This window comes from Brassica napus, chromosome A10, assembly GCF_020379485.1.
Source record: "Brassica napus cultivar Da-Ae chromosome A10, Da-Ae, whole genome shotgun sequence".
Classification (NCBI taxonomy): Eukaryota; Viridiplantae; Streptophyta; class Magnoliopsida; order Brassicales; family Brassicaceae; genus Brassica; species Brassica napus.
In genome coordinates, this window is record NC_063443.1 from 4,985,638 (window position 1) to 5,057,726 (window position 72,089).

The 72,089-nt window shown below is 35.5% G+C and overlaps 4 protein-coding genes, 2 long non-coding RNA genes and 1 other non-coding gene across 8 annotated transcripts in view; 5 read left to right on the top strand and 2 right to left on the bottom strand.

Annotated features, from left to right (window-relative positions):
* Positions 1-10,124: 10,124 nt before the first annotated feature.
* BNAA10G08730D lies at positions 10,125-11,868 on the top strand. Its single transcript, XM_013871315.3, has 2 exons — positions 10,125-11,041; positions 11,408-11,868. Exons 1-2 carry the CDS (start codon positions 10,753-10,755, stop codon positions 11,710-11,712), a joined length of 594 nt encoding a protein of 197 aa, XP_013726769.1. The 5' UTR covers positions 10,125-10,752; the 3' UTR covers positions 11,713-11,868.
* A 10,657-nt stretch (positions 11,869-22,525) lies between these two features.
* On the top strand, positions 22,526-23,173 carry LOC106412875. The gene has a single exon (XM_013853753.1). It carries the CDS (start codon positions 22,526-22,528, stop codon positions 23,171-23,173), a length of 648 nt encoding a protein of 215 aa, XP_013709207.1.
* Positions 23,174-26,604: 3,431 nt separating this feature from the next.
* LOC106414509 lies at positions 26,605-29,117 on the bottom strand. Its single transcript, XR_001282894.3, has 3 exons — positions 27,400-29,117; positions 27,074-27,307; positions 26,605-26,873 (listed from the first exon to the last, which is right to left on the bottom strand). It is a non-coding gene; the product is annotated as an uncharacterized LOC106414509 (long non-coding RNA).
* Positions 29,118-30,675: 1,558 nt separating this feature from the next.
* On the top strand, positions 30,676-32,286 carry LOC106415325 (photosystem II 22 kDa protein, chloroplastic-like). The gene is made up of 4 exons (XM_013855991.2): positions 30,676-31,056; positions 31,148-31,261; positions 31,343-31,586; positions 31,916-32,286. The coding sequence occupies exons 1-4, from the start codon at positions 30,865-30,867 to the stop codon at positions 32,161-32,163; spliced, it is 798 nt and encodes a 265-aa protein (XP_013711445.2). The 5' UTR covers positions 30,676-30,864; the 3' UTR covers positions 32,164-32,286.
* Positions 32,287-40,231: 7,945 nt separating this feature from the next.
* LOC111201538 lies at positions 40,232-47,635 on the bottom strand. Of its 2 annotated transcripts, none has more exons than XR_007317062.1 (2): positions 47,123-47,635; positions 40,232-40,677 (listed from the first exon to the last, which is right to left on the bottom strand). It is a non-coding gene; the product is annotated as an uncharacterized LOC111201538 (long non-coding RNA). The 2 variants fall into 2 exon arrangements; XR_007317063.1 differs by having other exon boundaries at positions 46,015-47,635.
* Positions 47,636-63,631: 15,996 nt separating this feature from the next.
* On the top strand, positions 63,632-63,737 carry LOC125579644. The gene has a single exon (XR_007317704.1). It is a non-coding gene; the product is annotated as a small nucleolar RNA R71 (small nucleolar RNA).
* Positions 63,738-71,355: 7,618 nt separating this feature from the next.
* The window catches only part of LOC106415183 (chlorophyllide a oxygenase, chloroplastic), a 2,708-nt gene continuing 1,974 nt past the window's right edge, over positions 71,356-72,089 (top strand). Inside the window, exons 1-3 of the mRNA XM_013855820.3 lie at positions 71,356-71,597; positions 71,691-71,927; positions 71,999-72,089. The exon at positions 71,999-72,089 is cut by the window's right edge and continues 14 nt beyond it. Coding sequence (XP_013711274.2) covers positions 71,511-71,597; positions 71,691-71,927; positions 71,999-72,089 — 415 coding nt within the window. The 5' untranslated portion in view covers positions 71,356-71,510. The remainder of the gene's footprint in view (positions 71,598-71,690; positions 71,928-71,998) is intronic.

Genomic DNA, 72,089 nt, shown 5'->3' on the forward strand with positions numbered 1-72,089 from the left:
TTCTTTTAAAATTTCAGCATAATAATAAGGGCTTTTTGCAAAATTGACCTAGAACTCAAAGTCAAACACAAAACTAACCTCCTTTTTTTTAGAAATTTGTTTTGCCATATTCATCCCACAAGTTCATATAGTTCTCGAAAATGGCATCAATTTTTTTTTTCGAAAATGATATCTTTACTCTTTTACCCTCATCATCTTCAAGTAATTACAAGATTACCATTGTCATCAATACCCCAACCACCATCAACAACCATTTTTGAAGCTCTTAATGCTCCCAAAATCGATTTACCCTTCTTCTTTCTCCATTCTTATGAACTAAACACAACATCTCTCTCACTTTCTCTCCACATTCAGCTAAAAAAACCAAGATTTTGATTCTACATTTTTTATGGTTCACAGAGTCATAGAAGCTAGCAATTCTGGGTGGGTCATTTTCGTTTGAGATTCTGTGTGCTTGGAGAAGCCTTATGTGTGCTAAGGAAGTTATCTCACCAATTTAAGGTACGCAATCGAGTTTTTTTCAGATCTGGTAAGTCGTCTGGCTGTAGACGACTTACCTGGAATTCGTCTGGTCAATGCAGAGGTTATTTTTGCAATTGACTTTGAAATATGCTTTCTGAGACGACGGAAATATAAGTCGTCTACTTTTGTTTGGTTACAAAAAAATCTCCAAAGAACCTAGACGACTTACATTCCAGTCGTCATAGGTTAATTTTGCAGTTGACTGTATTATTTCAGAAGTTTGACTTTCCTCGACGACTTACATTTCAGTCGTCTGGTGAAAAATTGAAATATCAATATTTTATTTAAACTCGATGACTTACAATTAAGTCGTCATAGGTTAGTTTTACAATTGAAAAATAAATATTTAGTATTTAATATAGACGACTTACAATTCAGTCGTCCAGTATTATATTCTGAGATTCTGGTAATACCTCGTAAATCCTTGACGACTTACATGTAAGTCGTCGGACGGACGACTGGATTGTAAGTCGTCTATATATAATTAAATATTGAAGTTTTATTTTTGAATTGCAAAACTAACCTATGACGACTTAATTGTAAGTCGTCGAGTTTTAATAAATTATTGATATTTCAATTTTTCACCAGACGACTGAAATGTAAGTCGTCCAGGAAAGTCAAACTTCTAAAATAATCCAGTCAAATGCAAAACTAAACTATGACGACTAAAATGTAAGTCGTCTAGCTTTTTGGAGTTTTTTTTAACCAAACAAAAGTAGACGACTTATTTTTCAGTCGTCTTTTCAAAGTCAATTGTAAAAATAACCTCTGCGTTGACCAGACGACTTATATTTTAGTCGTCTTGAAGACTTTGATTGAAGTCGTCCGCGTCGATCTTTAATAAACTTTTGTTTCCTTTGTTCTATGTTTGCTAATGTGTTTTATTTTGACTTTTTCAGATGATATGTCAGTTACATGCAGTGTATGGAGAATGGTTGTTGAAAGATGGATGTTGGAATTTTGTGGTTGATCATTTCAAAGGAGCGAGAATGTTATTTTTGAGTGAAGTTCGACAGATGATGATCTTGTTGCAATGGCTCAAGAAGATTATAACCTGAACATGGACACATAGTCTGTAGAGTTAACTTACTCATTACAACAGAGTCTTTGTAAAATTTTAATTGCAAAAATAACCTAAATGGATGACTTCTCTGGAAGTCTACTAGACGCGACCTCCGTGGATGTCGTATGCGTCAATGTTTAATAAACTTGCATTTTCTCTAAAACTATAAAGATTTTTTAACATTTTCTTGTTAATTCATGTTTATTAATGAATATTTGGGCTACTGAATGAAATTTCTAACTTAATTGGTGATATTTATGAGGTTACCAACATTCACGTTAATTAAAGTTTCTAACTAATCCGACGGAAGTCTTCTACGCTAGTTTTTAAGTATTTTACGCTAGTTTTTAAGTCTTCTACGCCAGTTTTTGAATAACTTGTATTTTTAGGAGTGATAAGTAACTTCAAGATATGTAAAACTCATATTTTCAAAATATGTTTTCTCCCTTAGTTTTATTAAATTTGACAAAGTTTTTCAACACAAACTTATAAAAAATATGATATGCTTTGACTAGTTACTATTGTTTGTTTCTATCTCTTAAGTATTATTGTTATAGACACTAATGGTGATCATTGTTATGAGTTGGAAGAAGGGTTAAAATACTTCTTAAAATGTTGTATCAATATGAAGCTACCAACATTCTTGTTTATTAAGATGAGAAAAAAGTCATTGGAGTTTATTATTGGTGAGAGATCCAAAGATAAGAAAAAGGCTATTGAAGTCTACTATTTCATTGATTTGTAAATGTGTAAACACATTGTTAGCACATGTATTACATTTTGAGAAATATTATTACTGATTTTACAAAAAATTCACAATTAAAAGAGTACACATGCAAATCACAAAACAGACCACAAACAAAACTATTATAGATCATTCTTCTACAAAGACAAGCTTGGACTCCACTTGATATGGAAGAGGACTTTGTCAGAAGACTTCCAGGAAGTTCAGACAACTTCCAGGAAGTGCAGACGACTTCCAGGAAGTCCAGACGACTGAAATGGAGGTCGTCTGGAAGACTTCCTGGAAGTCGTCTAGTGCATTATATTTTAGACGACTAACAGGTAAGTTATCCCAGAAATCTTCCAGATCTAAAAAACCTGCATATCCAAAAACGTTCAAATGACTTAAAAACAGAAAAAGTGAGTGGAAGATTAGATAAATCTACCTTTATAGAACACACAAAAATACATATCTAAAATTAATAGATCTACTTTCAAATGAGTAGAAGATGAGTACCATCTGATTAAAAACCTGCAAAAAGATAGATTAGAAAGAAAGACATGAGACAAAACTGAAAAATTCATATAAAGTTTGATGTTTTCAAGTCAAAGAGATTAGAATGGGTTTATAGAGTTTTAGTTTGGGAAAAAATAAGAACTTTATACAACAATAAGTTACCAAATGAAGAAAAATCAGATATGAAAACTTACCAAAACACTCAAATCTATTATGAAAAGGAGACTTTGGAGACTTCGTCAGAAGACTTCCAGGAAGTCCAGACGACTTCCAAGAAGTCCAGACGACTGGAATGGAAGTCGTCTGGAAGACTTCCTGGAAGTCGTCTAGTGCATTATATTTTAGACGACTAATAGGTAAGTTGTCCCAGAAGTCTTCCAGATCTGAAAAACCTGCATATCAAATCCAGATCTGAAAAACCTGCATATCCAAAAACGTTCAAATGGCTTAAAAACAGAGAAAATGAGTGAAAGATTATATAATCTACCTTTATAGAACACACAAAAATACATATCTAAAATTAATAGATCTACCTTTAAATGAGTGGAAGATAAGTACCATCTGATTAAAAACCTGTAGAAAAAGATAGATTAGTAAGAAAGACATGAGACAAAACTGAAAAATTCATATAAAGTTTAGTGTTTTCAAGTCAAAGAGATTAGAAAGAGGTTGAAGAGTTATAGAATGATGAACATTATATTTTTGTTGCAGCTATTTAAGAGGATGAGAGAGAATGTGTAAATTTTTCTATATATAGGGAGACAAAAAATCCAGTTAGGTTAAATCCAAGTAACTCGTCCAGAAGACTTTAATATTTTTAGCGGAGAATTAAAATATTTTTAGCGGGAAACTAAAATAGAAGACTTCCCAGACGACTTACATGTAAGTCGTCTGGTTTAAATTATTTATGCGGGAAAATATTTTTTTTTAATTTTAAGCCGGAATATTTGGACGACTTACATGTAAGTCGTCTGTTTTAATTTCTTCAACAGACGACTTCCATGGAAGTCGTCTAGACCCTAAACATAACCCTTAAACTTAATTAATTAACTAAACACTTCATAAAATCAAATTAAACTTCAAAAGTGTTTACTATACACAAAAAAAACACGTATAAGTAATAAATTAATTTTTCAAAAAAACATTCAAGGTTTTCAAAATCTAACCCTAAGAATACATACAATATTACAACATATGTTGCCAAACTCTAGTCCAAAGAATACCATGATTCACTATCTACACTCATCTATGTTGAAAATAATTCAATTTTGTTATATTTTAATTTATATCACTTAAAATTGCTTATAATTACATGATTTTAATTTTTCGCTTATCAAAATATTTTTTAAAAATTTTAAAAATTATTTTTAAGATCAGCTACACCAAAAGACTTACTTTGAAGTCGTCCAGACGACTTCCAACATTTCAGACGACTCAGACGACTTACTGAGGCTATATTCATAAAAATGGTTTCGATTTTTTGTTTGGTCACAAGGGGCTGTGCTGTAATTTCACAAAGCTTTTAGGTTAGTTTTGCATTTGATTCAAGTTTGGGTATAGGTCTGGGGTTAAAATCAAGTTGTGGGTTAGTTTTGGCAAATTCCCCTAATAATAAACATATATATTTAAATTAAATTTACGTCATATATTTATGAGATTTTTGCCAAAACTAACCCACAACTTGATTTTAACCCCAAACCTATACCCAAACTTGAATCAAATGCAAAACTAACCTAAAAGCCTAGTGAAATTATAGCTCAGCCCCTTGTGAACAAACAAAAAAACCGAAGCCATTTTTACGAATATAGCCCCAGTAAATCGTCTGAGTCGTATGAGATGTTGGAAGTCGTCTGGACGACTGAAGTGTAAGTCGTCTGGTACCAGTTTATTTTAAAAATAATTTATAAATCTTGTAAAAAAATATTTTGATGCGTAAAAAATAAAAATCAAGTAATTATAAACAGTTTTAAGTGATATAAATTAAGATATGATAAAATTGATTTGTTTTGAAGATAGATGAGTGGAAGTAGTGAATCATGAAATACTTTGGTTTAGGAGTTTGGCAAACATATGTTGTAGTATTGTATGTATTGTTAGGGTTAGATTTTGGAAAACTAAAATGTTTTTTTCAAAAATTAGTTTTCACCTATATGTGTTTATTTCTGTGTATAGTAAACACTTTTCAAGTTTGATTTGATTTTATGAAGTGTTTAATTAGATAATTAAGTTTAGGGGTTATGTTTAGGGTGTGGACGACTTATATTTCAGTCGTCTGTTGAATAATTTACTCGGACGACGTATATTTCAGTCGTCCACATCGTATCGAACCTTTAATTTTACCAATGTACGTTTTAACCTAACCGGATCATTTACCGGACATATAAAAGCTAGTTTAAGGGTTATGTTTAGAGTCTAGACGACTTACATTTCAGCCGTCTGGTGAAGAAATTAAAACAGACGACTTACATGTAAGTCGTCCAAATATTCCCGCCTAAATTTTTAAAAAAAAATTATTTTCCCGCTAAAAATATTTAATTTCCCGCTAAAAATATTAAACTCTTCTGGACGACTTACATGTAAGTCGTCTGTTTTAATTTCTTCACCAGACGACTGAAATGTAAGTCGTCCAAGAAGTCGTTTGAGTCAAAAATATTTAATCTAATTGGATTTTTTGTCTCCCTATATAAAGAAAAATTTACACATTCTCTCTCCTCCTCTCAAATGGCTGCAACAAAAATGTAATGTTCATCATTCTAAAACTCTCCAACCTCTCTCTAATCTCTTTGACTTGAAAACACCAAACTTTATATGAATTTTTCAGTTTTGTCTCATGTATTTCTTACTAATCTATCTCTTTGCAGGTTTTTAATCAAATGGTACTCATCTTCCACTAATTTAAAGGTAGATCTATTAATTTTAGATATGTATTTTTGTGTGTTCTATAAATGTAGATTTATCTAATATTCCACTCATTTTCTCTATTTTTAAGTCATTTGAACGTTTTTCGATATGCAGGTTTTTCAGATCTGGAAGACTTCTGGGACGACTTACCTGTTAGTCGTCTGGAAGTCGTCTGGACTTCTTGGAAGTCTTCTGACAAAGTCGTCTGGACTTCCAGGAAGTCGTCTGGACTTCCTGGAAGTCATCTGGACTTCATGAAAGTCTTCTGACGAAGTCTCCCTTTCATAATAGATCTGAGCGTTTTGGTAAGTTCTTATGTCTGATTTTTCTTCATTTGGTAACTTCTTGTTGTATAAAGTTCTTACTTTTTTCCTAAACTAAAACTCTCCAAACCCACTCTTATCTCTTTGACTTGAAAACACCAAACTTTATATGAATTTTTCAATTTTGTCTCATGTCTTTCTTACTAATCTATTTTTTTCAGGTTTTTAATTAGATGGTACTCATCTTCCACTAATTTAAAGGTAGATCTATTATTTTTAGATATGTATTTTTGTGTGTTCTGTAAAGGTAGATTTATCTAATCTTCCACTAATTTTTTTTGTTTTTAAGCCATTTGAACGTTTTTGGATATGCAGGTTTTTCAGATCTGGATTTAATATGCAGGTTTTTTCAGATCTGGAAGACTTCTGGGACGACTTACCTGTTAGTCGTCTGGAAGTCGTCTGGACTTCTTGGAAGTCTTCTGACAAAGTCGTCTGGACTTCGTGGAAGTCGTCTGAACTTCCTAAAAGTCGTCTGGACTTCCTGTAAAGTCGTCTGGAAGTCGTCTGAACTTCCTAAAAGTCTTCTGACAAAGTCGTCTGAACTTCCTGGAAGTCGTCTGGACTTCTTAAAAGTCGTCTGGACTTCCTGGAAGTCTTCTAACAAAGTTTTCTTCCATATCAAGTGGAGTCCAAGCTTGTCTTTGTAGAGGAATGATCTATAATAGTTTTGTTTGTGGTCTATTTTGTGAATTGCATGTCTACTCTTTTAGTTGTGAATTTTTTTTGTAAAATCAGTAATAATGTTTTCCAAGATGTATTAAATGTGCTAACAATGTGTTTACACATTTACAAATCAATGAAATAATAGACTTCAGTAGTCTTTTTCTTTTCTTTGGATCTCTCATATGCAATAATAAACTCCAATGGCATTTTTCTCATCTTAATAAACAAGAATGTTGGTAGCTTCATATTGATACAACATTTTAAGAAGCATTTTAACCCTTCTTCCAACTCATAACAATAATCATCATTATTGTCTATAAAAATAATACTTAAGATATGGAAACAAACAATAGTAACTAGTCAAAGAATATCATATTTTTTATAAGTTTGCGTTGAAAAACTTAGTCAAATTTAGTAAAACTAAGGGAGAGAACATATTTTGTAAATATGAGTTTTACATATCTTGAAGTTACTTATCATTCTTAAAAATACAAGTTATTCAAAAACTAACGTAAAAGACTTAAAAAATAGCAGAGAAGACGCGGACGACTTCAATCTAAGTTGTCCAGATGACTAAACTATACGTCGTCTGGTCAACGCAGAGGTTATTTTTGCAATTGACTTTGAAATCTGTTATTTCTGACGACTGAAAAATAAGTCGTCTACTATTGTTTGGTTAAAAAAAAACTCCAAAAAAGCTAGACGACTTACATTTCAGTCGTCATAGGTTAGTTTTGCATTTGACTGGATTATTTCAGAAGTTTGACTTTTCTGGACGACTTACATTTCAGTCGTCTAGTGAAAATTAATATAATAATATTTTTTAAAAGTAGACGACTTACAGTTAAGTCGTCATAGGTTAGTTTTGCAATTGAAAAAAAAAACTTCAAGATTTAATTATATACAAACGACTTATAATTCAGTCGTCCACGAGACGACTGAAATGTAAGTCGTCCAGGATTTACGAGGTTTGACCAGAATCTCGGAAAAAAATCCTGGACGACTTACTTACAAGTAAGTCGTCTCGTGGACGACTGAATTATAAGTCGTCTGTGTATAATTAAATCTTGCAGTTTTTTTTTTTCAATTGCAAAACTAACCTATGACTACTTAATTGTAAGTCGTTTACTTTTAAAAAAATATTATTATTTTAATTTTCGCCAGACGACTGAAATGTAAGTCGTCTGGGGAAGTCAAACTTCTGAAATTATCCAGTCAAATGCAAAACTAACCTATGACGACTGAAATGTAAGTCGTCTAGGTTCTTTGGAAATTTTTTTGAAACCAAACAAAAACAGACGACTTAACTTTCTGTCGTCTCAGGTTATAGATTTCAAAGTCAATTGCAAAAATAACCTCTGCGTTGACCAGACGACTTCCAGGTAAGTCGTCTACAGCCAGACGACTTCCCAAGTAAGTCGTCTGACGAACATATCTGAAAAAAAAACTCGATGTCATACCTTAAATTGGTGAGATAAGTTCCTTAGCATACATAAGGCTTCTCCAAGCACACAGAATCACAAACGAAAGTAACCCACCCAGAATCGTTAGCTTCTATGAATCTATGAACCATAAAAATTTTAGAATCAAAATCTTGGGTTTTTTTAGCTCATTGTGGAGAGAAAGTGAGAGATATGTTGTGTTTAGTTCACAAGAATGGAAAAAGAAGAAGGGTAAATCGATTTTGGGAGCATTAAGAGCTTCAAATTGGTTGTTCATGGTGGTTGTGGTATTGATGACAATGGCAGTCTTGTAATTACTTGAAGATGATGAGGGTGAGGGAGTAAAAATGTCATTTTCGAAAGAAAAAAAAATTGATGGCATTTTCGTAAATTATATGAACTTGTGGGGTGAATAGGGCAAAACCAATTTTAAAAAAAAAAGAGGTTAGTTTTGTGTTTGACTTTAAGTTGTAGGTCAATTCTGCAAAAAGTCCTATATTTATATATATATATATATATATAATTTAATGTTTGATTTAATTTTTTTGACAATATAAATCATAAGTTATCTTGCTGATTTTTAAATTAATAAATTAAAAACTAATATATATTTGTAAAATGGTTAAGCCCGTATGTGCGGACAAAGATCTAGTTTTAAAATAAATTAACAAAGAACAACAGGTTAATATTTAAAAATTACAATTACATCAAACTTCATCAAATTATAATTTTTAAATATAATATTATGTATAAATAAAAAAATTATTATCCAACATCTATATTATAAAATAATATATTTACTTTGCATGTAAATTACAAAACATAAAAAAAAATATAAATTTATTTTATAAATCTAGTATTTTATGAGTTTACGTTGAACAAAAATTAAATCAAATATCCGTGCGGATGTGCGGATCAAATTCTAGTATAGTTTATTAGTCCAATTTGAAGAAAGACATATGCTGAGTTAATAATATTAAAATATGTGTGAATTTTTAAAATGACTATATTGATTAGTTGTGTATCTATACTATTATTTGCGAAGTAAATTTTCTTAATCGAGCTCTCACGTTAAAAGTTAAAGTGGTCAAAGTCGATGATACCCTTAATGAATTTTATTATATAATTAAAAAGGAATTTTTATTAATGATATATTTTTAAATAAGATAATTCTTATATATTGTGTTGTTATCTTAAAACATATTTTCAATTATAAAACTTAAAAATAAGATATAAAAAATTTTATAATAAGTGGTTAAAGTCAACATTACCCTTAATAAATTTTATTTATAATTAAAAACGAATTTTTATTAATAATATTAAAAAATTAAAATTAAATAATTCTTCTATATTGTGTTGTTATCTTAAAATTTATTTGTTCAATTGTAAAAGTTAGGAAATAACATATAAACAATATATAATTATTAAATATTAATCATCTAAAAACATTTTTTATGAAGATATTTTCTAAAATGTTTCTAATATATTAATGTTTTTTTTAAATTTCAACACAATAATAAACATATATATTTTAATGAATTTTATTTATAATTAAAAACAAATTTATTTTAATAATATTAAAAAATTTCTAAATAAGATAATTCTTATATATTGTGTTGTTATCATAATTTTTTCAGTTATAAAAGTTTGAAAATAACATATAAAAAATTTATAATTAAGATTAATCATCTAAAAACATTTTGTATAAATATATTTTCGAAAATATTTCTAATATGTGAATGTTTTCTTTTAAAGTTTCAACACAATAATAAACATATATATTTTAATGAATTTTTAGTCATATATATATATATATATAATTTCATGTTTGATTTTTTTTTCTAAAAACATAAATAATAAGTTATCATGTTGATTTTAATTAACAAAATATAAGCTAATAATATTTTTAAACGATTAAGCCCGCAAGTGCGGGCAAAACACCTAGTATATAACTATTTTCAAATACCAAATGTTAGTTTATTATTTAAATAAAAAATATCATGAATCAAACCCAGACCCGAATAAAACAATCAAATTAATAGATATCGATCACATGTATTTATTATGTACACTACCGATATATTATACCATTTACTATTTCTGTTATTTTTTATAAAATATATTTTCAATGATTTTATCAATTTTCAGATTTTAAATCAACCAAAAATATATCTAATTATTCATCAAAATCTGCCAAAATCCGCCGTTAGCATCTACACTTTTAGTTCGCACTTTTTCAATTATTTAAAGCTAAATTCATACGGGTTTGTCATACATGGAAGTCCAGATATACTTGAAGAATATTTAACGACACATACAGGTTTTTCTTTATTACTTTCCTAATAAGTAATAACTATAGTAATGATTACCAATCATGTCAATATTTCGAATCAATCAATTTAAATACCAGATTATTATCTAATATTTCTAAATCGTTCCACTGATATACAGTGACAGCTCATTAAACTATATATCCAGACACCACACACACATTGTGCTTCTCAACATCTTAAGTAGATGCAGGTCCAAGTTTCTAAACAAACACACTCATCGAATGCTCTCTCCCTCCCTCTTTCCATCTCGCGTTGCTAAGTCATGAAAGGACAGAACCAAAGCTCAACATCTTCTTGTAACATCCATCCAATAGATTTTGTTGAAGGTGTGTGTCCTATCTGTCTCAACGAGAGGCTGCTAGTCTTGGCTTATTTACAGAGAAGACACGCTCCATCTCCTTCTCCTTCCTACCATACCATCCAAGAACCGAAAATCTATTCCCAAAAATCTTCCAAGAAGAAAAACATCAGACTCTTCTCGTTCCTTGGCTCCTTCCAACTGCGACACCACAATTCTGATCATCGAGCCAACTCCATCATCAGTCCAGAAGGTACAATGTAATATATTTTTTGTTCCATTTATTTAACATTAACTCATATACAGGGCCGATCCATTCCTTTTTAATATCTAAAGCAAATTAATCAAAACATGGCTTTTCTAAATTTATCATTTAAACTTTTATTCATATCATATATTCATTTATTTTGAAAGTATTCTGTATGTATAAACAGACTAAAAAATAAAATAAAATCCTTGTTAGAGTGTTAACTGCTTTACATAGGATGTTAAAATTCTCCGTCCATGGATTAGATACTGATAATATAAAATTTATTAATAGTTTTTTCAACCAAATATTTTAGATTATTGATCAAGTCTTACAAGGTGGCTTAACTAAATTGTTCAAATGTCTATATAGATTCATTCATTTCGATTAATTTCGAAAACAACGGAACAACTTCATGGGAAAAGGAAAAAGAAAGTTACCAGCTCGAACATTCCACGGCTTCATGTGATCATCAATATCAACATATCACGAAGAAGGAGATTATTCCTCGGCTAATGCGACGGCCACTGTTGACGTGGAGCAAACGGATTGGCCGACTCATACACGTCATCAGTTTCAGGAGGCGTTCTAGCGCCAAGGTTAAAGGTGATGATGGCTTGAGTAGAAGTTGCTTAAAGCCTTCGCCCCTCACAAAAAAAGAAAACGCAAAGTCTTGAATCTTTTGTATAATCATTTTGTTACAACTATTATCCTCTTTTTGCTCTATTACAATATTTTGGCTTTTTTTCTATTTGGGAACAAGATGAAAGCAATCATATTCAATATAATTGTGTTCACTTTAATTATAATGATATAGTGAATACTCAAATTTATTTTTGATAATCTGTACTTAGCCATTGATTTACTTATTAATAGGGATGTTAAGGGATGTTAGGTAGAAAGAAATATTCTACTATATATTAATTGAGAAAGTCACTTAAGTGATTTTTGCCTAGGTATCATTTATAGGTGAAGTTTAGAATTAGTTCTTTTAATTTGATTGACTATTGGTATTTGAATTTTTATTTATTTAATTAAAATTTTAAAAAAGAAACTAATCCTAAAACTACCTGATCTATATTACCATACAAACAATTAAACATTTCTAAAAAGAAGAATTAACATAATTTATTTATAGAAACAATTAAATATCATAGATTACATTATAGAAATTTAAATAAATGCATATGGTATGATAAAAATAATTATATAAACAATTTTAACATATTTATATTAATAGTGGATACAATAAATTATAGATTAAAGAAAACTAATTAACCTAAACCTAATAATATTTTGTTATACTCACTATATATATATAAGTTTTTTTCTAAAATGTGTCCAATGAATGCAAAACAGTCAAATATACAATTTTAAAAACATTCATTCATTTCTCATTGACAAATGTTGATTATATAGTTGAGTTATTAATTTCAGAAATGATTAAAATATTTGTATATTTAAAAACAGAAAATATATAGTATGTCTTTTAAAATATTATTAATAAATGAAAATATTTATTATAATATAAAATTGGAACATTATACTAATACGAGACTAAAGTTAATATAATCTATTAATATAATTCTTATAGCCCTGATTATAATAAAATTATAATATAAATTCTTTAAAATAATATTAATCAATAAAAAAGTTTATTATAATATAAACTAAAAAAAGAGAACAATATATTAATACATGACTAGAGTTAAGACTTTATTGATATAGTTTTGATTATAATAAAATTGATGCTTATTTTGAAATAGGAAAAAAGAAAGGATACATATATAAAACATCAGGGAAGAATAATAAAACTTGTTTGTTATATTCTTGGTTGTATTCTTTATTATTTTATACTTTTACGTACTTAATTTTTTATATGTTAGCTGAAATACATGTGCTTTACGTATTACTATAACTGTTAATTAATTATTTGTAACTAATGTCAAAATAGAAAGTGTTATAAAATAACTTTTTGATCATTAATCTTTGGTTTTTTTTATTAATCAAAACTTATGTCATAAAAAGAATTTTTGGAAATTTATATAAAATTTATAGAATTAACAATATATCTCAATAATCTTCTAAGATTATACAATACCAAAACTTTTTATTTTCAAACTATTTACAATAAAAATGTTATTTTAATGGTTATGATTATTATTCAAAATTATAAAATTATCAACATAATATATAATTTTCATAAAATACTTATAACCGCGAAATCGCGGGCAACTACCTAGTATCACAAGTAAAACCATAGCCCATATGTCTCTCGGTGCATCATTTCGTTAAAGAATTTTTTTTTTGCCAAAGTTTAAATTTTTTTACTATAACTAAATGAACGGAAATATTTTAAAAATCATTTCTTAGTTTTATATCGTTTTATACGTTTGACTGAAATTAGTATGTTTTACGAGTGACTGAATCGCTAGAACATAAGAAAATAAAATTTACACTAGACTTATTTTTAAGTGGAAGCTCATTCATAAATACCCAAATTATCATCTGAAAAACTCTCATAACTTTTAGTTTTATAGGCACAAATTTCATATTTACGAGTTTCTTCAGTAGTGAATCGTCAAAAATGTTTTTTTGCTAATATTTGGAGTGTGGACGGTGGAAAATGTGGAAACAAGCTTTACACCGGAAAAAATAACAATTTAAATAATTTTCAACATTATTCAGATATGTGTCGCGATAATAGATTGTTTTGTATGTCTACGCATAATTGTAGACTTACGATGCAGTCTACTTGTCAACGCACATGTTAGTTTTATAATTGATCAAACTATTTTTTTTTGCAACACCGACTTTCCTAAAAGTCTATGTCTCTACCTTCGAAAACAAAAACCAAAAATTAAGTAGACTTACTAAAAATTCTATCTAAAAGAGGTTACTTTTGCATTTGACCAAACTTTTGACTTTTCATAGTAGACTTCATCAGACATCTACATTTTGTAGACTTATCGGAGAGTCTACAAAATGTCAGTTTTGCATTTGACCAAAACTTTGACTTCATTCAATAGGCTTTTTTTTGACTAAAATGTTTAAATATTAACAAAAAATTAATTAAACGTCTAGACTTCACATGCAGTCTACTAATCTTAAAAAAGGTTAGATTGCATATGAAGTCTACTATTTTATTTTGGTCAATTGCAAAACTAACCCGTCGGATTTAATAGTAGACTTCATGTAAAGTCTACACATTCGTAGATATTGGGTCAAAAATAATAATCTCGAAATCAACGTCCAAGATTGCATCTCTTATGGAAACTTTCTCGATATAATTTCAGAAAAGTCCTAATAAGAAAAAATACCGAGCAACGACTGCTTCAGCATGCGGACAACCTCAAGTTGGATCGACCACGTCTCAAACTCGCCTAATGGCAAGTTGGATGAACCTCATCCAACTCACCATCAGGCGACCTGGACCGGTCCCGATTAATCCACTCTTAGCTACTCCTTCGGGCCTTGATCAAGATGTCCCTTGTTTCGTCTTGTTCGGAATTACCGTTGAAACTTTATGATAAAATTATCGTAGACTGGTTTTCTCGTATATATTTGAATCGATCATATAAAACGATAACACTCAATTTAATACCATAAGTTATCTCGGCTGTACGATTGGTTTGAATTATTTCATAAAACCGACGTCGTTACGAAAGTAATTTTTGAAGAAGTCGTAAAAACACTAAAGTCGAAAACGGCACAAAAAGGGTATAAAACGTTGCAAAGCCCACTTGTGATTTTCGACGAGAATAAGCCCGAAACTACTATGACGGTTTATCAATAATTCGCAGGAGAAGATAAATGTCAATTTTAAAAGGATAAACATAAAGATTGAGAAAAATGAAATATTTCCGCGAGAAGATAAACTCGAATCAAGGGCAGAAAAGGAAAAATAGCCGACCTTGGAGGCATATATAAGGAGATCCAAGACAAGGAGCACAAGGACGATTCCTTTAGAATTTTAGAACTCTTTGCACTTAGAAACTTTATGCATTATTGTCGACATGTTCTGTTTCTATGACTTGAACTGGATTACTAGAGGAACTCGCACATGCAGTTCGATCTCTTGTTCCACTCTCTCAATTGAACTACATTCGGCTTGATCCTCGAAAGTGGTACGTAGGCAGCCTTTCATAAGGTTCAGTCCAAAGTCAATCAAAACATTTTTCGTATCTTTTTCGTCTTTTGGTATCGAGCTGCGACTCTAGAACTAGGTAACTCGCTGACAGCTCTTGCGGCCAAAACTTTTATAATCTTTTATAATGATCGCAACGCTCTTACGCGGATTCAAACCAAGATATAATTTTTCTATATATTCGTTTTGATGTCTTTTCGTATTTTCCGCATTTATTTGTCACTTGTTGTTGGTTCTCGGTGAGAATCTAGGACCTCAGAGAAAATTAGGGTTTCTTGACTTTCTTTTGATTACGGAAATCGACGGTGTGAATTTTGGTTCCCATAGTAGACGTTCATTTTAATATACTCGTAGAAAGTCAAACTTGGTAAACTGTAAAACTAACCTATTTGAAAAAAAAAATGTAGATTGCATATGAAGTCTACTTTTGAAAGTCAAATTATGCGTGAATTCTGGTCAATTGCAAAAACTAACATTTTATTGTGTTTTTTGAAAAGAAAGTCTACTTGTATAAAATCATAACTTATTTTTAATATAGAAACCCGTGAATTTTGCAAATGAAAATACTAACCCAAAGAATAGACCTATATGACAGTCTACATATGTAAACTGAAAAGAAAGTCTACTAGTTTAGACCGAATATGGAGTCTGCATAGAAAAATCTATTAAAAGTGAATATGTGTATTATTCATTAAGTTTTTGCAAAATTTTATTGTTTGACAGTGTGTGTTAGTTAATCCTAATGGTCTTGAATGATTTTCAAAAGATAACTTGTTATAATTATGAAACAATCAAATTTTCGGTTTGACTCTATGTTGTTAGATTATAAGTCTAGATGTCTTTGTAAGTCTACAAATGTAAGACTGTTGTTGAAGTATACGTCAAAAATTCTATTAAAAGTGCATTTGTGTATTATTCATCACATTTTTCATGATTTAATTGTTTTATAGTGTGTGTTAATAATCTTAATGGTCTTGGATGAATTTTAAAAGTTAATGTGTTATAATTATGGAACTAAATTTTTTTTTGTTTGATTAGGTTTTTAACTAATAAGTGTAGACTCACTTAGAAGTCTGCTTCTGTAGTTTTATTGTTTGAAGTATACACTCGAGACGTATTGCAAAGTTTTTGTGATTAGTTTTACTCTTAAAACTTCTTAAAAATTTTGTATTTATTTTCTTCTTCTCACATGTGTATTAGTTATTGTTTTAGCTTATGGTGGTTTTAACTATTTGGTATATTTGCGTATCTTTTGAAAAAATTGATAACTAAGAAAATTAAAAATATCATACAAGTCAAAAAAACAACTAAAAACAAATACAATATCTATAGATTATGCATGAAATAATTATTTACAAATGAATATTTTATAATGATACATTATTACAAAGAAATTTTTTAAAACAATTTAGAATGTGTGATTATTCATAAGGTTGATGGCTCAAATGAAGTCTTGGAATGGTACCTCCAAAATAAGATAAAATTATGAAAAACACATAATATAAAAATTTACATCATATTTTAGTAGACTTCTTATGAAGTCTACTTAAAGTTTATGGTTTAGTAGAATTTAATTGAATTCTACTATCTTAAATTTTTAAGTAGATTTCATTTGAAGTCTACACTAACAGAAAATTTTCAAATATAAAAATGTACATTTAGAAAATTTGAATTGTTACAAAAAAAAACAAAAATTTGAATATAGTTCATTCTGGAAAATATTTCAATTTTTCTTTTAACATAGTAGCAAAGAAAAAACATAGAGTGTGAATCTATAAATTTACTTCAATGTGAACACAAAAAATAGATTTAAAATGAATAGATGTAAATCTTACATTTTCAGAAAGATGATATGAGAATTTTGGAAACGAATACTTGCAAAATAAGATAACATTATGAAAAATATAAGAAAAAGTTAAACTCATATTTGAGTAGACTTCTAATGAAGTCTGCTTAAAAGTGAAGTCTACTAATCTTAATTTTTAAGTAGACTTCCTTTGAAGTCTACTCTATGTAAAATTTTTTATATCTGGAAATATAGACATTAAAAACAAGAAAATAACTTTAAATCTAAAAACCTTTAGAAAATATAATTTATAAGAAAAAATAGTAACAAATTAAAGACATAGAGTTTATATATTGTTTATTTAAATATAAATACAAAAAACATACATTTAAAATCTATTGATGTGAGTCTTACATTTTTGGGAGGAGGAGATAAAAACCATGGAAGAAAATACATGCAAAATAAGATAAAAGTATTAAAATAAAATGTAAGACAAAAAATTTAAAGTTATATTTTTGCCTGCTTAAAATTTGGGGTTAACTTATAAGCAGACTTCATTATAAGTCTATTCTATCAAATAAATTTCAGATCTGAAAAAAATATATAATTTTAGAAATGTGAAAATAGTTTTAAATCTGAAAATTTTAAATAGAATTTATAAGATAAATTAGTAGCAAAGTAAATGCAAAGAGTTTGAATCTATAACTTTATTTGAATATAAACATAAAATACACATTTAAGATCTAAAATTTTAGTTTTTAGAGGGGAAGATGAAAACCATGAATGATAATACCTACGTAAACAAGATAATATCAGAAAAAAGGCATAAGAAAAAAAATTAAACAAAAGTTTTTCTTCACATTCAAAGAATTTAGAGATAAACGAAAGAGTTTTAGAGAGAAGGGAGAGAGAGTTATAGAAATTTGTGCATCCATTTTAGAGAGAGATTATGTAAGTTTCACTTATATAGGGAGAAAAAAATTAACTAGGTTAAAATTTACGACACTGTGAAATTTTTTTGAAGTCTACTAAAATTAAAATTATGGAGTAGACTTTATTGTAAGTGTACTTAGTAGACTTTTCTGGAAGTCTACTATGATAATTTTATTATTGTTGTTTATTCTTAATTGTTTAAAAAATTTTAATATATGATATTGCAGCTTTTAAATATTGGTTTGAAGATTATAATTTTAATTTATTCATACAAACACTAAAATTAAAAAAAAATTATTTTGATTTTTGTAATCTCATTTTTTTCCGGTTTGGTAGATTACAAATTAGTCAACTAGATTTTTTTATTCTTTATTGATTTTATAAAAACAAATTAAAAAAAAATTAAATGTTTCGTTCTTTATTCTTCTAATAATTTTAATATATGAATTCACATTAGGTTCAAAAAGTTTGGTTTATGTTCGATTAGGTTAAAATTAACTTGGTTAAATCTGGTTGGGTTAAACTGCTACTGGTGAGTAGACTTCTTTGTAAGTCTACAACGATTTTTCTTTTTTTCATTTTCCTTTATTGTCTAGTTTTAATATATGATTTACTAAATTTCTTTCTTTAAATTTTTAATAGTTGTAATATATGATTTCACATTTTTATTCATAACGAACTAAATTTAATTTTAAAATAATGATTTTCTTTTTTAAAAACCCCAGTTAAAGTATACTGAAAAGACATCTATACTGAAGTAGACTTTATTGTACGTCTGCTATACCCTAAACAACATATCTCAAAACCTAAATGTTTGCTTGATAATCAAAAAAGTTTCAATTAATGTATCAAGTATCAATATATACAAAATATAAACTACTCAACATTAATATGCAAATTTAAGTTAGTACAACAAAAAATCTCAATTCAAAATCTAAACCATAAACATTGTCTAACTCATGGTTAAAAAATCAGTATATATTCTTTTACTTTTTCCAATTATATAAGATTTATATAATTCATATTAATTTTTATATTGATGATTAATTTTATTTTTATGCATTTTTAAAAATTAAATTATTAGATCAAATTACGATGTAGACTACAAAATAAGTCTACGTAGAAGAATTCTTAGTTGGTCTACATATATGTAGATTTTTTCTATTTTATGTAGACTTTCGAAAGACAAAATCGTAAAATACATTTCTGATTTTTTGTTTGGTTATAAGGGTTAATAGTAATTTTACCACAATTTTAGGTTTTTTTGCAATTGATTGAATATGTGGTACACGTTTATATTTAAAATGAAAACATGAGTTGTTTTTGACAAATTATCCATAAATCAAATAGAGAGAAGGCAAATTTATGTGTAAAGTGTAAACTCTAAAGAAAAGAAAATGAAGGGTGTGAACAAAGAATTACATAAAGTTGAGGAAAATCTGTCAAAACTAAGAAAGAGGTATCCCCAACCCCCACCCCCATAGCATCAGCTAATGAGAACTCATGGCTTGGTTTAAGCTTTTTGTTTTGTTTTTAATTCTTTGCAACACTTGCACCAACGCCGAAGAGTCACTCGTGACTGATTTCTACTGGTGATTGAGAGAGGAAATAGAGAGAAGGGAATAGATTGATTTTAGGCCATCTGATCAGAAATAATCAAGGGCCAGGAATTGCAATCCAAGTATTGAAAAACTGACCAACGAGAAGAGAGAAGAAGAAAAACTAAAGATTGATTTATGTAAAGTACATATGTACATACTTTAAATTATATTTTGATTATATTATATTTTTACTAGATTTCGAAAATATTAGATTTAGATTTAAAGTCTATTGTTATGATATAATGTTTGGAGTATTGAATTCTGGGTTTAGAGTAAAATTCAATTTTTTTTAAAAGATTGTATTTGCTATGTTGAATATTTAGTGTTTAAGTTTTAAAATATAACATTTTATGTTTAAATTTATAATTTGGCGGTATATGGTTTATGCTTAGAGTTTAAAGTTTAAATTGTAGCATTATGATAAAAAGTTTGATATAGGTTTAGAGGTAAAGTTTGAAAAAATTAGTTTTTTTTTTCTAGTTAATGTTTAAGATTTAAAGTTAAAATAAGAAAAGATCTGAGTTTTAGGGTTGTGTAAGGAATTTAGGGTTAAGAAGCATGTTTAGTGTTTAGGGATTCAAATATCCACGAAATGGCATTAATTAAGTGCTATGAATAGAAACCAAAATCAGAAATTTATCTTTCATAGCAGTTTTGAAAACAATTTTAACATGTTTAGTGTTTAGGGATTTAAATAGCACGAAATAGCATTAATTAAGTACTATTAGTAGAAACCAAAATCAGAAATTTATATTTCATTGCAATTTTGAAAACAATGCTATCATATTATGCTATCAATACCCTATTTTGTACCGGGATTTCAATGAGTTTGTGGAAAGAGATGTTATACAAGAGGTTTGACTGGATAAATACGGCGGAGCGGCAAAAGAAAAAAGTGGTTACATGGTGGATCACTGTTTGGAAGGGTATCAGTGTTCAGAGGTGTGTCAGCATCTAGAGGTACGTCAGTGATGAGAAGCGTATCAACGTTCAGTGATGTGTCAGTGCTAATTAAGGGACGTGGCAGTGTGTTAGCGATGCTATCATCAGGACTTAGCCAGGAACTTGAGAATGTTAGGTTTTAGTGGATATGACGTGATTTTAGAGACATACCGGAGACCAAGCGCCATACACTTGAATTGTGTCAGGGCATGTGTTCAGATTCCTCGATAGGAGGGAAAAATAATCATTAGTGGAATAAAGATTAGGATATATATTTCTACTATCTAGATGTTGCAGTCAGAAGAGTCAAGTGGGAAAGAGAAACAATGCATACTTGGAAGTGGAAGCTTCGAGACTGGATACCATTCTCGTAGTAGCTGAGTACGTGGACGTATTCAAGCAAGTACAAGGACCCTCACAGAACTGAGATGGTGCATATGCCATAGAGTGGAACCTGTGACCACACCAAGTTAAGGAACCCTATCAAATTATCACCACATAGATTATTTAACTGAAGAAACAGTTAGAGAACTTGGTTGATAAAGACTCATCCGACCAAGTAGTACATCTTGGAGGAGCACATGTCATGTTGCAAATAAGACGTATATGAGTTTTTGACCTTGCATGGTTTAGGGAGGATTGAGTCGAGTGGTTAGAAAACTAGCAAAAAGCTTTAGGGTCCTCTGAGATAGTTCGAGCACTAGACTATCATCAAATTTCGATATCAAAGAGATATATTTGGAAGAAAATATCATGGACTTGTAATGACATTATTAGATTGTAAAAATGCCTCTTTAAATTGATTGATGCATAACATGCCTCTATGAAGTGGATGAATGATGGTTCTAAGATCACTGGGATAAGTGTGTGTTAAGGATCATTGAAGACGCATTAGTCTATTCCACAAGATGAGCATGGTGGGAACTTTGGTGTAGATTGAAGAGGTTATGTGAGGAGAATTTGCTCACTAAGTTAAGTAGGTGTAGTTTTGGCTAGTTCCTACAAGAATTATATGCAAGGACTTGTAAGTAAGGGTATGTGATAAGCTTACTAGTGCCATGGTGGAGTTTTGGTGGAGCAGTGGAGCTAACAGGAGGAAAATCGCATGGGTTTCTTGGTAAAGACTATGCAGAAGAAAAGATGAAGGCAGTCTGCGTTTCCATGATATCAGCAGTTTCAACCAATCCCTTCTAGCCAAACAGGCTTGGCGCATACTGCAGAACCCAAACTCTCTGGTCTCTCGGGTCCTAAAGAGCAAATATTGGAGGACATGATCGTTTATGGAGTGTGGACTTGGCTCAAGACCTTCTTACGCATGAAGAAGCATTATCCATGGAAGAGAGTTAATCACAAAAGGAATGGTCATGAAGCTTGGTGATGGAAAAGAAACAAAGGTTTGGACAGATAACTGGATCATTGATCCTCTACCTAGACCAGCGACGTACCTTCCAGATGCTGATGTTGATCTCACGTTATGTGTTGACGAGCTCCTATTTCCAAACACTGAGTTTTGGGATGTACAAAAGGTGAGAAGCCTCTTTGTAGAGGACGATGCGAACCTCATCCTCGCGGTGAAAATGATACAACATAATCAAGATCTATGGCGATGGGGATTTACAAAAGATGGAGTATACTCGACTCGAAGTGGGTATAGACTCCTAGAATCGTTAAGATGCTCTGAAGCTCCAATGTCTAACAAGCTTCCTCCTATTAAACGAAATCTCTTGAATAATATCTGGAAACTTCCCACGTCCCCTCAGATCATACACTTTATCTGGAGAACTCTGTCTGTAGCTGTAGCAGTATCGGACCAATTGAGATCACGAAGTATTCAAGTCGATCCTAAATGCAAGTTATGTGGAGATCATAGAGAAACAATATGCCACATGCTTTTCTCATGCCTGGTGGATCAGGGTGTCTGAGAGGCAAAGCTACCCCTTCCTTAGACAGGCTTATCCTCCAACTCGGTTTTCTTGAACCTCCACTACCTGGCTGCATGTCTCAGAAGGAAAGATTTCTCCTTGAACCTTAAACGGGGTTTCCCCTGGATTATATGGCACTTGTGGAAGGCTGGGAATAATATGGTGTTTGAAAGAACCAAGATAGCGCCATCAGATATTCTCAAGAAAGCAGAGGAAGACGCAGCCATATGGTTTGAAGTGAACTTTCCAACAGCTGAGTCTACTCCGACCATGAGGGTAAAAACTAGCACAGGTGCTCTTTGGATTTCACCTCCCACAGGTGTTCTCAAATGTAACATCGGGTCTTCGTGGGTCAATGGTAGAACAAATTGCGGACCTGCATGGAGATTACGTGATACGAAAGGAAAGGTCATTATGCATAGCAGACGATCTCACTCTTCAGTTCACGACCAAAAGGAAGCTGAACTTCTGGCAACTTTATGGGCAGTAGATTGTCTAAAGACTACACGCTTTGAGAAGATCATATTTGAATCCTCCTTTCGTCTAGCGCGGGAACAGCTTCAGTTTTACCGTAGTGTAGATGATAATCACCCCCACATTGCTCGGGACTTCATCACAAAGCTGCAACAGATGCAAGCATGGAGCCTAGACTATGTGGTACCATCAAGAAACGTTAGTGCTATGAAGATTGCAGAGAGCGTGACATCAAACCACAGATATCAGTCTTACATATCCGAGGATGGCCTGGCTTGGCTTCAACATCAACTGGAAATAGATGCACAAGGATCATCTGTCCCCTCTACCTAAGAAACACATATTCTGGTTTTCTTAACCGATGTGTTTCAAACCTCTACAAGCATCCTGGCTTGTATTTTTTTTGTCCCTTTTGGGTTATGTTCCTGTTATTTTCATCATTTTTCTTTTTGAGTTTGAGCGTTGCTGAAACTTCACAACTTTGATTGCCTATATGGCTTAATAAAATCCAATGTTAAAAAAAGTACGGCTAGACCTATGACTATAATGACATGAAGGGATGCAATGTGTGTATGGTCAAGAAAATGTGCTAAGAGAGCTCTGCAAGACTGAGAAAACATCTAACCCATGCACCAGTACTAGTGTTACCAAGGCCAGGTGTATCCTATATGGTCTACCCGGACGCTTTTGGGACGGGGCTAGGATGTGTGCTTATACAGAAGAGACAAATGCTTACTTATGCATCAAGGAAATTGAGGACACATGAGGTCAATTATCAAACACATGATGTTGCATTTAAGATTTGGAGGTCACATATATATTACGAGAAAGTGCAAATGTTCTCGGACAACAGAGGATTAAAGTATAACTTCACCCAATGGAGACCTGACTTTGAAGCAATGCAGATGGGTAAATGTTAGCGGACTACAATTAAAAATCTGTCTACCTCCCAGGAAAGGTAAACCAAGTTGCCGATGCCTTCAATAGACGTAACGACGACGTCTGAGAGACTAATAAGGTGATCAATGGTTGGAGGTCACTAATAGTGCTTACGGTTTGTGGTTTTCTAAGTATTGACATGATACTTACTACCAGAGGTTTGTATCAAGATTGCCACTAGAGCGACATGATTGATTGGAAAGGATGAGTTACACTTGTGTACCACATCCATTAGATAAGACAGCCATGGATGGGAAGCTTTGGAACAAGTAAACTGGTTCCACATGTCTATTCCCGATTAAAGTGAGTGTTCCAGACGATAAAGATATAAAGGATGAGATCTTGTAAAAAATTCATAAGCCACAATGTTCCATTTGATTTTGAACAGAAGAATTAAGTTGTAAAAAGACAATATTTTGGCAGATGAAATACATAAGCCAACAAGATATGTCAGATTTGATCCATTTTCCAAATCTGATCAACCAAATTCAGAGAAACACACATTTTGTATTCAATCCAAGAACAATAGATTTTTTTTTCTACCAGATTTTGATCGGATACACCCGTCAGTACAAGAAATTTGTGTTTTAATAGCACAGCATTATAGCGTTTTTTTTTTCTGATTGTGATATGGTTGACATACCTGTTTGTTTTAGATAGCGTTTGTATATTTTGAAATGCTACGATAGAGTGATATATTTGAAAACACTATGATATCATATGGTTTTATATGTCACACTTACGTTTAATAGCAAAACATAACTAAAAACGTTATCTTTGACTTTTTGAATCCCTAAACCCTAAATAAGTTTTAAACCCTAAATTCTAAATACAAACTTTAAACTCTAATATTTCAGCATGAAATCATAAAATTAACTTATATTCTTAGTTATAAACCCAAAAATTATTTTTTTTTCAAAAATTAATCTCAAAACATAAAAAATCAATACCCCAAAACCTTTACCCTCTAACTCTATACTCGTACCTTTTTTTATTCTAAATTCCAAACTCTTAATATAACTTTCAATTAATTAAAAAGAAATCTCAATACTAAAAAGATTATTCGAAAAGTTTAAACTAATCTCTGAAACTTAATATTTGTAATTTCTTAAATTATTTATCTCCATATAATATTAAAACTACAATAAAAATAACAATAACTAGTAATCCTCATTTTGCTTAAAAAAAACCATTTACGCTCTAGGACACATTTCATCTTCTTTATTACACTATAAGACACATTCTTCTACACACTTTCCATAACCACTCCCACTCATTCTTAACTTAATTAGTTATTTATTAGTTCAATCATAAAAGTCTATTTTCCTTACAAAACAGATAAGTGGTGGGTTTTCACTGCCACCATTGATCTGTCTCCAGTTCCAACGGTCAAGATCTATTTTCCCAGCTCTTGATTAGACTTATATCTACCAATATTCAAAGCCATTAGATTAACTGATGTGCTTTTACTATCTACGACCAAGATTATTTCCATTGTATTAAGCAAAATCATCATCTCCCTAGTTCTTGTTACCTTTTTTTTCTTTAGACTGCAGCTGCCAAATCTCAGAGGTGAAAACATGGCTTACTACACAGTTCGAATCCGCTGGCAAATAAGTCCCAAATTTCTACTACACTCATCGAAGCATCACTCATCTATACAACCTCAATACCGATTCTCAAACCAAGTCTCATGCTGCAACCATCGTCGCCAACGTCTTCCATCGAAAGGGTTAAGAATACCTTGCTCATAAATGGGATATGATTATTTGCTTCAAGGAGAATCTCCAATTAAAGCCTAACGGCTAAACTCATCAATGGGAGAAGATTATTTGTTTCTAAATAATATTTTCCTCTGTTTTGTCAGTCTAGACCATTGGAGGTCAGTTCTGATAGCCTAAGAAAGCTAAGAACCTTTGTATTTCTCATTCATCTTCCAACCATCAATCAAAAAGCTTATGTTTTCAATGTATTGTCTTTGAGAGTTTTGTTTTGCGAGTTAGAATAGTTTGTGGAATCAAGATTTAAATCTCAAAGTATCTAGAGTTATAAGTCTTGTGGATTCAAGCTTATATCAAATGTGGTTTCTTCAGCTCATGTTCTTGCAAATGTGATAAATTTACCGATCTGATGTACAATATATGTTTGTGAATCGTTGTACATAGAATCTTTGTATATATGGATATAGTAATTATTTTGTGTACACATATTCACCATTTGATCGTTTTACTTGTAAATGCATGTTATAAATTGGTGGGTGTCTAATTGAATATTACACCATAGTAAAGTGTACATGTCAATTTCGGTAAACAAGTGTACATATAAATATGTTCATTATTGAGCTGCTTGTAATACTTTTGAGATGCTATGCATTTCGAAATGATTTCTACATTTCAATTTTTTGATATTACTATTTTGGATAACAAGTGTATACATCAAATTGATTATGTACATATTTCTTAAACATATTTTTTTTTATTTGTTGGTTTTCCATCTGAACACCCCAGCCTTTGCGAAGAATGCTCTGTTTCAGTTTGCAAATATACTTTCATTCTACATCATTATGTTTTCCCCAATTTCACTTAATTTATTCATGGCCATTAACTTTGTAAATCTGTACACATGTACAGCCAGCAACTCACCAATAGTTTACATGCCTATGAATATGAAAAAAAACTATCACATTTTTGTTGCACACACTTTAATGCCATGAATCATGTGTTTGTCAATTTCACTTAATTTATTTCACCACACGTACACTCTATTATGTCATTTCTACTATTTACCTTTGTCCACTTGTACATTTTTTGTTTCTTGTACACATGTACAACCAGTTATTTTCTCATACTTTACGAACATATTTATGAGATTCAATTGTACATCTTTATATCCGCACACCCACTTAAAAAATTCACTTAGACCTTCAGTGCATAGTTAAACATCAAAAATAAATGTAACCTTAACATCTGTCTACATCGCATAGATATTAAAAATCTGTGTCCAGCCTTATTGACGATCAAAATTTCTCACTGTTAAATTTTTCCCAACCATCCTCCTTCTCCTCCCCACACTCCATCATAGGTTGCACAGTCAGCTGCAAATATAGAAACACGGCAAATCAAAGCAAAATCAATACACAGCTCTATTGCAAACTATACAAGCATAATATGCAAAGTAAACATGTACACATACGTTCATATAGTACACATGTACACATAAGTTCGTAGTGTACACATGTACATCACATGTAGCATGTACAACCTAAAACGTTCGTACATGTGTACAACTAGTTACCTGAATATCATACTCAGCCTCTAACACCTCCGCCTTCTTTGTTGCTGCCTCGTCCTCGATTACATACCATCTTTAACCTCTCTGCCTCTTCACTACCTTCAAGCACACCCCTCACCAGCAGAAGGTACTCCAACGATGAGTAGCAGTTAAGCCTCCTACTCGGAAACCAGACCGCCGCAAACAAACGGGTTGGTATCCTATCATTCACCTCTTCCTCAACCGTCGTCGCTACCTCTGTACCGTGACAAGAAACTCGTCAAATCCAAGAACAATCTTACATAGAAACCCTAAATTTGAGCCAATTGGAAAACCACAAATAAACTCACCTTTTGCTTTCTCCTTTCCTGAGCGCTTCTTCTTCGTCGTCATCGTCGATTACGCATGCATACATAGGCCGCCGTCGATTTTGATTTCGTCATTTGTCTTTTTTTTCTCCGTCATTCTCTCTCGCTGAAACTGTCACTTTTAATTTTTTACAGATAAAAAAAAAATTATTTGCCTTTTACGGGCTCAAGAAATAATTTATCAACTGGATTTAACATCCTATGGGGTCCACCAACTAATCGCTGCTTTATTCAAAATTCAAAATCTGTAACCAGCCTTTTCTCAACCTAACTAGCATTGAACATCGTTTTACTTAAATACCAATCCTTGTTTTGCTTTTCAGAGGATAATTTGGTCTTCAACCACATAAAAGTGTCTGTGTAGCACAATGTACTCTCCAGTGTAAATAAAAAACATAAAATGACCATTTGTGTTAACAACTCTTCCATAGTAATCCTCCTTCTATTTTTTCATTGGCTGAAACAAAAAGTGTGTGGATTACAAAGTGTAGACCATTGATTAAATTTATTCAATGGTTCAGATTCATTCATCTGTGTTTCTTCTTCTCTCTCGCCTCTTTTTTATACAATCAGACCACAATTCAGTATTCTTTTTAATTTCTTTTATTCTTTTTTAATTTCAGATCTGAAACAATTTTTTAATCTTTGTCTTCTTCACTACTATGACATCATCTCTCTATGCACATCTTTTTTCTTCTCTACAATCTCATCAAAGTCAATATGTGTGTCTTCCTCTCTCTCTCTCTCTCTCTCTCTCTCTCTCTCTCTTGTCTCTTTTGTTTCCATCTGCCGCCAACCTCTCATATTCTTCTCTATATCGCATCTCTTCTCCACCTCTGCTCAAGCTTGCCAACGTCTTCCCGTCACGGATCTCGACCTGTCGCGAGCTCTACATCTCTGCTGTCGCTATCTTCTGATATGTCTCCCTCAACGACAGAGGAGGAGCATCCCATCTACTCTATTATCTCTCTATCTTTTAGTTCTGTGGTGGCTAAGACTTAACCGTAACGCCTCCTCCTCTGTTCCGTGAAGAAGTGACGCCTCCCCCCTGCTTCGTGACAACTCTGCTCCTCTACTTTGTGACCGCTCTGCTACAAGTCTCTCTTCCTCTGTGTGCGGCCTCTCCTCCTCTCAAATACGCTTCCTCTGCTCCTCTCCTCAACAACTAGCCGGAGATGGGTCCTCCTCTGCGACAACCCTACATCACGTCCTCGCTGAAGACTGCTTTGCTTTCCGTCAAAAGTCCCATGGCGGCTCGTTGGAGAACAACCAAATTAGGTTTAGGTGTGAACTGTGGAATTTTTTTAGGTTTAGTTTTTTTTAATTTAGTTAATTTTGTAAAACGATTTTAATTTATAAACCAAATTCAGTTATTTTGTAAATGAAAATTAATAAATTATATTATTTAATTGTATTTTTCGAATTGTATTTTTGTTTTTTTATAATAATATAAATAATAACAAAAATTATATGCTATTAAAAAATATGTAATTGCAAACATACAAACGCTATTGTATATGATAATAAAATAGCAGTACAAAAACCGCTATCTAATGTGTCTTACCTACTAACACGGGCGATGATACATCACTTCATAAACCGCTATCGTATCGTTAGATAGAGTTTTTTGGCCGCTAACTAAAGCCATTTTTCTTGTAGTGAGTAATAAAAAAACGGCTTTACAATATGAAATTTTTGATAAAAATCAATGGTCAGCCAATAGATAAAATAAGCCATGTAAATAGTAGACAAATCAACACCAAAAAACTTTTAAGACAATCGCGTGTCAAGCCTTGAAAAATCTAACTACTGAGTATGAGATGGCTTAAATCCCTGTTCAAAAATGCGGCGCCTAAAACAGCTTACTCGCCGAAAAATCGTTCGTCGGCCCCCAACCGCCATGATTTGGTACCAATAGGACAAAAACTCAGCGATCTTTAAAAAAAACTCAAGATTTTGTTCATCTATTCTATTAAAATAGGAACATGACCTATTGATATAGGTGTGGTCCAACTATTTTAATACAATCATTAAAAAATTTTATTAATCCGTTAAGAGAAATATTATACAAAAAAACACAAATATGACTAAAACACAAATACAAAAATTAAATTGCTAAAAAAATGTAAAATAAAACCATACCCGCCCTTCTACTAAAATAGGAACATGACCTATTTATATAGGTGTGGTCCAACTATTTTAATATAATTATTAAAATATTTTATTAATCATTTAAGAGAAATATTATACAAAAACACAACTATGACTAAAAAACACAAATACAAAAAATAAATTTCACAAAAAAAGTAAAACAAAAATACACCCGCCCTTTTAAAGACATGTCAGAATCTTGTTTATACTTAAAACCAAAAGTTTTCTAGTGGCTTTATCAATTTTAGCTATAAATATAGTGGAAGAAAACAATGAAAAAAAGAAAAAAGAAAAAGAGAGGTGGCCACCATGTTAGGGTTTGGAACATACACACATGAGAAAGAAGATGATTACACAATGTTTGTTCTACCATAGATTGAAGAAGATGATTACACAATGTTTATTCTACCACTGATTAAATTTTTATGTTAAAAACAAATAAAAATATAATGTCTGGGCTTGAACTCAGGTTTATTATAAGTATATAAAGACAACTAACCACTTCTCTATCACCAACGTTACGTTTGCTTTTAAAATATTTAATATTTATCTAACAAAATAATATAAAGTCTTAAAACTAGGTTTCAATTAAACTCGTCTAATCCACGATTTTTTTGTTAGGTGCTAGGCTCGAGGTTACCGGACCCATAACGCTTTCGAACGTTGGCATAAACTCAAGAAAATGAGCTGAATTTTGTATATACAAAAGCCAAATCAATATTCTACTGGTTAAGGTTTAAAGGCTTCTACACCCAGGTCTGAGATTCGAATCCTAGACTATGCAATTTATTGCAGATTACAAGAAATCCAGGTTTCAAGTTCCGGAGAAAGCGGTTTATTAAACAATTATGCAAACTACAGAAAAAAAAACTTACAAGGGATCTTCAACATGGTGCAAGTAAATTTGGCCAGGCGTGGATCTTCATAGAACGGCTCAGGTGATGTAGTTAGACGTAGGTCTTCATAAGACAGGTAGTATTGTCGGTTGTCGAATCGTTTACGTAATCTTTCTAATATAATAATTGTAATATCATAATAAATTAGCGTTAAAAAATAAATAAATATCCTATAAAAAAGAAACAATTATTTGCGTTAAAAAAATAAATAATTATTTATTTTCTTCACAGAACATTATCTTCACAAAGACTAAAGAAATTGGGAGACGTGGATGGACTGTAAGCCCGTCAACAGATTTCCTTGATATCTCTTAATCTCTTTAGTTTCACACCACAACACTTCACTGATCCTTTCTCTCATCCTCAAACGCTGCAAGCAGCACACCACACAAAATACAAAATGGCTCAAACCATGCTGCTTACTTCGGGAGTTTCTGCGAACCAATTCTTAAGGAACAAGAACCCTCTCGCTCAGCCCAAAGTTCACCATTTCTTCCTCTCGGGAAACTCTCATGTTGTTCTACCATCTCGAAGACCATCATTAGTACCTCTTGCCATCTTCAAACCCAAAACCAAAGCTGCTCCCAAAAAGGTTTTCAGAGACCCTTTTTACTTGCAACACAAGAACCGCCTCTTGTGTCTAGATGGTTGGTTATGTTGAGATTTTTTTTTCAACATTTTAGGTTGAGAAGGTGAAGCCAAAGGTTGAAGACGGTATCTTCGGAACATCTGGTGGGATAGGTTTCACGAAGCAGAACGAGCTCTTTGTGGGTCGTGTTGCTATGATCGGTTTCGCTGTAAGTCCACTCTCTTTTTCTATGAGACGCACATACTGTCGTTACAAGAAGAAGCCTATGAATGTTGAGTTTTATGAATAGGCATCGTTGCTGGGTGAGGCGTTGACAGGGAAAGGTATATTAGCACAGTTGAATCTGGAGACAGGGATACCGATTTACGAAGCAGAGCCATTACTTCTCTTCTTCATATTGTTCACTCTGTTGGGTGCTATCGGAGCTCTTGGGGACAGAGGAAAATTCGTCGACGATCCTCCCACCGGACTTGAGAAAGCCGTCATTCCTCCCGGCAAAGGCGTCCGATCTGCCCTCGGTCTTAAAGAACAAGGTCTCTTTTCTCAAGATTCCCTTTCTCTGTTTGTTGCAAATGCCATTGGTCTGAACAACTAATGTGTCCAAATATAACTGTGGATGGGTCTATCTAGTAGTAGTAGAGACCCTTAGTGCTATGCCCAAAATTAGATTAGTCCTAAGTCTAATTTACCAAGGATAAACTAAAGCATTTAATATCCGTAATTGGTGTTTGAATCAGGGATAGTGTCTGAATTTACTTTTATGTTGATTTATCTAGACGACTATACCCTAAGATACACATATGATATTACTTAAGAGTTGTGAGGTCTAATCTGTAAATGTTTGTTGTTTAATTGTGTGAAGGTCCATTGTTTGGGTTCACGAAGGCAAACGAGTTGTTCGTAGGAAGATTGGCACAGTTGGGAATAGCATTTTCATTGATAGGAGAGATTATAACCGGGAAAGGAGCCTTGGCTCAACTCAACATTGAGACTGGTATTCCAATTCAAGATATTGAACCCCTCGTCCTCTTAAACGTTGCTTTCTTCTTCTTTGCTGCCATTAATCCTGGTAATGGAAAGTTCATTACTGATGATGGTGAAGAAAGCTAAACTCTTTATGTACTTAAAATTTGTGGTTTGTGAGCCCATCTTCATGTTGAGACAAAAGGACATGGACAGCTTAAACTGTTGTAATTCTTAAATCCTCTTGTTTTTACTTGAATTTTCAGATTATATATAGTTTCACAACCACCTAAGTGATTAGTGTTATTGCATCTCTCAACAGACATAAAGTCGTTATTTTGGCGGATAATAAATTAAATAAGTTAATACATGTGATGAGCTTATTTGATTACTAGTGGTTGGCCCACCCTATGGTATACTAAAAATTATTTTATTTGAAATTTTTTAAATTTTATGAAACATTATATAAACTATTCTAAATAAAAAGCAATATCATAAACTAACAAATAATAAACAGAGTTTTTGAGAACATATTGTTTTTTCAATAAACGTTTTTTGGTTTGAATTAAAAATAACATTAACATTCATCATTTTGTATACATAATACAAAAATAACAGAAGTGATTCAGAAAAATGTAATGGCATTTTCTTCTATTTTCTTTTACTTTGACTTAAATTCTTTAGAGGTATAGACAGAGACCCATTAGAGCTGGTTAGATATGCAGAAAGTGAATGCCAAGCCTGGTTTGATGCGAATGAAGTGCCACAACTAGTGATACAGGAAAGCAACACTGAGGAACCCCAAGTCTTAAGCTTGGGGAATATTTGCTTGCTAGATGGATCATGGACATCTACTGATCACTTCAGTGGATGTGGATGGGTGTGGATGGACAATGGGAGCAACATACAGCTTATGGGGACAAGAAATATCACTAGACGCGAATCAGCCCTGCATTCGGAACTTGAAGCACTGCGATGGGCAATGGAGAATATGCTCCAACACTCGACATGCCAGAGTTTTGGGACAGACTGCAAGGACCTGATCGCAATGTTAAAAGAACCTCATGCTTGGCCAAGCTTTGCGACGGAACTGGAGAGGATAGAGACGCTTCAAATATGCTTCCCGGAATTCAGCATCATTCATGTACCAAGAGCGCGCAATCAGACTTCAGACTTTTTAGCTAAAACTGTGAGATCCTTCCATAGGGAGTTACTATCACTTTTGAGTGATGTAAAAGATAATCTGAGTTTAGGTAAGAATAGAGAAGAGATTAGAGTAGATTTAAGAGATTAAGAGACTAATGGAGAATCATTGTGAAAAGTATAGAGAGATTGATTTGTTTAGAACTGTCTAACTTTCATTAATGAGATTAGGATACATTATATAGTGTGAGAGAGACTCTAGGGTTTCGACTACAAGCATGTAGAGTCAAAGGATAAGATAAGAATGCATTTGAACTATCCAATAGGAGTGACCGCGTGTGTGAGGCATCTTTGCTTTATGCCTTCTCCTTTCCAGCTAGAGACAGGCTGTCACACGCTCCTTCTTCCTTTGGTAACGGTCTGATCCTTCAGGTGAGTGATCAGTGCTTCTTCTTATCACGGTAAGTCACTCAAGTAACTCTTGACTTAACCGCAGCTGAGGTAAGTGTGTACGGCCAAGTAGTACGGCCTTGTACGGCCTTGCCTTGTACGGACACACCTTACCCAACCTTCTCCATTCCTCCTAAGCTCCTTCTTAACCTCTCAAGACTTCTCTTCAACACTCCCCCTCAAGCTTAGCTTTGTGAAAGTCTAAGCTTGGACAGCTATGAGATCTTCCTCATTAAAAACCTCACCAAGGAAAACCCATTGGGATAAAACCTTGATGAGGGAAAAAGAGTAAAGACCTCACAGCCAAAGGGGATCAGCTCCTTCTCTTCCCAAGATCAATGAGGCCCAACCTGATGTGAATGGACTCCATTGTCTTCTGTCTCGCAGCCTTAGTGAACACATCAGCCAACTGATCTTCACTTCTTGTGTAGCATGGCAGGATGACTCCTAAGATGATCATCTGCCTCACCTTGTGACAATCCACTTCAATGTGCTTGGTCCTCTCATGGAACACCGAGTTGGAGGCAATGTGGATGGCAGCTTGGTTATCACAATGCATTGTCATTGGCGTGGCTTGATCAATCTCCAAATGCTTCAAGATACCTTTGATCCACACCAGCTCGTTGGTAAGCTTCAGCATAGCTCTATACTCAGCCTCTGCACTTGAGCACGACACCACCTTCTGCTTCTTACTCTTCCAAGTAACCAAGTTGCCTCCAATGAATGTGCAATAGCCTGTGGTTGATCTCCTGTCTGCTCTATCACCAGCCCAATCCGCATCACAGTATCCAACCACTTCAGTGCTCCCATTGCAGCCCATCCAAACTCCTTGATCAGGTGAGCCGTTGAGATACATCAAGATTCTCTCCACCATGCGCCAGTGATGCTCCTTAGGCACTTGCATGTGTTGACTCACCTGATTCACAGCAAAACAGATGTCAGGTCTAGTTATGGTAAGGTAAATCAATTTACCAACTAGTTTTCTATAGAGTTTAGGATCCTGATAAGGTTTGCTGTCTTCAATCTCCCCCTCTCGTGGGACTTTGTAGCCATCCTCCATAGGCATCCTTGCTGTCTTGCCTCCATAAGCACCTGCACCTTTCAAAAGATCAAGTGTATACTTCCTTTGGGACATGAACAAACCTTCCTTGGATCTACATATCTCAATTCCAAGAAAGTATTTCATTTCTCCCAAGTCTTTAATCTCAAACATGGATTTAAGGAACTCCTTGGTTGCTATGATACCTTCCTTATCACTTCCTGTGATAATGATATCATCAACATACACAAGGAGTGCAATCATACCTGAGGGAGTAGTGAGAGTGAAGAGGGTGTGGTCTAGTTCAGACTTCTTGAAACCTCGGCCATTCAGAGTAGTACTCAGCTTGTTGTACCAAGCTCTTGGTGATTGCTTCAGTCCATAGATAGCTTTCTTTAGTCTCAACACATTCCCTCTCTTCACTAAGTGTTCCAAGCCTGGAGGTGGATGCATATACACTTCATCCTCCAGCTCTCCTTGTAGAAATGCATTCTTCACATCCATTTGCCATAAGCCCCATCCAAGGTTCACAGCTAAGCTTAATACAATCCGGATTGTGTGTAGTTTGGCTACTGGCGCAAAGGTCTCAATGTAATCTTCTCCATAAGTTTGAGTGAAACCTCTTGCAACCAGTCTTGACTTCTTCCTCTCAACTGTTCCATCAGCCTTATACTTGATTGTGAAGATCCATCTACTAGTCACAGCCTTCTTCCCTTTTGGTAACTCACTCTCATACCATGTATCGTTCTTGATCATAGCTCCTGCCTCAGCTCCAACTGATTCCTTCCATTCCTTATCCATTACTGCCTCTTCATAGCTTCTTGGAATGTAATTCTCATCCAAGTTTACCATAAAGGCACAATGCTCTTCAGGGTATTGAGCAAAGGAGCACACAGCTTGAGAGGGATGCTCCACAGCTTGGGCATTGTAGTACACTCGCGTGTTTACCCAAGAGGAAGGATCCTTCCTCAGCCTTGTGCTTCTTCTCAATACAGGTTGTTCTTGTTCTTGAACCGGTTCATCTTGTGTACTCGGTTCTTGAACTCCACTCTGATGGTGTTCTTCATCTTCTTGGCTTTGCTCACCTTGATTGTGTGAGACTGAAACACTCTCTTCTTCTTCTTCACTCAAGCCGGCTCCATCCTGACCATCTTCTTGAGTTTCAGATTCCCTTCCCCCCTCACGATCAAGGTGAGGTGACTGATTAGCTCCAACAGGGGCCGGAGAACTCTCATGTTGGTTCCTACTCCCCACATTTGGATCCTGGTTCATCGTGATACCTAGACCTTCCAAAATCAGTCTTAAAGCGCCTGCCTTATCTGATGTCAAATCCTTTAGCTCCTCTTGATTCTTTTCTTCATAGTATCCTCTTGCTTCTATGAACTTCACATCTCTAGAGACGAGGACTCTTCTAGTTGCTGGATCATAGCACTTGTATCCCTTTTGTGTTGTTGAGTAGCCAATGAACATAGCCTTAGTGCTCCTTGCATCTAACTTGTTTCTCAACTCTCCTGGTACCAACACAAAGCACAAACATCCAAATACTCTCAAGTAATCCACTGATGGCTTGTGCTTGTTTAGAACTTCAAATGGTGCTTGATCCTTCAACACCTTTGTGGGAATCCTGTTGATCAAATAACAAGCAGTAGCCACAGCATCACTCCAAAATCTCTTTGGAACGTTTGATTGGAACATCAATGACCTAGCAACCTCCATCAAGTGTCGGTTCTTCCTCTCAGCTACCCCATTCTGTTGTGGAGTATAGGGACAGCTTGTTTGATGCAAGATCCCATGATGCTCTAGATGACTCTTGAACGCATAGCTTGTGTACTCCCCTCCATTATCTGATCTAAAAATTTTAATCTTGGCATTATAATGGTTAGTCACATAAGCTTGAAAGTTCTTAAATGCATCTATCACTCTATCTTTTGATGGGATTAAAGTTAACCAGGTGTATTTAGATTTTTCATCAATGAATGTGACAAAGTACTTATGATTGTCTCTAGATATGCAAGGTGCAGTCCACACATCAGAATGAATAAGATCAAAGCACTTATCATAAACACTAGTCGAGTTTGGAAATACAGTTTTACAATGCTTGCCTAAAATGCATGCTTCACAATCCTTATTCTCAAATAAAACACCTGGTAACATCAAGTTCAAAGCTCTACCATGAGGATGTCCTAATCTAGCATGCCACAGAGCATTTTTATTTAAACTAGAAGCAGTAGTAAACGAGCAATTGTAATTGGAAACAGGATCAAGTTCTTCAAGCAAATACAACTCTCCTTTAGTGATTCCTTTTCCAATCAAGTGGCTGCTCTCAATATCCTGAAACTTTACATCATTAGGACTGAATATAACATTGCAATTCAAATCAGTTGTGCATTTCTTAACAGATAGCAAGTTAGATGTAAATTCAGGCATATAGAAAGCTCTAGTGTTCTTATCAAACAACTTCAAGTTTCCTATTCCTCTAATAGGGATCTTGTCTCCATTTGCAATCATAACATGTCCACTAGTTGGTTCTATATCCTTAATCAGATTTGTATCACTAATCATGTGATGAGATGCACCAGAATCAACAATTAATGGCTTAGTTATATTGCTAGCATTATGACAAAGGTTCAAAGGTGATCTAAATGCATTTAGTTCATGATTCATCCTAGCATTTCTAGCAAAGGTGTACTCATGTCTAGCCTGTTCATTGCTTTTAACTCTATCCATCCTAGCAATATCAGTAACACAAGGAGACGTTTCTATAGTCTTAGCTATCATGGATGCACCAAAGGAGTACCCATGAGTGTTACCATTCTCCTTGAGCATTTTGATGAGAGCATCCATCTCGGATCTCCTGATGAAGTCTTGATCATTGCCACGGGTGTTAGGAACTCCTGAGTATGTCACCAGTGCCTTGCCATCACCCTCACGCCCCTCTCCTTCAGCTACACGGCTAGATGGTCCGGCTCCACTTGTTCCCTCAGACGCATAAGCTCTTGCCTCCCTGTCCTTCATGAACTTCGCCGGCTTCAGATGAGGATGTAGTATCCAGCACTGGCTCTTCTTGTGTCCATGCTTCTTGCAGTGATCACAATTGCCATTGAACTTCCTGTCTTCATACTTGCCGTGTGCTGCTCTGTTGGCTTGTGGTATCTCCTCATGATCAGTTTGCGCAGCATTGGCTAGAGACAAGTCTCTTTTACCGCCAAACAAGCCAATGGAGCCTTGCTCCTTTTGTATCTGAGCACACGCATCCTCCAAGTCAGGAAGCTTATCCGCCCTCAACATATGCTGAATCAACCCACTGTAGCTTGGATTCATTGTCAGCAACAACCCAAAGACCTTGTCTTGCTCTCTTCTTTCATTCAGCAGCTCCGGATCAGTTGTGCTCGGCCTCAGCATCTCCAGCTCTGACCAGAGTGTCCGGAACCTCCCCAAATGCTTAGTGAACTCCATGTCCTCCTGAGTTAGATCATTCAAAGCTTTCTTCACTTCAAAGACCCGGCTGAGGTTAGAGGTATTTCCATACACCTTCTTCAATGTTTCCCACAGCTCCTTGGCTGTCTCACAATAGCTGTAAGCATCTAGAATGGCTGGCTCCAACGAGCTATGAAGAGCAGACATCACCATCATGTCCTCTTGTTGCCACTTCTCAGCTTCAGCTTCCGAGACACTCTCCTTGTCTCCTCCTTGAGTAATGAGCTTTGGAGCCTCACCAGATGTGATGTGCTTCCATAAACCCTTACTTCCCACAGCAGTCTTCACCATCCTAGACCATACTAGGTAGTTACCTCCTTTGAAAGTCACAGCAACCTTCATCTTGGAACCACTCTCCATCTTAAGCAGTTTCACTTCAATAACTTGTAAAAGACTTGATCTTGAGACTCAGAACTACAACACCAGCTCAAACCCTTCCGTGCCTTGTCTTTACTCTTCAAAGAACCCTCAAAAAGCTTGATAAGACTGTCGGAATGAAGATGAAGCTCCCGGGATGCAGCTTCTTCCAAGAACACTCACACCACTCTCACTTGATCTCTCAAAGTTTCAAGTTTGAATCTTCAAGAGAAAAACGCCAAGAACTCAGATTGAAATCAACCTGGCTCTGATACCATATCACTTTTGAGTGATGTAAAAGATAATCTGAGTTTAGGTAAGAATAGAGAAGAGATTAGAGTAGATTTAAGAGATTAAGAGACTAATGGAGAATCATTGTGAAAAGTATAGAGAGATTGATTTGTTTAGAACTGTCTAACTTTCATTAATGAGATTAGGATACATTATATAGTGTGAGAGAGACTCTAGGGTTTCGACTACAAGCATGTAGAGTCAAAGGATAAGATAAGAATGCATTTGAACTATCCAATAGGAGTGACCGCGTGTGTGAGGCATCTTTGCTTTATGCCTTCTCCTTTCCAGCTAGAGACAGGCTGTCACACGCTCCTTCTTCCTTTGGTAACGGTCTGATCCTTCAGGTGAGTGATCAGTGCTTCTTCTTATCACGGTAAGTCACTCAAGTAACTCTTGACTTAACCGCAGCTGAGGTAAGTGTGTACGGCCAAGTAGTACGGCCTTGTACGGCCTTGCCTTGTACGGACACACCTTACCCAACCTTCTCCATTCCTCCTAAGCTCCTTCTTAACCTCTCAAGACTTCTCTTCAACAGTTACTTTTTATTGGTTGTTCTATTCCAGTCTGGTTACCTAGACCACCTCTAGCTTGAGTAATAGAATGACTTTCGACGTCAAAAAAAAAAAAAAAAAAGACTTAAAGAAAAGAAAGACTGAAGTTTAAACTAATAAAAAATTATTTATTTCAAGAACTCTCAAGTTTATTTTTTTTACATGATAATAAATTAATCCACGTGCAAACTAAATCAATAAAAGTATAATAGAGAAATTTGATAAAATAATTAAACCTAATTTTAAGTACTATATAAATAGTTTCAATAATATCAAAAATAATAATTAGTATATTTTAATTTAACAGCAAATGATGTTTTAGAATATATATTTGTATGAGAGAATAATTATATTTTGAATGAAAAGTCAGTTAATGTTTTACTGATTATGTTTTGTTAATTATTATATAGCTTTTGACGAACTCTAGTTAATAACAAAATTATATGTTGAAATTTTTTCTCTGATTTTTAATATATTTTTGAAAATTAGTATTTATAAACTAATAAAACATGATACTTCAAAGTATGAGCCAAACTGTTTAATAACAAATTATTTGTTGGAAGTTTTTTTTTTACTTTGGTTACATACCACTTTATATCAAATAATTTAATCAAAAAATTAATATGAGCCAAACGGTAACTAAATGAAAAAAAACTTAAATATAATGTAACCATTAATAATCTAGATATCAAGATGAACCAAAACCGATATACATGTTCATTGAAATTTGCTTTTCTTTTCATCGATAGTGAATCTATCCTGTAACTTTTGTGTTGGATTTGTATTGAATTAAAGCTTATTACTCATATCTCATCAAACGTTCCCTTCTCAGTTTTTATTACATAATAACATCAAGAACTTTGTTAAACATATATAGATTACATAATTAAATGAAATAAAATAATCAAAGAATATGTTAGCTTTATATTATAAATCCCAGAAAAGGCACAATACACACAATCTTTCTCAACGAATATTGAACTTCTCTCGGACTGTCACACCTGCATCGACACATGTCCTTTCACAACATGATAAGTGTTCTCCTTATAAAATGCTTGTCCATATAAAACGCCAGAAAACTATCTCAGGAGAACAACTATTAGCTTTGATGTTATAAAATCGTAGCTTCTTTCCAGTCTCAATCAGAACTCCACAAGAATGGTTTCCATCATTTTATTTTGCCAAGTCCTCACTGGTTCTTGTATCCTAGAACAGCTCACAGACATTGTTATCTTCTTCCTATTTTCTGGGACCTTGGCTCTGCATCTTCCCACTTCTATTCAGAACAGTTTTGAGGCTTAGACTCATCTTTGCAACTCTATACCGAGTTTCCAACAGCATGACCTTTGTCTGAAAATTGAAAAACCCTTCATCTTAAAAATTCAACGACCATCAAAAAATGTCTTTAAAGCTACAACGTAAAAAAAACAGTTAAAATATTTAACAACTAAGAATACTTGAAATCTAAATAATTCTTTTTTTTCGAATGAATGTTAAATTTATTCATTTGAAAAGCCTTTATACAACTAGTGCATCCTTTGAGTAAATCTATTGTACCCAACTATTATATGTAAGCTATTTACATTCTAGTTTGGAACCAAAACTGCATTAGCTTCTCCATTCCTTTGATTCTCTTTCCCCTCATCACGCTTATCTTGTTTCGAATTCCTTTCTCTACCATTCGATTGAGCGCTAGAAGGGGCAACGGTTTATCTCCATGTTTTATCTTGTTTCTCTCTCCCCACACTGCATACAATGTAGCATGAAGGGCATATCTCAAACAGAACTTACTCATCTTCTCCCTTTTCTCATCCACAGCTAAAGCCAAAATTTCTGACCAGACATTAGTATAGGAGCTTCGTAAGACACCTTTAGCTATGTATTCCCAAACCTGAGTTGAAAAGGAACACTCAAATAATAGATGATCTCTTGATTCTGCAGCACTTTTACAGAGAACACAAGTAGTGTCAAGCCCTTGACACCATAAAGCTACTCTGTCCAGTGTTGACATTCTATTACGAGCAGCCAGCCACATCATAAACGCATATTTTGGAGTAGCTTGAGAGATCCAAACACCTTTAGCCCATAAACATTGAGATTTACATTCTCGCAGCTGCTGCCATGTTTCAAATGTTGAGAAACTCTTAGCGTATCCAGATTTCCTTTTCCACAAACATAAATCCTCTCTCTTCATCAAAACTCCTCACAATATCACTCATCTCAGTCTCAATGTCTTTCAGCTGCTCCGTACGATGCCTTCTTCTTCTTCTGGTATTAAGAACCACCTCCTCCAAGGTCGCTTCTCTTCTTACTCCCATATCTATAACTACACGATCACCCAGTATGTCAAACAGAGGACCTTTCTCAGACCATTTGTCAAACCAGAAAGATGTATGTCTCCCATTCCCCACTTCTTTCATATAGAACAGCTTCGCGACCTCTCTTAGTTCCAACATCTTCCGCCACATCCATGATCCGTTTTGCACATTAGACTTTACTTCCCAAAAGCTCTTTCCTTTCAGAAGATTTACCCTAATCCATTTCCCCCATAAGGAGTCTCCCGAGAGCATCCTCCATATCAGTTTCAGCCCATACACTTTGTTAACTTCTTTCAATTTCCGAATCCCCAAACCTCCCTCACTCTTAACATTACAAAGCTCATCCCACGCAATTTTTGCTCCCGTTGATTTAAGTCTAGGGCCCGTCCATAGAAACACTGCACAGATTTTCTCCACCTCCTTAATACAATTACTTGGGAGTCTAAAGACTGATATCCAGAAGTTCACTATACTCAACAGCTCAGATTTTATCAAAAGCAATCTCCCCGCATAGGATAAGAATCTACAAGTCCAGGAGCTAACCTTGTTTCTGATCTTTTCCAGTAGCGGAGTATAGTCTTGACTTCTCATCGCCTTAGTCATAAGAGGTAGACCTAAGTACCTCACAGGTAACTCTCCTTCAGCAAAAGGAAAATTCCTTAATATACTTCTTTTCTCATCCTCCTGAACTCCCGCCATATAAATCGTGGATTTCTCTAAGCTTATCCGTAACCCCGACCACGTTTCAAATGCATCAAAGACAGAGAGAGCTCCTTCTATGGATCTTTTAGAGCCTTCCACAAAAACCATCAGATCATCAGCAAAGCAAAGGTGTGTGAGAGAGAGACTTTGACATCCCGGATGAAATTTAAACTTCCTTTCTGCCACCGCTCTATCAAATCTCCTCGATAGCACATTCATACATAAGACAAAAAGATAAGGGGACAGAAAACACCCTTGACGCAGCCCTCTCGAACTCTGAAAATAGCCAGCAAGGTCCCCATTCACTTGCACAGAGAAAGACGGGCTTGTGATGCATAGCTTGATCATATGGATAAACTTCTCAGGAAACCCCAGTGCACTCAAACTCCTCAACACAAACTCCCATTGCACGGAATCAAACGCTTTAGCAATGTCTATTTTCATCAGACATCTTGGAGAAACCGTCTCTTTATGATAATCTTTCACTAACTCTGACGCCAATAGAACATTCTCCAGTAGAAGTCTGCCTTCCACAAACGCAGATTGATTCTCCGAGATGATTCTTGGGAGTAGCCGCTTCAATCTGTTAGCCAAAATCTTCGAAACAACCTTATAAAGAACATTGCAGCACGCTATCGGTTGATAATCTCTCATCTCCAGCGAGTCAACCTTTTAAGGAATGAGTGCAAGGATAGTTGAGTTAACTCCTTTAGGTAAGAATCCAAACCTGAAGACTGATTGGACTGCAGTAGCGAAATCTCTGGATAACACTGACCATGTTGTTTTGAAAAACTCGCATGGATAACCGTCTGGCCCCGGAGATTTGTTGTTTGGCATAGCAAAGAGAACCTTGCGGAATTCTTCTTCAGATACATCACTTCTAACAGTCGACAATCCTCTGATGTACATCTAAATGTAAGCAACTCTTGCAGGTCTTCCTCTGAAGCTCCTTCATAGCTCTCAGGTTTTTGGTTAAGGAATTCCGAAAAGAAATTTTCTGCTTCCTGTTTTATCTCCAGATGTGTAGAAACAACTCTCCCATTTGAACACCTGATTTCTCTAATCATGTTCTGAGCTTGTCTAGATTTAATTGCTCTGTGGAACGTCTTGTTATTCTGGTCCCCCACGTCTAACCAATGCAATTTAGCTTTCTGTTTCAAAAAATCTTCTTCAAGACTCGCCACCTGCAGCCATTCTCCATATGCCTCAGCCTCTTCTTGAATAGCAACATCACTGGGAGATACTAAAGTAGCACCCTGCTTGATACAGAGAACCTCCAAAGCCTCCTTAGTTCTTTTGGTTAGATTACCAATCTTCTCTCTTCCCATCTCACGAATCAACGGTTTTAATCTTTTCAGTTTTTTTGAGAATCTGAACACTGCCGAGGTTGAATGAAACAAGACCTCTGTCGAATCCCAGTAACCTTGAACCATTGAAAGAAATCCAGGAATGTTTCCTAACGCATTAACATACTTAAAAGGCTTCCTAATCTTCTCAACTGGTGGATAAAGATGAACCTTACACCTCATGTGGTCTGAGCAACCACCCGGCTCAAATACCGCATATGCAGTACCTGAAACGATGTAAAGCTTCTTCATTAATCAGTACTCTATCCAACTTTCTGCAGATGACTCCTTCTTCTCTTTTATTACACCACGTAAAGCGTGGCCCTTGATACGCCATATCCGTAAGTTGGCATTGTAATACCACTTCCTAAAACTCTCTCATACCACTCGGAATTCTCCCCGTAGTTACGAAATTTGAACTCTCCGAACCTTCTAGTATCTCGTTAAAATCTCCCATAATCATCCAAGCTTTACTTTTGAAACTGGGAGAGTTATGATGTTGAGCAAGATCTTCCCATAACACTCTTCTTTCTTCCATCTGATTACTCGCATATATACATGTGTAGTAAAAACCCTCCTCCCCTTGCAACTCCACTAGACAGGTAACTAGTTGATCCGTCTTACATCATCTCTTCAAATAAGCCAGATTCTTCCTCCACTACTATCTTCATAGTTAGTAATAGAAGACCAACCCTTGAATACAGAACTCAATATCTTCTCTGCTTTCCTTTCCTTCACTCTAGTTTCCAATATACATCCAAACTTCATCTATTTATTGCTTAGCCAATCACCAACAACGGAATGTTTCAAAGATTTGTTAAAGCCGCACACATTCCAGAAAAAACTCGTCATTTTAGAGATTGCATCTAGAAGACCTTTTCCCCTTTGGATGAACCTCCGGAGCTTTAGTCTTCTGAACTCTCTTCCCCCCTTTTGACATTACTGACTTATCTTTCTCTTTGGATCTTAATATCTCATCTTCTAATAGATCACTCTCCAATACCTCAATATTCTCGATTTTCTCTCTTGCTTGTTTTCCTCCCTCATGCCCCTCCAGTTGTAAAATTTCACCTTCCTCTGCTTCATCAAGACTTAACACAGAATACTTCGAAGCTGAAATCTGAACTCCACCTGGTTCTCTTTGTGGAGTTGATTGAACCCTTCCAATCTTATCCGGAGACACCAGCGCCCAAGTATTACTATTATCCTCTTTACTTATTGTATCTTCTTTCACTACTTTATTTTCTGATGTCTCAATACTTTCCCTTCTCAATGTCCTTCATTCCCGGTCCTGTGACTCATCATCCTTTTCCCCTGCTTTCTCAACACTCCCTCCTGCTCCTCCAATATTTATGTTACCTTCTCTTACTTCACTTTCCCCTTGCTGTTTTCCTCTCTTCTTCATTACACAAACCTTCTCTGTGTGTCCCCATTTCTCACAGCAGTTACATCTAGACGGTAACCACGGATAGTAGAACTCTGCTGTAAATTCCTTCCCCTCCAAAGTAAAATCTATCTCCTTAGGCAAGCTCTTTGATACATCAACATTCACAAAGACCTTTGCTTCTTCAAAATTTGAACACGCAATGGTCTCTGGATGAAGACGCACCGGAAATCCCACAGCACTAGTCATAAAACTTAATGCCTCCCATGAAAACATATGGAGTGGAACCTTTCTCAGATGAACCCACATCGGTATAGCTTCTTCCTCTTGTTTTTCTTCCTCAGTTTTTGGAGTCCATTTCTTCACCACCATTGGTACTCAAGCTATATTCCACATACCCCTTTTTATAACTTTCTCCCGAGCTTTCTGACTTGTTATCTTGAATCTCATCGTATTAGCATTGACATCATACACCTCAATCTTAGCCTTAGCTTCTCCATAACTCCATATCTTGTTCACCACCATATGAACCTTGGCTATATGAGGCGCAATATCCAAAAATTTCCCAACAACAAAATCTTCCCATAAAGGAGTCGAATCAGAAAGAATATCTTCCGGAATCACCACCTTGTGCTTACCATTCGTCGATGTTATCTCAACCTTGTATTTCTTCAAACTTCTCTTATCCTGCGCCACTGAAACCCAGCTTGGATTCCCTTTCTTCAGATCTACCACCATCACCCCTTTTGCTTCTTCAGAACCTTCCACAAACCCATCCCTCACATCCTGCTCCTTCCGATCACTCTCCGGAGGTTCAGATGAGCCCGGCGAAACAGCCGAATCCATCGGAAACCTTGATTTCGAAATCGCACTCAGAATCACCAAAATATCGCCTCAGTCAAAACGCAGCGTTTTTAATCTAAATAATTAATCTTACCTGCTATCCTTTTAAGAGAGTAAATCTTGCATAAAGAGAATTCAATACACCAGAGCTATATCTTCAAGCACCTATCAGAAAACCAATCTACATGTGTAAAGGAAAATATATCAAGTCGATTCACATAAAAAGAAACTGAGACCAAAAATGAAGAGAAGACAAGTATCACTGTATAAGGTAACTTCATTCTAGAGGATGGGATACAAAGTGAATCTAATATATATCAATCTATGACTCTCAAAGTAGATAGAGACGTGAGATCCATATGACTTAGATAGAAGAGTTGTTCAACGAAGAAATGGGACAGGAAGTTTGTGATGTGACGGAAACAAACCAAGCTTTGAGGGGAAAATATTCTATGTATGCTTAGATACATAACATAATTTTGGGCAGTCACGCACATCGGCACATGTGAACGATTCTTTCCTCAAGTCCCAAAACAAATCATTATGAAGTCTAAACAAAGTGTTAATAAAACAGAAAAAGATGCATCAACCGCTACCGTGACCACTTAGCATCATTTTACCAATTTGGAGAAAAATCCATATCGATAGTATTAAGGAGAGAAAAAGGATAAAGATTGAAACTTTATTTGCGAAGCTTTTGTTCAAAACAATCAACAGTCTAATTTTTTCACAGGAATATAACAAACAATTGGAATTTGCAGGACATGAGAACCTAGGACTGAAATCCAAAAAAAAAAAAATCTAGAACTAATGATTTAATGGTTAGAAAGATAGACTGCAAAATGATGAGCTGTGGCTAAGAAGCCCTACGGGTGAATACATATACTGAATAAATTTTCTAATGAAGGCAGAGAAGATGAATGGGTGAGAAATAGTGAGCTGCTTGGATTGAATGAAGTCATTAAGAGCAATCACTTAACTGAAATATAATTATAACGTCGTCGAAGGTGCACATATGGTGGTCCATGGCGGAAAAGTAAAAGTGTTACGTCGTCGGAGACGCAAACTCCATATGAGTTAGATAGAAGATAAAACCAAAGACCTGGTCTTCGTGGGGAGAAAACGTAATCGAATTCCAAGAGAGGACTCGTAATCTATTGTAAGAATCTATAAAAAACAAAGACAGAGCTAGCCGGAGTTACCTTCTCATTCAGGAAAAGCATATTAGGGATCCCGTATAACTGTGGTTATTCATCGCAGAGAACGGACCGTTTTATAGTGAAAAGTCTCAAGCGGCTACCTTTGATGATGTTTAATTCAGAGAGAGAGTGGGATGAATAGTGGGAAAGCAATAAATGATGAGAAAACGGACGACGGTAGAACTTACATGGCTCTCCTCTAAGTTTCAAAGAGACGAAGAGCTAGGGGGAGGAGCCAAATCCTGATCGCAGGAGCTAGAAAGAAGATGGGCCAGTTAGTAAGAGTAAACTAGTAGCCCAAAAAGTTAGAAAAAACCCTTGTTTAAGAACTCGCTAGACGCTAATCGGGCGCTCGGTGTGGGTTTAGCGCCTAATCAATAAATCGGGAATTATACGGAGATTAATAGGGGATTAGTTTTTGTAATTATTTATTACTAGGTGTTGTGCCCGCGATGCGGGTTTAAACATTTTCATAAATTTGAAAAGTTCTTTGTACACTATATTCATAATTTTAATAAAAAAATTATTTGATTAATATTTAATTATATAATTTACGTTTTTAACTTTTTACTATAATACTTTTTCAGATAACACTACAATATATATATATATATATATTATCTTATTTTTAATTATATTTTTAGATTTTGGTTAATTCAATATTCTATTTTTAATTATATAATTAAGAATTTTATTTGATTAATATTTAGTTATATAATTCATGTTTTTAACTTTTTACTAAAATACTTTTTCAGATAACATTTCAATATATACAAAAATTATCTTTTTAAGTTATATTTTCAGATTTTGGATAACTCTTACGATTATTAATTTTAATCAATATAGAAATTATCTTTTTTTAATTATATTTTAGATTTTGGTTAACTCAATATTCTATTTTTAATTATATAATTAAGAATTAGATTTGATTAATATTAGTTATATAATTTACGTTTTTAACTTTTTACTAAAAGACTTTTTTAGATAACAATACAATATATACAGAAATTATCTCTTTTTAAAATTATATTTTCAGATTTTGGATAATTCTTTCTATTATTAATTTTAATCAATTATCTAATTAAATAAATTAAAATTTCGTTTTTATTTTTTAATTTAGTTATAGATTTTATTCATTAAGGATATAAACGATATTAACTACTCTAACTTTTAACGTGAGAGCTCGATTCCAAAAACTTACTTCGCAAATAATAGTATAGATAAATATATGTATATATATTAGATAATGTGTATAACCACCAAGATGTCTTTCGGTCTAGTTATGGCATTGAGTATGTTGTGGCAGGTCCTGGTTTCTATTCTCACGCCCATCCTTTTTTAATATTAAGAAAGAAAAATTTTAAAAACACTTTAGCCAAAGTCCCACATCGACTAAATACAAAGAGAACGTGACTTGAAGACCTGTATAAATAGCTACATGTGGGTAGAGACAAATCTTGCAACAACTGGGCTTCTACAAAAGGCTCAACTTCTGCCTAATTAGTTAAATAAATCGGATTTAATCGGCTAAAAATTGGTTATTGTTAAGATTTGAGAGAAGATTTGTGAGAATGTGTTGTATATTTTTTTATTGCTTACACCACTATATATATAATGGTTCATACAAAGTGGAGTCAAAGAGAGAATTGATTACAAAGATACTCTACATAATGACATGGTCAAACTCATAAAGACTAAAGTTGGATGGGTCTTCCAACCTTAGTCTTTATGAGTTTGACCATGTCGTTATCCATTCAACCTTAGTCTTTATGAGTTTGACCATGTCATTATGTAGAGTATCTTTGTAATCAATTCTCCTTTTGACTTCACCTTATATGAACCACTATATATAGTGGTGTAAGCAATAAGAAATATACAACACATTTTCACAAATCTTCTCTCAAATCTTAACACGTTATCAGCACGAGACTCTCTCCACCTGAGCAATCCCATCCGCCGGCGATCATCTCTTTTCCGGCCATCTCTTCCGGCCCTCAGCCTTGCTCCGCCGGCCAAGTCTATCCCTCTCACGGTTTTCCGGCCAGCTCCTCCACCTCTCTCTCAACCAGCTCATCTGCGGATCAGTTTTCTCTCACGGTGGTCCATTCAGATCAATTTGGTGTTTTCTAAAAGGTAAACTAATCTATCCATAAAATCTAAGAACACCACATATCTGAATCCTGATTATTAGATCTATTTGTATCATAAAACTTATAAAAATCTATAGATCTAAAATGATCACAAATATTAATCTTGAATCTAAGATCTATATGAATCTTGATTCTAAAATTATTTGAATCTCTAAAGATCTAAGAATCTCTAAAAAAAACTTATAAAACTTATTAATAATCTAAGATCTATATGAATCTTGTTTCTAAGAACTATTTAAAATTATAAAAGATATTGGAGAAAATCATAAACCCCTTTTAGCTAGCAAACCTTAAAATCGGTTCTCCTTTCTCCTATTTTGATCCGGCCTTAAATCCGGATTGACTAAAAGATTGAAACCCATAATCTTTGTTTGGCTGTATTACCGGCTGTATAGCCGGATGAATAAGCTTGCCATCAAAATCTTAATCCCATTCGATGTGCCCCCTTGTTTGTTTTATAACCAGATATGTATCTTGATGGCCATTATACATATCAATTCCCTAAATCATTTTTGCTTGATTTTTATCAATCCCCTAAACTCTAAGCAATAATCGGCTGAACCCCTAAATCCAAATTCGGCCATGATTTTTTCCGGCCATGACCTTTTGCGGCCACAATCTTTTCAGCCATAATCTTTCAGTCAAACCCAAAGATATCAAAACTGAAATCCTAATCAATGCATATCTTTGACCATTGATGTTTTATATTGTAACTGATCAAAATTTAAAATTTTTATGATTGTTTTAAATGCATATCTTTGACTAGGTAGTTTTTATCAAAATATTATAACCTATAGTCTTGATTTAAATAGTTATGACATAGGCTAAAATAAATACTAAGTTGAAATCATTTGATCACATAGTTGTTTGTCAAAATTTATCTAAATCTAAACCGGCCTTGAAATCGGTTCATTATAGTTTGAACAAATGATATAAATTTATCTTGATCTAAAAACCAACCTTGAAAACTGATTTTGTGATGATTAAATTATATACTGATCATATATACATACCTGATAGCATCTATTAGATCAAACATGGATTAGTAAATTGTTAGATCATACACATATCATGAACTGATCATTTCCATGCATCCGCTTATCATATAGTTTTATTAAAACTGAGCATGCATACATATAATAGATCATTCTAATCATGGGGCATTTAAAATAAAATCTAAATTGGTTCATATTGCTTGCATCTAATTAGATTAAATCGGTTATTTTTAAAGTTAAGCATGTTTGTTTAATTGAAAACATAAACCAGCTTTGAAACCGATTGATTGAAAATCTAATTGAATTTGTTCTAGACATATCCTGAAAATTATAAAATTTTCTTGTCTTGGTTTACCCTGTAAGAGGGGGAAGGAATCGGTTTTTGCTTTATGATCTGTGAAAACCAAATATCCTCATGCATTAGGAATCACATATAGATTGTTTAAGTCCAATTCTTAGTTCTGAACATGCATTCAGCTATTTTTTGATCCATGCATTTGCTTGATTTCATCCATCTTGCTTGATCTCATTTAATAAAATGATGATTGATCCTTATTCAAATTCTAAAGGGCCTTAATACCCTATATATATAATCAATCCAATTTGAATTATAATTAAAAGGATTACTAGATGGAATGATCAATTGATTATTCTCATACTAAGATTGCTTAAGCAAATAGATTATATGATTTGGAGGAAAGCCTTATTGAAATCATATATATTGATTTATTCTATTGCTTACATAGAATTCTGAGTGCTTGAATTACTCGTTAAATATTCAGATGTCCAGATTTGAACCCTCAGATTACTCTGCCCTAAATCTCTCTGGAGATAATTACCTAGAATGGGTAAAGAATACTCTTGTTGCCCTGAGATCCAGAGGACTCGGACAATGCATCAATGAGTACAATGATATCATTGACAGTGAAAGGCATAGAGCTATAACGATTATTCGTTATCATCTCACTGAGGAACTAAGAGACCTGTATCTCCATGTTGAGGATCCTTGTGACCTTTGGTTACAGTTAAGGAAAAGGTTCAAACCGGTATCGTGGCAAAAAGCCAACCATGAATGGGAGATCTTCAGATTCCAGGATTTTGAATCCGTGGACAAATATAATTCTGCTCTGATGGATATTGCTTATAGTCTTGAACTATGCGGTGAAAAGATAACACATTATTCTTTATTTTATAAGACCTACTCCACATTCCATCCAAAGGATGTGCTGTTGTTACACACGGCTAAGAAGTTCACCACTTATAATGACCTTTTGTCATATCTTTTGGCTTCTGAACAAAGAAAGCAGAAAATCAAAGATACCATCAACAGATTTGACAAGCTTCAGAAAAGATACATTGAGCTAAAGAATAATAAGATGAGGCCTCCTATAGCTGATGAAGCTGAAGTTGAGCGCCATATGGCAACACATGCATTGTGAAGGCCATATTATATAATTGTCTTTTGACATTCTCATTTTCATGTTTCCTGAGTTTATGTTTCATGAATTGCTTTGATACGTTGCTTTATACACGACTTCATTAATAAAATGAATTGCTTTGAGTTCATGATCATTATCTTATTCAAACTGTTGTTTGATAAGAAACTATATCCATATGCTTTTATTGTGCCAAGATAAATATGATTGAGGATTAATACCCCAACTCACTTTTCCAAAGAGTTCAAAGAAGCCTTTGACAAATGGCATGACATGCTCTGCCATCCAGGCTCAGTTATAAAATACTCTTGAACTCAACTGGACATTCCTTGAAAGAAAGGAAAAGAAGCTCGACCAAGGCTTTGCCTAAATGGCATTATATTCACCCTATAAGGTCCATTGAATTAAGAAGAGAAAATGGTTTCCAACAATGGACAAAAGGGAATAAGAGTACCTAAATTAAAATCGCCTAAGTGGTCGAGACTACATTCTCTATTGATCTAGTGATCAATATGATATTAGGCAAATAGCCAGGGCAATCATGTTTGATTAACCCACGAAATTTATCACTTAGATGGCATTACCATACTTAGCCATTCGGATTATGATGCAAATATTTAAAAGGGCACAAATGTTATCCCATAAGATCTCACGTGTGTGCAATATATCTATGCACAAGGGAATTTATTGTCCCAAGCACCACAAATTAGAGTATGTTCATGAGGGGGAGTGAGGACAAATCCCATGATACATGACCATACTAAAATCCGTGAAACATGGTCCACAACCATATTACATATTGGTTGAATTTGATATAAAGACCATTACCTATAAGGTTCAAATTCTAAAAGTCCATATGCTTGGGGACACCATGAGTTATAAAAAAATGAACCTGCATCAGGCCATAGTAATTATATCAGGCCATATAAGTGATCATAGATATTCCCACCTCAGACTGATACGGGTCATGAGTCCAGACATATATCATCTTAAGATATTATGAAAGAATCCACCACAAATATATGTGCCATCTAAGATCATGTGATCTTAGAATCTCATAAAGAGGATTGGAAATATATGTTGGATATATATTATGAATATACTTTCTCCATAAGTTTAAAAGAAACCTTGAGCCAAAATGGGTGATCTAATTATAGGCCAAGGAACAAGGATTACATAAGGTTTATGAATCCGAATATCCAACAATGAAAGGAGAAAAGTAATAAGCTGGTATAAAGAATGATAAAGAATGGTATCTACCATCTGGTATCAACCATCAATGTCTTGGCAAAGATCCTCGGACTAGAAAGTAATTTATAGACGTCCATATGCTACAATTATAGCAAAATAAAATGCCAGACACATTGACCCAAGAGAAAGAATGACTATGTCATCCCAGCTTAGCACCACACGGTTTTGATGTCTTAAAGACACAACCAAGTTGCTACAAAGTCTATATAAGATAGACCAAATAAATGTTCCCAATAAAGTTCCATAAATTCTAAGGAACCTCGGAAAGAAAGAAAGGTGCATAAGATAAAATCCGAGTTTTATTAAAGGAAACCATTCCAGACATTGAGATATAAGGCTGGCCAGCTGAACAACTAGGTACCATACCATATAGCTTGGGATGCCAAGTTATAAGGGTTATTAAGGTCCTAGATAATGAAATCTCAAATTGATTTATACCATGTCTGGAACTAAAAGGAACTATATATATATATATATAAGTGTGTCGACACATACATTCATAAAAAAATGCGCAAGTATGTAGTAGATGAATACAAAGATATGTATTGAGGATCATAAACCCACACAAGAGTACATAATGAATAATGAAAGAAACGTGGGGTTTAAAGTGATATATAAAAGGCATATTGTATTGGCCATGAATATGTAAACGCCATATGATGCCCAGTGAATATATAAATCTTGAAAGAAGGATAAATCGTGAGACAGACCGGGAAAAGTTTATATAATCCAATGTGGTGGATACTACTACATATTTCACTACATATGATGTCTGGAAGAAATTCAAAAGATGTAGTATGCTATATATGACTCACTGGATGATGATGATAATATTATTGGTACCAAAAGGTTTACCAAACGGTATTGAGCTCATAATCAAAAGATGAGAAAAGAAGTTCTCTTGAACAGCATTTTCCTAAAGCTGTTCATGGACTGAATTAAATTACTACATGTAAGCAAGTGAAGAGTTCTATAAGAACAATTCAAATAAGTCCATAGAGAAATTTTAAATTCCTTGTGTTTTATACTAACCAGCCTAAGATAGGTTAAATGGTTATTCATTAAACCTTAGAAAAGGTTATAGACCATCACCACAAATTAGCCAAATTTTGGTAATACTTATGGTTGGTCGAATTCTCAGCATGAACCAACCAAGCTGTGGTATGAATGAATAAGATATGAGAAACCTTGTAAACCTTGTACTTCAAATAATGATATGAGAAACTGGTTTACTGTTCTGACTATTCGTTAAAACTGAGTTTGATATTCCTAAAGGTACGTGTGGAGCATGGTAGGAGGTGAACGGATACCAATTCTTGTTATTCTTAGACTAAGCCGTGCTGCACTTTGTGTCCGATTGAGTCCCAAAGGTAATTGAATTAGATCCACATTTTAGTTAAATGGAACATTGTAGTTAGTTTTTGTTTTAGCTGAGGAATTGTCTCTGATATGATTTGTTTTTGTGTGTGTTCTCTGTATGAATATGTTTTGTCTCGAGCTGTTGGAGTGATGTTGAACATGCCGTTTGACTGTTTGAGAATAGATTGCAAGTTTTAATTTTTTTTGGGCATTGCAAGTTTAATGAGCTATGCATCTAGATTCATTGATAAGTTAAGACATGTCTCGTGATTGTGTGTTACTGTCTTGTGTTGAACTGTCTTGTGTTGAGTATGTCTTCTCATGAGCTGTGTATGAATTATGTTTGCGCTTCCCCACAAACTCTTCTTCTACGTGAGTTATGCTTAGGTTTACTCTTAACAACAGCTAATGTCTCACCAACTTCAGTAGTCGCTTGTACAGAATCATATGTCTGTTGTTTTCACCTTAAGTGGTTTCTTGCGGCTGAAGATACTGGAAACCACAGAAGCAGCTAATCATCTATAAAATCATCAACCGTAGAAGCAGAAGCAGCTTGAAACAGCTAGTATCATGTTTTTCTGTCACGTACCGCGGGACGGCCCGCGAAGGCCTACACATTTTGCGGTACGGGATTGGGTAGCTAGTTTCAGGACCGCATCCCGCGCGGGACAGTCCCGCCGTGTACCGAAAGAAGACGAACCCGCAGCGGTTCGGGACGGGACGGGACGGGAGAGCCCAAATTCCATCCCTTCTTATTATTAATTAATTTCATATTTCAAGATTATCTAACTTACTATGGTATCATAATCTGATCTCTATAGTTCAACCCAGTTCATAATACTTCCAACTTAAAGTTGGCTCGTCAATCATTTTCAAAATTCTGAGATTAATAGCCGAAGATAAAATATATCGAAGGACATTTTAAAACAAAATCTCACATCATAAGTTGGAATGGATGTTAAATAGTATAATGAATCAATCAAGTTATCACCAATTAATTTTACGTTGAAAACTTATCTAACCTAATACAATTTTCTCCCACTTTTTTTTTCGTTTTAAAGAAAATCATTTTGAAATCAAAATTTGAAAGCATAAAAAAAAAGAGACTACAAAGACATAATCATAAAGTCCAAAACATAATGAAAGCCTTTGAGAGGTACGTAACATACACGCGCTTTTCTCTCTAAACCTAAAAATCGCCGCTCATAAGGGCGGAGGGATTACAGCATCTGACGGCTCCGATGACGTTTGTGGTACCCTCCCCCTCTCTGAAATTGCGCAACTAGATAGAGCATGTCAAGATCCGGCGAGGTATTTCTCTCTCTCTCTCTCTCTCTCTCTCTCTCTCTCTCTCTCTCTCTCTCTCTCTCTCTCTCTATATGCAAATCAGGAGGGTCATGGTGCGTCGACCCCTTAGAGAGATCCGTAGCTTTGGTGGCTTGTCAAGTGTACGGTAGAGGCATCTTGTTTTGAGGACGGCGAGAAGCTACTAGAAATCAAGTTGTCAGTCATTGGAGCTGGATCTCGTCTACGATTGAAGAGAAGGTCTTAGGTGTCGGAGGTCGCTTCTTGTGGGATGGCGGTTCTCTATGTAAGTGCTATCTCCAGTTTGGAGACATCTTATTCACCGCCTAGAGAGTGGAGGAGTATTTTGTGCTCGGACTTGCACGACGGTGGATCTCGTTTCATGTGGTGGTGAAGGTTTTGGAGACTGTCTTCTTTAGAAGCTTGCGCGTGGTGGTTGCGGGACGACTCCGCGGGTGACTTCGCTGACGGTGACTTGAGGCAGACCTTGGGCTGGTTTTGGACACCCCGCCCTGAGAAGATCGGTCATCAGATTTGACAGTCACTGTGATACGCCCTAAATAGGGAAGGATCAATTAATCAGACTCAAGGGATATGAACGCGCCAAAATGGCGAACTGATGGACTGAACGGTGACACAAGAGAGGCGGAAAGTCTCTTGATACTACCAAACTTCAGTTGTTGCTTGATATGATGCACAAGTCCAAGAATAGAAGGGTTTCTATATGTTGTTTGATATGACGCACAAGTCCAACGAGATAGAGAAGATTACTTGGAGCTAACCACACCAAGAAACAAGAAGTGTACTACAAAGAACAAAGGAGATAAACTCAATAAAAGGAGAAAAATGTTGCTTTATTTTGTGGCTCATAGGCCCTATTTATAGGATTACAAGTTGTAGAAATCCAAAGAAGAATGTACTCAAAACAGGGCATTGAAAATAGAAACAAAAACTAGAAAATATTAAATGAGTCAAATGCGCGGAATCTGATGAAGGCAAGTCAAGATAACCCTCAGGCTTCTGTCCAGGTTCATCCTAGTCGTGCTGGTCTATGGTGGTAAGATAAGGAGACACACATGATGATCCACACATTCGCAAGAAGTTCCACACGAACGGACTGAACTTTCGGATGATCCGCTTGACCAAGATGTGTAATGTCGTGAGACAAGTCTTGGGATAGCTAAGTTTACATGACTTATTGAAATATGAAAGAGAAAAGTCCATCATAGGATCAGTCACTGAAGCAAGGACGTCAGTACAGCCTTCGGGACACGCGGGACACACCAACAGGGCCATAAGGGGGAATCTGCGGCCATCTTTGGATTCTTCGTGTCCCAATTGGATTCTGGCTCGACTATCAGTCTTATCTTGACGAGAAGGTCGGGAAAGGAGTGATGTGGGTCGATCAATTCCATCTCTAGGTCGTGGTTCCAGACTGAGCTCCATTCCAAACATCCATGGGTCGATACGGTGGATGGCACGTGCGGTACGGTCGGGTGATCGGGGTGATCGCATGGGACGGTACGGACGGTCTGATCAGCACGATCCGATGGGAAAACATGGCCGGTATGAATCAAATGATCAGATGGGATGACGTGGGCATCATGTTCAGCATTATCTGATGGTAAAACCTCGTTTGGGTCGAGCTGGTTGGCAAGATCACCACCTTGGGCCGTGTCCATGACCCGAGCCGGTCGATGCTCAATCTTGGTTGTATCATTCCCTCCCTCTTCAAAAGGATTTACCTAAAATCTATTTTACCTGAATCACAAGAAAATGAAAGAAAAAAAAAGGATTTGAAAATCATGTAAAATTTATTGAAGGAAAATTTTGGAGAGAAACTTCTTTGGAGTTTTGAAGTTGTTTTCCTCAAGTACTTTGATACCACTCAAATTACCATAAGGAGTGTTACTCTCATCAAAAGAGGTTCAGATGTAGTACTTAGGGATCGAATCCACAAGGAGCTAAGGAACAATTAAATCTAGTGTTTATTAATTCTAAAGGTTTTAAATGTTTAAATGGAATAGCAATAGTAACGAGCGAGTAAATATAAATGTAACTTGGATGGAAATGATATTAGATGCAGGACCACTATTCAGGTGTTGGAGATTATAATACCTATAGATGCCTAACTGTTGCATGCATGATATATTAGAGCTCATTCGCTTAACTCAGTGATCAGCTGTCGCATGTACCACTGGTTAACAGACTAGATCTCATGTCTCACCGGTTAGTATGCAGACAACAAGAGAGTGTCGATCGATAGTCTATTAAAACGTCGACCGATACACCTTTGCCAACGTCGATCGATTGTCAGTTGAGGACATCGATCGACGGGTTCTAGCCAGGCCTATGCGCGAGTATGAAATGCCCTACTAAGATTCTAAATTAGCGGTTAGCCCTCTCTAGCAATCCTAATATGATAGATAGATGTCAGGATGGGATAACAAGGGTGCTTGAATATGCAATCCTATGATCAAGTTCTAGTTAGCAAGGCTAAAACAAGCAATGAATATAAATCTATCATGAATGTCACAACAAGGCAGATCTATAGTTTGGGGCTAATCCCACAAACCTATCTGAACCCTGGATCTAACAGTTGAACTACTCAGACATAGCAAAGCAATTTATATCTATAGATAAATAGAAACTTATAGAATAGATGAAAAGAAATAGAAACAAGGAGTTCCAATCAAAAGTGATCTTCTCTCCCAAATGAAACTTGTAACAAAACTAGGTCTAGAAAAAACTCTGTTCTTTTTGCCGTCAAAAACACTAGGCAGTATATATTATACTAGGTTAAAAACTCGTCGGGGCATTTTGGTAATTTGGCTTGGCCTTGGTTTTTAAGTCTGCTGAATCCAAAATGTCGCGTCTGGTGTCTCGACATCGATCGACGGTACTTGTGTACATCGATCGATATTAATCTTCATCCGTCGAGGCATTTCCTGATATCGATCGTCAGCACTGCTGCGCATCGATCGATTATTCTTCCTCTCGTCGACCTCTGAGTGGTCCGCTCGGGTGAAATATTTTTTAAGCTACAAAATGCTCCAAAGTCATAGTTTTACTCTGAAATGCACCTGAACCTGAAAACATACCTAGAAGAGTAGAAAACATAGATATATATATATATATATATATATATATATATATATATATATATATATAGTAAAATACTTATATACCATGGATAAAAATGGGTCAAATCCAAGGTATATCAACTCCCCCAGACTTACCCTTTTGCTTGTCCTCAAGCAAAACATACATGCAGTCTCTCTGAAAGAGGTTTGAAAATATTTAGGGATTTAAGATTTTAAAACATAGAAATCTTTCCTCAAATTTTTTGCAACCACATTTAAAAAGTCCTAATCACAAAAGCACACTATGCAATATCCTAGCTTAGCAACCATTTCTAACATAACACAACTCATCAATTCACGTCTGACATCCCCTCTACTGATTTCATTTCTTAGCATAAATATAAAGTGAATGTTTTACCTTGGGAGTATCGATCACAAGATGCAAGGATTTCAGACAGGTATCTGGAGCTGCAGGTAAAAGTTAGTTCCTAGTTTCTCTCTCTCTCTCAATTTCTCTCTTGAGTCAAAGTCTGCTTCCATTGCAGGATCAGTGACCAAGATTGGACAGGCTTCCATGAATCAAAACTTAATGGTGGTTGCCACCAAGTTCTGTTCACTTCTTTTTGACCTATATCCGAGAGTTCTTTGCGAAAGCGAGCCTTGAAGATTGCCGCCTCCAAGTCCCGTTTCGAACTCTTTTATTTGAGTCTTTATGAATCAGGCCTTAATGGTTTTAGCCACCAAGTCCTGTTCAGTCTCATCCTAATTAAACAATAGATCTTATTTATATTTTTATTATTATTTTATTTTATTTTATTTTTTATTTTAATACTCACTAACTAATCTAGGGTCGAAATTTAGAGAGAAAAAATGTGATAAATAATCTAAACCAGGCGTTACCTTCCAGACCTGTCTGAAGAATCCGATTCAAGGACACCATTCGCAAGAAGGACCAACAACCAGGCACATCGATCGATATGTGTACCTTTACATCGTTCGACGCTAAAGTCTCAGCCATGAATGAGAGGCTGAAGACTTACGAGGATATGCATGACTGTTTTATATCATCAGTCATGATAGGTTTAAGCAAATTGTCTAGTTAATTACTTCATGCCCAAAAGGATATTGAGAACATTACTAATCAAAGTTTTTTGCAGGCAAAATCAGCATCGATCGATAGACTACGAGGGCCTTGGATCGATGGCAAGAAACCTGTGGAGTTACTTCCTTACACATCAGCAGAGGTTGAGAGGGCAGTAAACGTCGTTTATCCTTGTGTCGATGTATCAGACTTTTCATTCATCCCTGTGTTGTGTTGAACATTGCGGTTCTTCAGGGATCTGAGCTGTAGGAAGACTGACGTCGATCGATGTTGCATGTGGTGCGTCGATCGATGCTGAGGTCGTAGCTTCCTTCTCAAGTTGCTGACGTAAACTCTCAATTTTGTCCTCATTTCTGCCATACATCTGAAAAGCTCATTGTAGCCTCTATCCAAAGGCTGATGTGTGTCTTCTACCAATGTTTTGAGCTCCTCTCCCAGTTTTGAGCTCCTCTCCACAAATACCAAACACCATCTCATCGATTTCTTCTTTGGTGTAGAGTTCTGGTGCCAGTCTTGTGAGTGTGATGGAAGTGGCATGTTCTGGAAGACAGATGTGGCTCTCCTCAAAAAGAGATGCTCTTTCCAGTATCTTCCTGATCTTGTCCTTTGTGACAGATATAATCTCACCAGCTACGCCTCGTGCGTGTCCATGCTCATCTCTATAGACTCCATACTCGTCCCTTTGTTCCCAAGTGAACTTTCTGGCTCCGTACATGTCGAAAGCGCGGTTCCCACATTCATACCGTCTGTCGATCGACGTCGGTTCATCCCTATCGATCGACGTTGGTGTTACCCTGTCGATCGATGTCTCTGTTGTACCGTCGATCGATGCTTGCCCTTTTGGTTGGCGTGATAGATCTGGGTTGATCTCTGTTGTGGCGACTCCTGCGTGGTTGTTAGGATCTGTTTGAATGACGCCTGGAGTGCCACGTTGCTGTGAGAATAGGTTGTCAGGTCCATTGGCTACTTGAAAGATGTCTGCTATGTCCTCTCTGGACACTTGTAAAATCCTTCCATCCATTGCACGTGCGTTGCCATCTGGGTCCCTGAAAATACCAAATTTATCAGGTGTTAGAAAACCGTAATCAATGTTTGCATAATCATTCAATTTAGAAATAGAAAGATTAGGGTTTAGAGTAGTATCGATCGATGTAGATACAGTTACATCGATCGATGGCAGTATAATTTCTGCAGAACTTTTGTTCTTGAGATGATTGCTCTTCATGGATTTTTCTATTGATGTAGAAGGAAGAGTGTTCATCTTTTTTGTTTGTGTGTTTGCTCTGATGTGTGTAGGTGGTTTCGGAGGTGCAAAACGATTTATATAGGTATCTATAAACCTAGTTGGGGAAGGAATATTCCTGCTCCTGAATTTTCGTTGCGGCGCGAATATCGATCGATGTTCCTTTATGGGTGTCGATCGATGTGAGTGGTTGTTTTGCTGGACGAGGGTGGGTATCGACCGATGTGGAGTGCACAGCGTCGAACGATGTTGGAAACGTGTTGGTGAACTTATGTGTTTCAAGTCTTTCATCCTGCAAAGACATTTCTATTGCACGTTTTTTCCAGTAATCCTCATCGTATTCCTCGGTATGTTCCTCATTAGGTGAAGTAATTACAGTGTCAACTGCAAAACTTTCATGGAAACCACTTTCTACCCAACTGTTTATGGAATAATCATCATGTCCTCTCTTGCTTGGAGGTTGGAAGGCAAAATGTTGGTAACAATGATTTGGTGAAGAGAAATGGTCAACTGAGTGCATTACGCCGAGTGACGTGTTGTTGCGGTCATCGGTCACCGTTGACACATTGGAATCGATCGATGGAAAGGTTGGGGTGTCGATCGATTCCGAGTACTCTGTTTCGTACTCCGATTCATACTCTGCTCCACAATGGCATGCGCCAATGTAGCCGAGTTCTTTCCCATAATCCACAGAATTAATGACCTTTCTCTTAGGTCGGATGGGGTCGTAGTGGATGTTTGGGTCTATGAGCGTTAGACACAATTTGTTCTTGTTCATGTCACATACGGCTCCTACTGTAGATAGGAAAGATCTTCCAAGCAGAAGTGAAGAGTTCCAGTTAAGCTCGATGTCTAGGACATGAAAGTCTACAGGGACAAGGGCATTACCAATCTGTACCTCCAGATCTCTTATGATACCTCCTGATCGTTTCTCTGAAAGATCCACGAAGGTGAAGGATTCCGTTGAGGGTTCGATGGTCAAACCAAGCTGGTCTGCCATGATCCTAGGGAGGATACTAACTGATGCTCCTGTGTCACACATTGAATGGGGAAATTCAACACCCTTGACTACGCATGGTATTGCAAACTTTCCAGGATCACTCTTCTTCGTCAATGTGATCCTGTGTTTCATCTTCTCTCTAACTTGATGAAACATTTTCCTAATGTCCTCCTCGGTTACCTTTGTTTCTCTGAAGAACATCCACAACCGGTGTGTGAAGTAAGCTTCATCAAAAGGTTTTTCGATTGAGATTCTGAGGACTCGTTTAGTAAAACCATCCATCTCCTTATCGTTAGCTTCCCTCTTAAGGTTTTTAGGAATCTTCTCCTTTCTCTTCCTTAACCTCCTCCCTTCAGATTCTTGTTCTTCTTGAACTGATTCTGGCGAACTATTTAAAGGGTTGGGTTTTGGTTCGGGTGGGTTTGCTAATGGTTTAGGTGGTGGTCTGACTGCGTTGATGTAATCTTCATAGATTGAGAGTAACCGCACACGGTATGTCAGAGGTGCCTGTCGATCGATGGGAGGTGTGTTGTGACGATCGACGTCGGACTCACTCTGTCAATCGATGGTTGGCTCCATCGACCGATCGATTTTATCATAGAAAGGGGAGGGTGGGTGAGGATGCTTAGCTGCGAATTCTTCATGAGTTAGAATTTGAACCGCATTGCATTCAGTCGATTTGGCAGACGACGTCGATCGATGACTGGAGTAATCCGTCCAACGATCTTCATCATGGTCTGTCGATCAATGCGAGTTCATCGACATCGGTCGACACCATTGGGATCCGCCAAGACTCATGGAGCTTTCGATTTCGAAATCTCCTTCCTCGAGCTTTTCATTTCTCACCACTTGCCAGAAATCATCATCTATGATGGCATTTACGTGGTGTTTTCCTTTGTCGGCTCCTGCCTCTCTAGCGAAAGCTTGTTGCCTCTTTATAGTCTCGCCCGTCTGAATTACTTGGGTTTTAAGTTTTCTCACCTGAGTCCCTAAGGTCTCGATTTTGGTGTTCAGATTGTTGTAGGCAGAGTCTATCTTACCGTTGAAATCCACGGTGATTTATTGTTGTCCCAACAGTACTCGATCAAGCATCTCTTCGATTTTGCTTTCCTGAGTCTGGGGTGGTGGATTTTGGTAGTAAGAGTTCGAGTAGCTCTTGCTGTTGTTGGAACGGTTTTTGAAATTGTGAATTTTGGTTACTTCTTTGGCCATTTCCAAAGAAGTTTATGTTTCCGCCCTGGTTTCCAAATTTCTGAAATCCGGTACCTCCGATGTAATTCACGTTTTCTTCTCCTTCCGTATCTGCTACTTCTCCTTCAGCTGAACAGACTTGCTTCCTAAGAAGCTCGTGCACCACATCTAATTAGCTCTTACTTCGTCCATCTGTTCCTTCCCGATAGAGGCTACAGACTTCTTCCGTTCAGAGTCAGTGTTTTTGGTGCAGCTGCTGTTAGCAAGGTTTTCGATAAGTCTCACAGCTTCCAACGGATTCCGAGTAGTGAAGTTTCCTTCACTCGCCGTATCAAGGGCCATTTGATACTGTAAGGCGAGACCTCGGAAGAAAGTGCTTATTAGTTGCACTTCGTTAAATCCGTGGTGTGGACAGTCTCGCTGGAAAAACCTAAATCTAATCCACGCATCTTTGAAGGACTCTCCAGCCTTCTGCGAGAATGTGGAAATTTTGTTCCGAAGTTCTTCAGCGCGCGCCTCATCGAAGAAGTTTCGTAAGAAAGCATTCTTGATGTCGCTCCAGGATGTTAAAGATCTTGTGGGTTGCTGCCTAAGCCAGTGCATCGCTTCTCCATTCAGCGTGTATCTGAAGAGTTTGCACAGCAGGTAATCTTCGGGGACTCCTTCCATCCGAATAGCAACGATTAGATCCTCGAACCGTTTCAAATGGTCCATAGGATGCTCGTGCGGTAACCCAGAGTAGGGTATCTGCGTCACGAGAGTGTAGTATTGAGGCTTCAGCTCAAAATTCTGCTTCTGGATCTCCGGAAGTCGAATAGCAGATCTGTTGGAATAGTACTCATCTGGGCGATTGTAGTCGGCCAGTGGTTTCGATCGAGCGTCCTAATCTACAGGTTGAGCAGCTCCTGTAGCATCAGCATCAGGGATTACAGTTCCCTGAGCATCTATTTTCTGACCTGTTGCATTACGCAGATGACCGGCATGGTCATACAGGTTTCCGTTCTCGTCCTGAGTTAGAATAATAATGTTTACCATTTTTGACGACACGGTATCGATCGACGTACGCGGTATAGTATCGATCGTTGTCGAACGATTGGGATCGATCGACGATGACGGTCTGTTGTCGGTTGACGGTTGGTTGTGCGTATCGATCGACGACGAAGTGGTTGCGTCAAGCGATGTGGAACGTTGACCTCTACGGATGGTGCATTCCAAATGAGCAGGATCGTCTGAGAACAGCAAGTCTTTCTCCTTGTTGCTTCTGGTACCGCTGGGCATGCACCTGAAAAGACAAGAAAAAGATTATTAGAAAGGGGGTAAAGAAACTAAAAAGAATTAATAAAACTAAATCTAATGGCGATCAAATCTCCCCGGCAACAGTGCTAAATTTGATACCACTCAAATTACCCAAAGGAGTGTTACTCTCATCAAAAGAGGTTCAGATGTAGTACTTAGGGATCGAATCCACAAGGAGCTAAAGAACAATTAAATCTAGTGTTTATTAATTCTAAAGGTTGTAAATATTTAAATGGAATAGCAATAGTAACAAGCTAGTAAATATAAATGTAACTTGGATGGAAATGATATTAGATGCAGGACCACTATTCAGGTGTTGGAGATTATAATACCTATAGATGCCTAACTGTTGCATGCATGATATATTAGAGCTCATTCGCTTAACTCAGTGATCAGCTGTCGCATGTACCACTGGTTAACAGACTAGATCTCGTGTCTCACCAGTTAGTATGCAGACAACAAGAGAGTGTCGATCGATAGTCTATTAAGACGTCGACCGATACACCTTTGCCAACGTCGATCGATTGTCAGTTGAGGACATCGATCGACGGGTTCTAGCCAGGCCTATGCGCGAGTATGAAATGCCCTACTAAGATTCTAAATTGGCGATTAGCCCTCTCTAGCAATCCTAATATGATAGATAGATGTCAGGATGGGATAACAAGGGTGCTTGAATATGCAATCCTATGATCAAGTTCTAGTTAGCAAAGCTAAAACAAGCAATGAATACAAATCTATCATGAATATCACAACAAGGCAGATCTATAGTTTGGGGCTAATCCCACAAACCTATCTGAACCCTGGATCTAACAGTTGAACTAGTCAGACATAGCAAAGCAATTCATATCAATAGATAAATAGAAACTCATAGAATAGATGAAAAGAAATAGAAACAAGGAGTTCCAATCACAAGTTATCTTCTCTCCCAAATGAAACTTGTAACAAAACTAGGTCTAGAAAAAGCTCTGTTCTTTTTGCCGTCAAAAACACTAGGCATTATATATTCTACTAGGTTAAAAACTCGTCAGGGCATTTTGGTAATTTGGCTTGGCCTTGGTTTTTAAGTCTGCTGAATCTAAAATGTCGCGTCTGGTGTCTCGACATCGATCGACGGTACTTGTGTACATCGATCGATATTAATCTTCATCTGTCAAGGCATTTCCTGATATCGATCGTCAGCACTGATGCGCATCGATCGATTATTCTTCCTCTCGTCGACCTCTAAGTGGTCCGCTCGGGTGAAATGTCTTTTAAGCTCCAAAATGCTCCAAAGTCATAGCTTTACTCCGAAATGCACCTGAACCTGAAAACATACCTAGAAGAGTAGAAAACATAGATATATATAGTAAATACTTATATACCATGGATAAAAATGGGTCAAATCCAAGGTATATCATACTTCGAGTTCCATGTTCTAGGAACACAAGTGTTGTGCCGACCTCCTCTGATTTCTTCCATCTGAAGTTGATCATGTATATCATGTGCTTTCCAAAAAACTAGAGAAACCACATCAAATCTGCGAAAGGAATAAACAAAGGGTTTCTCTATCCTTAAGACGTCACAAACAGGATTCAATTCAAGCTTTTAGGACAATCATCAAGCACATGTGTAAACTTCAAGCAAGTAAACTGAGTGCCAAAAATTGGTTTACTTATTTTAAATTCAAGCAAAGCTGAGAAAATGTTAGGAAAAGAGTGAGAGAGTGCCAATTTCGAAAACTTCTCAACATGAACGAAATCAAATTGATTCTCTGGCCTAAGCAATTTCAGTTCACACTTTTTTTTTCATTCCAAATTTCTTTCAATGCACAGCTCAATGAAATCAAATCATGAAAAGATTTAAGCAAAACGTTTATCAACCAAGTAAAGATCTGGAGTTGCTTAGAAATTCTCGGTTTCAAAACATTTTCATGATGAGCAGAGACAATCAACTCATGATCCTTACAGTGCTTTTGGTTTTCACAAAGAATTGGCTGAGGATTTGCCATTGGTTCAATGGTTCCCTCGCAGTCATCATACACCTTGTTGCTACTGAACCGATCATCAAGCTTTTTAGGCTGTTGGGAACTTATGTGATTATCACGCCTACAACCATGAACTGCTCCATCCCTTGAGTACATGCATCTCCAAATCTCAGGCTGATGAGCATGGTCTATGTTTTCACTTTCCTGAGACTGAACCTATTTACCCTGGACACTTAAATCAAACATTAAAATACCATGGTCATATGTGAAAGACATGTACTTGTTCAAATCAGAAATCAAAGTCTCTTTCCGAAGAACAAGTAGCACATTTTTCAGCCTTTCAAAATTCACATCAAAATTATAATTAATGACCAGAAGGGTTTCAAGGCACGTGATTGTATAGTTCCCAAAGAACAATCTCAAAACATGCACAAGTTTCTCAGATTTAGAACACAAAAGATTAAGATCAAACTGAGAATTTCTTATCCAAGGCTCAGCATTATTATCAAAGAAGGTGTTGTAAATCAGAATGTTTTCAAGGCATGAACTACCATAGAACATTTCCAAAGTGTGCCTAACTTGATCAGATTCAGGACACAAATGTTTTAGTTCAAGATCAGATTCAAAATAAGAATGGACAGGTTTCAAAACATAATCACCACAAAATTCGGTTTCAGCTCTATGTGAATTCTGTTCCAGCAATGTGCTAACCATAAAATCGTCCAAAGCATATGAGGATGTAAACAAAATTCCAGTTATCAGTTCATGTCCATAAGAACTGAGACTAAAGGTATTTTCTTTGAAGACAAATGATTCAAACGATTTTCTAGAGCAAAAAACTAGTTGTTGCAAATCAAGCTCAAACGACTTTTCAAGATGATCAAGACCAGAACGTTTTATGTCATTGGAACTGACTTTATCAAACAGATCAGGCAGAGAACTGTTGATACAAATTTCCTTACAGTGCTCTTTGGACAAACGCGTACGAGTTGTGTCAGGATCAAAACAAAGATGATTCTCCATGTTGATGGACGTTATGGTTGGTGCTTCCTCTTCCAAGTTCGTCCAAGTGATCATCTTCCTCATCAAAGATGTGATATAGATCAACGTCCATGGGTCTCCTGGTGCCAAGAAGAGGTCCTTGATGTGGGTAGTCGATTGGCTTTTTCTTCAAAATCATGTCAAAATAGAACAAGACTACTCGGATGCTCCAATTGCATAAAGGTTAGTTCTGCAATAGTCTGTTCTTTATCAAACATGAAATCAGGTTCTGGAAAAGGAAGATCACAATTATCCTCACAAGACATCAAACTTTCAATCAGCTCTTCATCATACTCATCAGATTTACCATTGGGTTTTTCATTAATGAATAAGGATGGTTTAGCTACAGGTGCACGTGTGGTTGTGTTATTCTTTTGGATCTTACTGACGTCCTTGAGGGCTTTCACCACTCCCTCCACAAGGTGATCACAAAACTCCAGAACTTCAAACTGACTGAAAAGCCTTTTTTGATCAACTTCAAACATCTTAACCTGAAAATTCTCAACATAAAAGGTTAAGAGATAAAAATAATCCTCACACTCTCAAGTTTTTAATCTCTCCCACACAAGTGTTTATCTCGGAAGTTTAGTGGTCACACAAGAGTCTCATCTCAAAGTTCTAAGATAACAAATCAAGTAACCCAATGGCTTCTTCAAGCAAACAAGAGATGAACACAAGATAGGAAGAATAGAGAATTGGTTTTGAAATCCGTATTAACCACTCCAAGGCTGGATTTCTCCTCAGCTATCAAGATTTCTCTTCAACCACCTAGCCAAATAAATTAAACTTTTGTTTCTTTCTCTTTTTTTTGATAGAGATCATTTTTTTTCTTTTTTTTTATTGAAGAATGGCGATAGCTAAGGTTGAGTGGCTCTGATACCACTTGATACGCCCTAAAATTAGGGAATGATCACTCAATCGGACTTAAGGGATATGAACTCGCCAAAATGGAGAACTGATGGATTGAACGGTGACACAAGAGGGGCGGAATGTATCTTGATACTACCAAACTTCAGTTTTTGATTGATATGATGCACAAGTCCAACAAAAGAAGGGTTTCTGTATGTTGCTTGATATGACGTACAACTCCAATGAAATAGAGAAGTTTACTTGGAGCTAACCATACCAAGAAACAAGAAGTGTTCTACAAAGAACAAAGGAGATAAACTCAATAAAAGAGGAAAAATGTTGCTTTATTTTGTGGCTCATAGGCCCATTTATAGGATTACAAGTTGTAGAAATCCAAAAAAGAATGTGCTAAAAACAAGGCACTGAAAAATAGAAACAAAGACTAAAAGATATTAAATGAGTCAAAGGCGCGGAATATGATGAAGACCAGTCAAGATAACCCTAAGGTTATTGTCCAGGTTCATTTTGGTCGTGCTGGTCTATGGTGGGAAGGATAAGGACACACACGGGATGATCCACACACCCGCCGGGCGTTCCACACGAACGGACTGAACTTTCGGATGATCCGCTTGACCAAGATGTGTACTGTCGTGAGATAAGTCTTGGGACAGCTAAGTTTCCATGCCTTAGTGAAATATGAAAGAGAAAAGTCCATCATAGGATCAGTCACTGAAGCAAGGACGTCAGTACAGCCTTCAGGACAGGCGGGGCGCACCAAAAGGGCCATAAGGGAGAATCTGCAGCCATCTTTGGATTATTCGCGTCCCAAGTGGATTCTTGCTCGACTGTCAGTAGTATCTTGACGAGGAGGTCAGGAAAGGAGTGATGTGGGTCCATCAATTCCATCTCTTGTTCGTGGTTCCAGACTGAGCTCCTTTCCGGACGTGGGTCGATACGGTGGACAGCATGTGCGGTACGGTCGGGGTGATCGGATGGGACGGTACGGACGGTGTGATCAGCACGATCCGATGGGAAAACATGGTCGGTATGAATGGAATAATCAGATGGGATGACGCGGGCAGTATGTTCAACACGATATGATGGTAAAACCTCGGTTGGGTCGAGCTGGTTGACAAGATCGCCACCTTAGGCCGTATCCATGACCCGAGCCGGTCGATGCTCGATCTTGGGTGTATCACACTGTGCCTACCGGAGAAGGAACCTTGGTTTCTAGTCTTCTTTCCCACTACCCTTTACCCTTTACCCTCTCTGCTCAGATCTTGATAGATCTATTGTTGTTGTTTGATTTTAGTTGTTGTCGTATTGTAACTTAGCCGGCCGGTGTTTTTTTGTACTGTTCCGACGTCTATTTTGGGAAGATAATTTATACAATTATATTATTAAAAAAAGGTTCAAAACATAAAAAGGAAGGGGTTAGTGCCAACAATGGAATGGGTGATGAAGAACATAAGAATAAGTCAATATTTGAATTATTCCATCTTGAATAACATCACAATTACATGAAATTCGGCTTCTATATAGTCTGTTCGTTCATGTAAAATATAATTTTCTGCAATGAGTATTGCTTCCTAACTATCACAACAAAGATGAATAGTTCAAATTGGGAAAAACAAGATCATAAGGAAATGGTCTTAACCACGTAATTTCAGAAAGTGCAGCATGACCTATAGTCGGCTTCAACCAATTGGGGCTGTTTTATAGCCCAAGCTCTTCTCAATCAAACCCAATATTTTTGATTTAAATCGGGTTTTGGTTTGATTTTTATGCGATTAATCGGGTTTTTAGCTGAGTAATTGGTCTATAATTAATTGAACCGATTTGGCCAAAATTTCTGCAATAATCTCCGTTGAATGCCCAGTCGGTTAGATACCCACGTTTTAGAACATGAGAAGTAACAAACTTGTAATATTAAAAAAAAAATAAAAGAGACGTCAAAATGTCTAATGTTTAGTGGTATTGATTTTTAAACGTGTTGATGCAAACTGGTTTTGGTTAAAATCACTAAAAATAATTACATTAAATATAAAAATAAATCCGGTTTACTATTCATAGAATAGATAAATTGATCCAAAATAAATTCTTGCACAGTAGATTATTTTCTTAAAAAGTCTACCGTAATAAATTTATATATTATAATATAGTAGACTATATCAAAAAAACGCTACCGTAGTAAATGGTTTAACATGGCTCTTCCTTTTATGCATACCTTAGCTGAACTTTTGGATGGTGGTATTGGTTAGTTATGCCAGCCTTCTTTTGGCTAGACAAGAGTGTGTTTAGATTTATTTCTTGTTTTTCTACTTTTCATTATCCTATGTAATTTTGTCAAATTTGGTAATAATATTTTATATTTTTACCAAAAAAAAATAATATAGTAGACTTCAAAGTTATCAATGCTAAAAACTGTTTATTTTCTATTTTTTCCTTTCAGTTCTTACAATTTTCACTTGAATTGACCTCTTAAATTTTTTTGAAAATACTATTTATTTTTTGTATGTCTATACAAACCCGATCCTAAATCTATTTATAATTCTGTTGGTTGTATTTTTTGTACTACAGCAATTTTGAATATATTTTTGTTATTTTCTTCAAATTTTTTTTGTTTATCATCCTCGTAAATAATTTTTTTGAAATGCCATAGTCTAAAGTTTGAACCAAGTAGCAAATGGGGAAAAGATTACTGAACGAATTCTCCCGCTCCCAAATGTATATTCAGTTCAAATGCTTTGTCCCAATTTTGTAAAGACGAATGTTTTTGACCAAAAGAAACTAGTGATGGAAAACCAAAGAAGGAAAATGACAAAAAAAACAGTAAGAATTCGCAAAACCAAAGATAGCAAAAGATATCTTGGAGAATCAATCCTAGCAAATCCATCTTCATATCATGTGGATGATAGTACTGCCACATGCACATCTTCATTGGCAACGTTTGTACACGTGTCATGATTCCGGAGGTTTGCTCAGATCGCGAAGAACTCGCTTCTCTTATCAACAAAAAAATCCTCAAAAATTCTAATTAATAAAAAGTAAAATCCTTTTCTCTAATCTCTTCGTCTATTGTCTTCCTTCTTCCTCTCTTTCTCTCCTTCCTTCCGGTGACGACAGCATGAACGCCGCCGTGTTTACTTCTTCTGCTTTATCTCTACCCATATCCTTCTGTAAAACTAGATCATCTCAACTCACCAGAAAGAAGGTAACTTTACTTGGCATCTGTTTTTGAGGTTTTGGGTTTTGTTGTGGCATAGAAAAGGTTTCACTTTTGAGTGATTGTTGCTCGTTATTTCAGGGAGTGAAAGGAGAGTTCAGGGTTTTTGCTGTGTTTGGGGAAGATAGTGGATTAGTTGAGAAGAAGAGTCAATGGGGGCATTTGTTTGATGTGGAGGATCCCAGATCGAAAACTCCTCCTTATAAAGGCAAGTTCATGGATGTAAACCAAGCTCTTGAAGTTGCTAGGTTCGATATCCAATATTTGGATTGGCGTGCTCGTCAAGATCTTCTTACCATCATGCTCCTTCACGACAAGGTTTGTTTCTCACCACAGTATCTATCATCTACGTCGTCGAAGCATGTTAGTTAACTTATTGTATCTCTCAGGTCGTTGATGTACTGAATCCTCTAGCTCGTGAGTACAAGTCTATTGGTACTGTGAAGAAAGAACTAGCTGGATTGCAGGAGGAACTAGCGA

What these genes read in the sequence shown, in the direction of transcription:
- LOC106415325 (XM_013855991.2), top strand. Translation starts at nt 30,865, where the DNA reads ATGGCTCAAACCATGCTGCTTACTTCGGGAGTTTCTGCGAACCAATTC. An exon ending in TTGCTATGATCGGTTTCGCT is followed by an intron (nt 31,262 to 31,342) that starts GTAAGTCCACTC and finishes TTTTATGAATAG; the next exon opens with GCATCGTTGCTGGGTGAGGC. An exon ending in CCTCGGTCTTAAAGAACAAG is followed by an intron (nt 31,587 to 31,915) that starts GTCTCTTTTCTC and finishes AATTGTGTGAAG; the next exon opens with GTCCATTGTTTGGGTTCACG.
- BNAA10G08730D (XM_013871315.3), top strand. Translation starts at nt 10,753, where the DNA reads ATGAAAGGACAGAACCAAAGCTCAACATCTTCTTGTAACATCCATCCA. An exon ending in CTCCATCATCAGTCCAGAAG is followed by an intron (nt 11,042 to 11,407) that starts GTACAATGTAAT and finishes ATGTCTATATAG; the next exon opens with ATTCATTCATTTCGATTAAT.
- LOC106412875 (XM_013853753.1), top strand. Translation starts at nt 22,526, where the DNA reads ATGGTGTTTGAAAGAACCAAGATAGCGCCATCAGATATTCTCAAGAAA.